Source organism: Peromyscus eremicus, chromosome 3, assembly GCF_949786415.1.
Source record: "Peromyscus eremicus chromosome 3, PerEre_H2_v1, whole genome shotgun sequence".
In the NCBI taxonomy this organism is placed as follows: domain Eukaryota; kingdom Metazoa; phylum Chordata; class Mammalia; order Rodentia; family Cricetidae; genus Peromyscus; species Peromyscus eremicus.
Window position 1 is genome coordinate 20,975,653 of NC_081418.1, and position 72,089 is coordinate 21,047,741.

At 40.9% G+C, this 72,089-nt stretch overlaps 1 long non-coding RNA gene and 1 pseudogene across 1 annotated transcript; one reads left to right on the top strand and one right to left on the bottom strand.

Moving 5' to 3' along the window:
• The first annotated feature begins 7,473 nt into the window (after positions 1-7,473).
• Positions 7,474-22,099, top strand: LOC131905676 (uncharacterized). The gene is made up of 3 exons (XR_009378011.1): positions 7,474-7,627; positions 12,716-12,779; positions 21,789-22,099. It is a non-coding gene; the product is annotated as an uncharacterized LOC131905676 (long non-coding RNA).
• Positions 18,394-18,909, bottom strand: LOC131905675 (ubiquitin-fold modifier-conjugating enzyme 1-like; annotated as a pseudogene).
• Positions 22,100-72,089: the final 49,990 nt, after the last annotated feature.

Below are 72,089 nucleotides of genomic sequence, written 5' to 3' on the forward strand. Positions count from 1 at the left end.
TCAAAGACTCAACTGTGATGACTTCATGAAGTCAGGAGCTGAGCAAATACTTTGTATTATATGATTTTGGCTCAAAAAATGTTTCATCATAAAAATGATACTGCTACTAATGAAGCAAAGGAAAGCTGGAAGGAGGTTTCAGGATGTAATAGAATGCAGAATGGACTGAATTCTCAGTAACCACAGTAGCAAAACACACATAAATGAGAAAAACTTGACTATTCAGACTAAAATCCCGAACTTGTACCGGGGAGGGTGGGAGAGTCAAGGAAAGATTCTTTGGGTTTCCTAATTGTGCCACTGTCAGTCACCTGATGCCATCAGGTCTCACTTTTCCCATTTGCTACACAATAGAAGTGAACATCTGTCTCAGAGTGTGATTTGTGAGTTCTTAGCACGGCACCTGGCGAACAAAAAGCAGTCAGTAAACGTTAGGAACTGTCATTCCTAACCATGTTGGCGGTGGCAAAAGCCTAGGAAGAATGTGGCTTTCCTATTAGAGCTGTAACTTCTTAATTTCTAAAACACTTTTTCTGAAGAGGGAGGGCCAGAAGGAAGAGAGGGAAGGAGGGAGGGAAGGAGGGAGGGAGGATAGAGGTAGAAAGGCTTTATTCTAGAAGGAATAGCTATACTAAAGGCACTCCTAACAGGATTGCTCCTTGCTATTTGTGGAAGTAATTGGCATTGTTCTCTCTGAGCTCTGCATAAAAAGCAAACGAATCAATCTTGTACCGACTGACACCACATGAATGAATTCATTTAACTCTCATTTAGTCCAAATAGCTGTTGCTAGTCAGCCGCCTCACCTGACAGAAGGAATAGAAGGGTCCTCTTCTAGTCCTGTTAGCGGCAGCAGTGCCGCTGTGCATCAGCACCAGAGCCGACTCCTGACACGGGCTGTCTCTTTTGGGTCCTGTCATTTATAGAAGACATTTAAGGCTAAAATAGTTCTTTAGGGTGAGAAGTTGAGGGAGTATTGAACCTTCTTTGACCCAGACTGGATGATGGAGTCTTTGGAGGACTCTGTCATCTCCGCTTAGCATATCTCTTCTGAGGAAGCAAGCAAGAGGATACTTCAAGTGTCTGTCATATCAGAAGGCAAAGGCTACATGATTTGTTTCACAGTCGTGCCCATGGATTTTGAACGCAGCCAGTGATCCCCTTGACTATGCCAGCAAAATGTTAGGGTGATTTTTTTTTTCTGAATGCTTGTCTTTCCATCTCAAAACTTCCCATTCCTTCCATTTCTACTGAATTCTACTTGTCCCTACACCCAGGTTAAGAGGCACCTCTATGATGCTTTAGGCATCATGCATGTGTTTGTTTACAGCTTATAGCTCTCTGGTTAGTTCTGGCTGCTGGTGTGTGTGTGCCCAGTGCCCTGCCCTTTCCTGGGATTGGAGTTTCATGGAAACAATGAGACCATGCCACTCATCTCTGTTTTTCTAGGACATAAACTTCAAGAGTCAGCAGTGGACACCTAGTAGGTAGGTAGCTGTTGGCTAAAGTGATTAGTGAATCACTGGCAAAATTATCCCTGGGTTGATGAGTAACCAAGTAAGTACTACAAAGAGAATGGCTCAAGAAACATCTTTCCCTTTTATAGTTCTGAGGCAAGATGTCTGAAATTAGGGTGTCAACAAGCCAAATCCCTCCAAAACCTCTAGGGCAGTAGTTCTCCACCTTTGGGTAATGGCCCCTGTGGAAAACCTCTATTTCCAAAAATATTTACATTACAATTCATAACAGTAACAAAAATACAGTTATGAAGTAGCAATGGAATAATTTTATGACTGGGGGTCACCACAGCATGAGGAACTGTATTAAAGGGTTGCAGCATTAGGAAAGTTGAGGACCATTGCTCTAGGGGAAGACCCATCCATGTTTATTTCAGCTTCAACTAGAACCAAGTGTTCTTTGTCTTGTGGAAATAAAATTCCACATCTATTTCAGTCTTCATATGGCCTTCTTCACCCAGCATCCCTGTGGAAACCTTCTCCTTCATATAAAGATCCTGCTCATATTTGATTAAGTCCCACCCTACTCCAGAATGACCTCATTGTCATCCATCCCTGCTGCAGTGACCCTCTTCTCAATGAGCTTACATTGTAACATACCGAGGGTCAGGACTTCAACATATTGACTGGAGGTGAAACCCCACAGTGAGCACGGTCTCTGTCATACAGGTGAATTCTGATTTAGAAGTAGAAACTCTCAGCCAGAAGTGAACTATTAGGGAAAAGGGATGTGGGTTATGGAGGAAATACAGCAATCAAGCAGTTATAAAAACACTTCTCATCTAGAGGGCTCTTTCTAATACTTAAATGAATGAAAACTCATTGAACAGAAGGCTTTAAACCTGTCAGTGGGATGAACTACCATGTAGCCTTTAGCCATGTCTGATTCAGATGTTAGATTTAGGAATATTCATTATTGTTTCTTTAGTATATTACCAAACTGCTGTCAGCTCACCTTTCAATAGTTTTAGTCAATAGCAAGGGTGAAAGCAGGTTAATTAATTAATCCTTGAGGACAGCCAGGCGATATGCTGAAAGGGACAATGGGATATTGAAGGTCTAAAATGTGAGGAGGGTGTGTGTTGGCTTCAGTGCAGAAGACATGCCCTGGGCCTCTTTGGCATCTGCCATTGGCAGCCTGGCTCTGGGTAGAAGTCACGAGGGTCCTATAGGCCTTGTGAACACACCTGATGGCCCAGCAATGGTAGTAGCAGGTGAGAGAATGGAGGTACCAATGTTGATTAAAGAGGAGTTGTCATCACAGGCCCAAGGTCCTCTGCAGGTCTTAGAGCAGGAGGGAGGAATTAGATGTCACAAGCATTATAGACTTTTTCAGAACACCATGTGGCTAAGGCAGACTGTTAAGAAGTGGTGAATTGTCTTTCTTAAAAACAAAATATTGGCCAGGTGGTGGTGGTGCATGCCTTTAATCTCAGCACTCAGGAGGTAGAGGCAGGTGGGCTCTCTTGAGTTTGAGGCTAGCCTGGTCTATAGAACAAGTCGCAGGACAGCCAGGGTTACACAGAGAAAACCCATCTTAAAATCCAGACAGACAAACAAACTAACAAAAACCAAAAAACCCAAAATATTGGTGAAATGAATATTAATTTTTCATTTGGAGAAGGAAAAGGAAAGATTTTTTTGATGCAGTTCTGCTTAAAGAGAACACATACAGAGATGAATGAAGTGTCAGAATTTCACATCTTGACTAGCATGGCATCTCTATTTTTCTAGACCTGTGAAAACAAGACAACTTTCTAGGGCGGAACCTAACTGTTGGCTGTGAAGAAATGTCCTCTCAGAACAGGACTCAAAAGGAGTCCTTTATATTTCTTTCATCAAAAGAATATTTTTCCCCAAGGTCCCACTTTCATGTGGGAACATCTTTGGGATTCTCTTTGAAAAGTGAACTAAATCCTGGATATGTGGGTCCTTATTCTTCTAAAGATTTATTTATTTTTATTTTCTGTGTCTCAGTTTCAGTGTTTAGGGTTTTACCTGCAGGTATATACATCTTGCACAGTGCCCTTGGCAGCCAGAAGGGGGTGTTAGATCATCTGGAACTGAAGCTGCAGACAGTTGTGAGCTGCCATGTGAGTGCTGGGAACCAAACGCAGATCCTCTGCAATAACAGCAGATTAACCACTGAACCATCTCTTCTAATCCCACCCACCAGGCCAAGCACGTTGAACTCCAGAGGAGTGTTGTCGTGTCTTTGGGCAAACACCGAGGGCCCCACTAGCAACTGGAACATAGATGATTTCAAGGGGAGAACTTTTTGTTTTCCCTTAAATAGGATACTTCATAATGAATTTGCTTAATATTAAACAATGTAGCCAGATTTAAAGAAATGTTTTAAATTCTCCTAATATTTTCTTGTAAATATATTTCTAAATTGGTACTGATTTCTTGGATTCAGAAGCAAGGGTCACGGTACAACATCATGTTATAACAACTGATAATCTATAACAGGTAAAGCTTGTAAGCATGGAGTACACCATTCCACATAATGTTCTTTTATTTTTAAAAAGAACAGTTTTTTTTTCCTTTGAAAATTTTAGAACATGATAGGGGAAATTAAATTAAATGGTGATCTTATTTTTTAAAAAACAAAACAGCTGGGCGGTGGTGGTGCATGCCTTTAATCTCAGCACTCAGGAGGCAGAGGCAGGCGGATATCTGTGAGTTCGAGGCCAGCCTGGTCTACATAGCGAGATCCAGGACAGGCTCCAAAACTACACAGAGAAACCCTGTCTTGAAAAACCAAAATAAATAAATAAATAAATAAATAACAAAACAATTCCGTTCAATACATTAATTTTATGTAAAAAGAAATACTATTTTTCCCTATTTTACTTGATTGTCTTTAAGTTCATGCCTCTAGAAAGAAAATAGGTTACAAAGATAAACCAGAAGCTGGCCAGAGCCAAAAAAGTAAACAAACAATCAGGGTCAAGGTAGAAATAGAGAGTCAAGGTCATAGGGTGAGGTCAGCGATGAAAGTCTCTCAGGAAGATCAGGATTGCCTGGTACCCAGCAGGGATGCTCTGAACAGCACCATAGGTGGGATTTATCCTGAGAAGGGCGTGGTTCGGGAAATATGCTTTGGTCTTCTGTCAAACCAGCATGTCAGAGAGAGCAAGTGGGAAAGAGGCAGATGAACTTTGTGTAGATGAGGGGTGGGGAATGACAAGCACAGCTCCAAGCTGGCTGGGGGTGGGGGAGGCACTGGGGGTCTGGGCAGCTGGACACATGACAGGATGCTAGGGAAGGCCAAAAGGCTGGGACAGATGGATTGTGGACACAGTGACACTAATGTTGATAGGCCAGAGGCAGACAGTTGTGGGAGGGACAGCAGTCAGGGTGCTGGCTGTGCCACTGGACCATGGGTCAAGAATGCAAAATCTGTGTGCGTCACACTCAGCTGTGGTCCTAGCTCAAGGTGGGGGTTCTTTACAGTTCACGAAGTGCAATGTGGTAGTGCCTGGCCGATAGCAACTCTTCTGATCACTGACTCAGGGCTACTCATGTCTCCTTTTCCTCCAATATTTGGAAGCAACTTTCTCTACCTCACCCGTTCTATAAAGCTTGGAGGCTGTGTTGATTTTATCAAACAGTAGTTTGAAAAATCGTAATTGCATTCATATGTGCATGCATGCACACATGTATGTCTGTGTGTGCACACGTGGAGGTAAAGACAGTTGGGGGAATTGGTTCCTTCCTACGATATGGGTCCTCGGGATCAAACTCAGACAATATAACTTGGTGGCAAGTGGCTCTACTCTTTGAGACATCCTACCAGCTCTTCAAACCATTCTGATGGGGGATCGATAAATCAGAGAAAGTCACTATGCTGTGATAGTTACTTTCCTCATTGCTGTGATCAAATACATGACAAAAATCAACTGGAGGAGGGAAGGCTGTTTTGTTTTGTTTTGTTCTGTTCTGTTCTGTTCTGTTCTGTTCTGTTCTGTTTTGTTTTGTTTTGGTTTGGTTTTCGCACCACTATACCTGGCTTTCCCCTTGACTTGTTTGGACAATCTTTTTCTCATTAATAAACTGAGCTTCTTTCTCTTGCCCTGACTGAGCACATTGCAGTGGATTGGTTTTGCTTATTGTTTTATTTTCAAGGGAACTTTTTACTGGGCTAACTTAGGTTATGGAAAAGTTGCATGCAGACTGGAAGGCTGGTGAACCATTCACAAAACCTCTTATTTCTGTCATCCATTGCAGGGTTCCAGGTCTCTCAAGGTCACCTGTATTTCTAACATCAGTAACAAGTTCAGAGTTTACCAAGACCACCCTAAGATAAGTAGTTCATGGGCAAGGGTTGTAGAATGTTTGGTTGTAGAATGCACTGTGGTCTGTTCCACTCAAAGCTGTCATCGTAGCAAAATAGCACAAATGGAAATCAGCTCAGGTAGGGAAGGGTGTGGGAAGAGCACTGGGAATTCCAGGCACAGGACTTCCACCTGTGCCTCCCAGTGGAGTCAGGGACCATGGCAATTTCTGACATGTTTCAGACCTGATTGGACAGACACTTACCCAAGCCTGGTGTCTAAAATTTGCAGTGGGACTTAGCCACATAGACATGGTTGGCCATCAGTCTCCAGCAGCTCAGGAGGACAAGCTGATATGGTGTGATTCAAAGCCTGTATTTAATTATATTGTTTGATTATGTGTTATGGTAACATGCCCCATGTTAAAAAAATAAAACAATATAAATAGGCCAGATATTTCAAAACTGAAGACTACCGCCTAGCATCTGAGAAACCATGGGTTGGTTCTTTATCCCAATAAGAGTCCAAATAAACCTCTTCTCAGGACTGATAGCCAATTCTTCAGTTGTTATAACTACTACTGAAGTTATTTGTGAGCATTAACTCCAGTTGCTGCAACAATATTTTAAGGTGGCTGCCCTGACATTTTACAGAAGCTGATGTCAAAGGAGAAATAAAAATAGTCCCAAGTCACTTTCTGCCTTTTACAAGCCCTTGAGCCCTGTAAGTGCGCCTTCTTTGTGATGAAAGAGCTTATTTGGATTCTGCACAGTAAATGAACTCATTATACAATATTCCTTATTGCATCTGAGAGTCTGGATTAGCCACATCCATATGCCATTTTCCCCCTTTTCCTAAGCCATGTTGGGAATCAAATCCGGAACATCCAAGGCCTCATGCACTAAGGCAAATTGGCAAACCATCTACCACTGAGCCACATTTCTATCCCTGACCATTGTTTTTAAAGAAATGTCATGTTAACACAAATTGCATTGACATACTAAACATGTCTGCCTTGATAATCGATGAACTTATTTAGACTTACATGAATGTAATTGACTTCTTCACAAACTTTAGTGCTTTTTCTTACCATTAAAGTGTTTCTCATTCATATCTTGTTAATAATTCAATACAGTTTTCACTCTTCTCAAGTAAAACCATCAACTTTCTGATATGCTGATTTGGAATTTATATGAATTCAGAATCCAGTTTTACTTTTATTTTTAAAAGACATTTTTATTTTGTTTCTTTTAACCCTGGCTGTCTTGTAACTCACAAATTGACCAGGCTGGACTTGAACTCACAGAGATCAGCCACTTTTCCTCCTGAGTGTTGATTATTTAAAAGTGTGCACTCCTCTCCACCCAAGCCTGAGCTCAGTTTTAATTCTCATTAAGGCCTTGGCCTCCAACTCCACAGATACTAGCTCAGCAATGATCATAGCCTTCATATTTACAACTGATAGGAAGTAGAAACAACCTAAGTGTCCTTCAGCAGATAATGGATAATAAAAATGTGCAACACCTACACAATGTAGTACTACTTAGCTGTAAAGACAAATAAAATTATGAAATTTTCAGGTAAATGGATGAATCTATAAAAGATTATATTGAGTGAGACAACCCAGACCTAGAAAAACAAACAAACACTGCATGTTCTCTATCATCAACAGCTCATAGCTCCTTATCTTCATATGTGAATCTATGACATGGAGTAATCACAGAAGCCAGGAAAATATAAAAGGACCATGAGTGGTGATGGGGGAACCAGAAAGATATACGTGACATGAAGTGGGAAATGGAAACATGGACCTCCAACTAGAGGAGGGAGGTAGGTTAATACAGAAGGAGAAGGGGGATGAAGAATGAATAATAGTAAGTTTGTTTGATAAAACCTCAAGTAATCATGTTATTTTATATTTACTTAAAATTATAAACACACACTCTCTCTATGTATCTGTATCTATCTATCCATCTATCTCTGTATCTACATCTATCATCTAGCTCTCTATGTATCTACATCTATCATCTATCTATCTATCTATCTATCTATCTATCTATCTATCTATCTATCTATCTATCTATCTATACCTTAAAGGAGGTTAAGCCACTTGGGCTGACAATTTTAACCTACAAAAACCATGTATTAACGAAACCCCCATTACCAACCCCCCTTTTTAAATGGTTGGTCAGGGTAGTCCAAACAATATAGACTATTATTGGCCTTGGTGGCTTCTCGGCAGTTGAGGGTACATGTCTATTGCTGAAGACATCACAATACAGGACTCAGATAATCTGAGCTAGATCTGACCTAAAAGCCTCATTTTGTTTTAAACAAGAACCATGTAGGCCCTTCCCTGAAAGGTGGAGCAGATAACTGCCACAGAGCAGAGCTAAGGAGAGTGTTCTGCTAGGTGGGTTATAGCAATTAATTAGCAAATCGGAGCCTCGGGCACTGCAGGTGGTGGATAATGGGGTGAAACTAACACCAAGTCAGGAAACAAGAACTGTGTGTTCTCAACATTTGAAATAGCTTTAAATAAGCTTGAGCCAGGAAGGCTGGCTGAGAGCATCTAACATGTACACATTTCCAAGGAGATGGCAATTAAGTCACTCCCACCCACTACATGTTAAGATGAGAAAACTGGAGCCTGATGTTAGGGACAAAATTAATAATAGCAGTAGCAACAGCTACTACTTATTAAGAGGTTTCTAGGTGGCAGGTAGTGTTAAACACAAATACATTAGATCATTTACTCCTCAGATTAACAAGACAGGGGTAATTATATATATCTTCTGTAAATTGAGGATTTCAGTTTATCAAGATTAAATAACTCAACCAACGGTACACAATTGCTAACGGATGCAACCAGGAATTGTGTCAAAGGAATCTATATCTAAACTTTCTACCTTTCTACCATCACATGCTATGTCATAGCGAGAATCAACAGCCAATGATAGAACCATAAGGGAGATCTATCTTTCTACTATTATAAATTGAAAAAAACTCAAAAAATCAAAAACCATGCTCTTACATCTCACGGTTAGTTATACTAATATTTTCTGGAAACAACAATATTGCCAAGCAACAATAAGAGGTACAACAGCTAACAGCCTCACGGAAGGCTTCTGTCTTAGGGTTTCTATTGCTGTGAAGAGACATCATGACCCTGGCCACTCTTAAAAAAGAAAATATTTAATCATGGCTGGTTTACAGTTTCAGAGGTTTAGTCCATTATCATCATGGTGGTAAACATGGCGGTGTTCATGTAGACTCAGTGCTGGAGAAGGAACTGAGAGTTCTACATCTGGATCCATAGTCAGCAGGAAGAGACTGCTATACTGGGTGTGGCTGGAGCATGTAATACCTCAAAGCCCACCCCTAGTAACATACTTCCTCCAAAAGGCCACACCTACTCCAACAAGGTCACACTTCCTAATAGTACCACTTCCTATGGGCCTATGGGGGTCATTTTTATTCAAACCACAACAGCTTCTTATGGACCATTGGGCTTGCTTAATAACAGCTCCTCTTGGGGAAATGAATCTAGTCCTCTGAAAGAAAAAACTTGGCTCCTGTAACACAGGCATTTATCCATTCCTAAGAGCTTTATTCCCATGACCCAAACACCCTCCACCAGACTCCATTTCCTACTACTGAGCCTCAGCATGCAATTTCATGGAGACACACCATAGTTAAACCATAGCATTTGGTATATATGATTTATGATATGCGGTCAAAAGAATTGAGGATTGACTTAGAAAACCAGTCAATGTATATTATATGCAAAAAACTTGTAGAACACATGTAGTCTATTTTTAACTAAAACAGAAATATAAAAACTTACATGTATATGTGTTAGAGTTCTCTAGAGGAACAGAACTTATAGACTGTATCTATTAGAATGGCTTACAGGCTGTGGTCCAGCTAGTCTAATAATGGCTGTCTACCAATGGAAGGTCCAAGGATCCAGTAGCTGTTCAGTCCACAAGGCTGGATATCTCAGCTGGTCTTCGGTATACACCAGAATCCCAAATAGTGGGCTCTAATGCCAGTGAAGGAATGGACTTATTAGTGAGAACAAGCAGGCAAAGAGAACAAGCTTCTTTTTTCCATGTCCTTTATATAGGCTGCCAGCAGAAGCTGTGGTCCAGATTAAAGGTAGATCTTCCCACTTCAAAAGATCTGGATTAGAAGAGGGTCTTCTCACTTCAGATGATTTAATTAAGAAAAAAATCCTCACATGTATGCCCAGACTCTTGAGTTTGAGTCAATTCCAGATGTAGTCAAGCCAACAGCCAAGAACACTGCATATGTCTTAAATGAGCATAGATGAACCAAAGTTAAGAGAAGACTTAATTTTATGACAATTTTATGCTAATTCACTCCTTTATTAATTATTGGTGAATTTATTAATTTATTAATTTCCTACTAGAATGGTGAGCACTCATGTTGCCAACAGAAGTCAGTTCATCAGAAATGTTATATGGGGACCTGGTCAGAACACTCTTGCCTGAATTCATGGAAAACTTCTTCCAAGCTTCAAAGGACTTTTAACTGTATTTCTACAGCATCCTCAGGGATCTTGAATTAACTTTCAGGCAGTGTAAGGTGTTCAAATAAACACAAAAGAAGAGAAGTAAAAATCTATAAAAAAAAAAAACTAACAAGGTAGATGGGTAAAATCATCTTCCTTGGGAAAGATAAAGGATCTGTGTCATCAAATGGACTTTAATAAAATAGAATGCAGAAATGTTACAGTCCTTAAATTGTCTCCCCCAGAAAATTCAATTTTACTTTAGAAGGCAGATAATGAAGGGAAATTATGCACTCCCTGAGTAGTCAGAAAGCAACGCCATCTTAGGGAGGACTCGACACAACTCTACCATTTCTCATTGGCACCTCTGCATATGTTAGGGCTAGAATCGCAAACCTATCTTACCCACTTTTCTATTTTCAGACTAAGTCATGCTTTCTAGAAAACTTCAAATTTGTCCTTTGAAATGAAAATCTTTGAAGCCAAAGACCACTTTCCTGCATTTGTGATTATTCTAAACATCAAGACACCGAGTTGAAGGAGATCCAAGAACCAGAAACTAGGTTCAAGTTCAATAATACTAACTTAAGGCAAAGACTAAAACCGAATTCTAGGCTAGAAATCTTCCCCAGAGTTTGACATGACATCGTTAGTTTTCACAAAATCCTATAAACTAGGTAATAATCTTATTTTATGCTCATGGGGCTTAAGCTGCTGAGTTATTAAATGTTTTATCTAAGAAAACATAGGTTGAAAATGGCAGGACCACCGGGTGATTTGGGGACCCAAAGTTGATGCTTTTTCTCTAATATCCCCAAACCCTGAACTATGGGTAGGAAAGGCACAAGAGAAATGAAGGCAGATGAACTGGCAGGTCTTGTCACTGCTTAGATTTGGGGTATAATGAAAGAGGAGAAATTAAACTTAATTGTGAGGTTAGGCTTCCCTTGCTCCTGGTAGGCTATCAACACTAGGAATGAGTACTTAGAAAAATCCTGGGAAAGCCAGAGTAGTAGAGTGCAGCCCAAGCCTCCAAAGATGATTCTCATGGTCTGACCTCCCAGGACAGGTTTTCAGAAGCATTACTGGAATCCCTGCACTTGAAAATATTCACCATAAGAGCTGTCAACACTACCACCTCGGCTGTCATTGGTCCTGAGGTCTGGAGCCTGCTTGTGGCAACCATCACAATTCCTTCCTGGTGCCTGAGAAGCTGGAGGATGAACAGAAAGCCCGCTGAACCCCATGTTTCCATACCCTGATTCAAAAGGCATAATGGCCAAAAGGCAGCCTTCCCACAGTGGCGAGTCCTTCCAGTCGGCAGGAGCTAATGAGTATTCTGAGCCATGACTGTAAAGAAATCTGAGAGATGTAGTTTAGTTTCCCAATCTTTGCTGCTAAATTGAAAAGGGGGAAAACACAATAGAGTATGTTGATAGAAAGATGATGAGCAATCTAAGCCATTTTATTCTTAGAGGATTCTAGTCTACGGGACTAGGGCTTGTAGTGGTGAAGGTGCTCTTTAGTGAACTTGGAGACATGGGGAGAATTTTTAAAAGACCAATAATGAATTTGGTATGTGAGGCTTCTGTGAGATGTGCCATGGATGCCAATTGGTGATTAGGAATTTAGGGATATTCAGAAAATTAGGCTGGGAGATGGGCAGAGGTAATCTTAATGTTCATGTGCCTGAGACTGACTATTCATGGGACTCTGTATGGAAGAAAATAACAGCATGACTGCTTTAGTCTTTGCAGGAAAAGTTAGCTCCATGGTAGAAATGTTAGCTCCTGTGCCTTGTTTTCTCCTCCAAAGGCAATTTCTTTAAAAAGGTTGTAGCTAGAGTTTTCCTGACTGGCCCATGGTCAGGACAAATCTCTCTCACCTGCCAGTCCCACAGCCCCTCAGACCCAACCAAGTAAACACAGAGACTTGTATTGGTTACAAACTGTATGGCCGTGGCAGGCTTCTTGCTAACTGTTCTTACAGCTTAAATTAATCCATTTCTATAAATCTATACCTTGCCACGTGGCTTGTGGCTTACCAGTGCTTTACATCTTCCTTGTCCTGACGGCGGCTGGCAGTGTCTCCCTCACCCAGCTTCCTGTTCTCTCAATTCTCCTCTCTGTTAGTCCCGCCTATACTTCCTGCCTGGCCACTGGCCAATCAGTGATTTATTTATTGACCAATCAGCAACACATTTGACATACAGACCATCCCACAGCAAAAGGTAATATGGAATTTTCCAGAAACAAGGTACAGCAAGAATTCAACCGATGTTAGGAAAATAGATTGAAAGTTTCAGCATGAAGCTTTATGAAGATGAGATATCATGGTATATATTTAAAAAACCAATACTGTTGCATCTTATTTTCACTTAGCAATTTAAAAGTTGAAAGAAGACATGCACCTGTCATCATATTAAATGACAAAAGAGCTAAAGAGGTAAGGCCATAGTCACTCCTCCCATTCCTTTCACCCCAGGGTCACTTTATATGATATAGGAATCCAAATAACAATGATGTGGACATTTAATTACAAGCAGTTTGGAGGAACTTCACATGTGCTCGAGGATGTGGGTCACTCACCTGAGTACTTCATGCTTCATGAAGTATTCTGCAGATTCATTACCACATGGGCTTGCTTCTCATACATTTCATCAGCTGCATATGGTCCCTTCCTTTGAAACCTGGGGAACCTCTGATGCTGCTTTCTACTCTTGCTCAGGATTTGTGTCCCCTGCCCAGTTGTTTTTGGTTGGAATCATTAGACTTTGGGGAAGCTATGCTTTCTTCCTTCCCTGTATTCCTAAATGGCTTCAGGAAAGGCTAACCATTCTGAGTTCCTATTGCTTCTATAAATGTCCTCATTCAAATCTATCTTTAATTGGTACAAGGTCATTTTGTTCTCTTATAATATATTGCACTGTGGTGTCACAATAATTTAGCCAGAAAACAGGTAAATACCATTATCTGTAAAGCTCAGAAGGCTAGACGTTAGTTTCTTTCAAGTTTGACCTTGAGGCTTCTTTCTTGAAATACAGCTCTGGTGTAGGAAAGTGAGATTGTGGTTTGAGTCAAGCAAGACACAATAAGGATATAGAACCAAAATGCACCAAACAGAAGAGCTTTGTACTTACAGGTCTCTGCAAGGCTGAGGGTGCTGATGGGAAGTCCTGATGTGGCAGGGAGCTCAACTAGCTGGTGCAGAGTGACTGAGACATGGAGAAGAGCACTGGACAGGGGTTATGGTATTAGCCCTCTGACAATGGAGTGGCTACTTTAAAGATCCCATGTGGTGTGCAAAACCTCTTAACAAGGGTCTAGTATTGACTGTTAGGTTGTTTTCATGGTCTGCAGCTGTGGGCTACCTTGCTTTAAAGTTTACTGAGATGAAGACCATATGGGCTATATTGCAAATAACCACACAGGAAGGAACAGTTTTAACTAGATCAAAGGTTATGGCCCACTATAGGGTTTCAAATAACTTAAGTCACTGAAAAATTGATGCTGAGGCTGCAATTAAATTAAATGAATTCATGACCTTCCTGGTGCCTTAGCATAATTTTTTTTTAAATTGTAAGGCAGTCTTAATTTGAGTGGCAGACATATTAGCTATAAGCAGAATAGTTTCATTTGAACTGCTAAGTGTTTAGCAGGGTAGTGATGTTTGTGGAGCTTGTAAAGTAATAAGTATAATGAAGATTAGCAGTATTGTATGTCACCCATGGGAAGTAGTGGTTGTAATCAGAGAAGCAGGGCAGGACGTTATGGTAAAAAGATGGGAGTGAGTGGCATGTGAAAGTTTCAAGGGGCAGGTGGTCTTTTCCCAGATGTCAAAGGAGTTGACTGATACAGAACAGTTGTGGAATTCCAAACATGTGGCACAACCACACTAACGGAGAAGCCATGCCAGTTGGTGCTGCAGCAGTCACTGCCTGGATCCCTGAGAGAGCCCTCACATCAGTGGACAGCTGCTCACAAGGATTCCAGAAGGTGGGCTCAGAAACTTCCCTCCCACTGGTACCTGCCGCCACTTTAAGTGTTGGGCCATGCAGTCAGAGAACACGACAGACATACATAAGGTCAGGTCCAGACCAAGAAAACCTCTGAACAGATATAGTATGCTTTAAAAGGTGCTTAGGTACTGAAGAAAGAAAAGAAAATAGGTGTAGACAGTCACAGAAAAAAATAAATAGCTTAAAAATAATAAAGTGAAGTCTATACTAGTAAAGTAATATAAAAGGAATAAGCCACATAAGGATAGGAAATACCATAACACAGGGCACCTGGCTCCTGTATGCTGCTTTGTTGACTTTACATTTTTTGAATGCTGATGAGCAAAGGACATATGCTGCTGAGAGACATTGGATTGTAGAAAAAAACTGATAAATTAAATCAACCTATATATTTTAAGAATGTATTAACTTTAGAATGGAAGTCAGAAAATGTGTTGTGTTGGGGGAGAGATTATGCTTTTATTTCCACAGGAAACAGAACACCGTGGATTTCTTCAAAATTAATAAAGATCAGACTTGATTGGGAGAGACCTCCTGAAAATCTTGGCTACAGACATAAAAGAAAACAAAACAAAAACTACAAGACAGGTGATGTATATGCTGATCCCTCTACATGGGAACAGTTCTGAGACTGGATGAGAAATGATAAATCTTATTGGCTACAGAGTCCTCATGACTTATTATTACATGCCATCCTTTCACATTTCATGGATAGCGTTTTGGTTATATAGTCCAAACAGACTTATAAAGTTAACAGATGTCTTTACCTACTCAAACATAAAACAGAAAATCATCTTAAGCTGACTTGTGCACACTGCACATCCCATATTTGTATTAATGCAAATATATATGTTACCTTTAAAAGTCTGTGTGTTTTCAGAAAAAAAGGACCAGACATTAATGAAGACAAGTAGCCTAGGTGATCCAGCCTCTCAAAATGCCTCTGTTGTACTTTCTGCAAAATTCTGCATCCAGAACAACTTCAAAGCTGCTAACTGAGATGATCCAGCCTCATCAACTACTCCAGCCAGGACTTCAGATAAGCCCTTCAATTTCCCATCACACAGAGACTGGACAACAACTAGCTCTCCCAGGACTTGAGAATTATCTCAGTTTTCTCAGGGTCCCCTAAAGATGCCATCACCCTCAGACAATAGGAAGCAGTCTAGAGAACATAACACCCACATTTCCAAAAGGTGGGTTGGGTGATTGTTTTTGTCATTTAGTGGATTATGGATGTTTGTCAGTGTTTAGGGGGATTATGCCATTGTTATGAGCTATTGCAGGCCCTGACACAACTATAGTTTATAGCAATTGATAATTTAGATGTCAACCCACCAGCAGAATGTTCTGTAATGGGGTGACCTGTTGACCAAGGCATGCAGGACACTGACTCTGAATAATGTTGCTTCCATCTATAACTTCTTGTGCAATAACAGCTATGATATCTCCCCATTAGCATGCATTTTCATAAAATGTATATATGTAATCTCATGATTACATCTCAGTCCTATGAACATGCATATCTGTGGGTGATCAGGAAGATGACTTTTTATTCAGCTGTATAATTTTGATATATAGAAAATATACTAGGATATGCTTCATAGCCAGATCTATTGTCCCATGAGACTGTAGACACTTAAAGCCTGCTTTGTTCCTTTTACTCCAACTAACAAAAATAACAATTTCTCCTCAGTCTAACATAAACTGCATGCATTTAGCTCATTTTTACTTCAGAGCAAGAGAGCAAGTTCAAACTAGACTAAAGACCTTTGTAAATAGATCACAAGTTTAAAATTTCACAGCTATGCACAAGGTCAGAGTCACAGGTGTTTTACCAAGGTTACTAACACAAAACACTCTAGGAAAAGCCTGCCAATTCTTCGCTTGCCAAATCTGCTGATAAAAAGCTATGTCTCAGAGTTTGTCACACTGGGCACTGTTCCCCTGACTCTGGTCCTGAGACCTTGGAACCTCGTATTACTGTGGTAATGGCTCTGTTCTTTATCATCTATTCTAAGAACGTGCTATGACCTTGAGCATTTTGAAACTTTTCTCAGGATTGGAAAGAGTCTCCTGTTAGAAATGTATGGATAGTTGGGCAGGATTTTCAGGGAGAGAGAGAACTCTGGGAAGAAGAACAGAGGAGAGATGCCAGGGAGATGTGGACCAAGTTGGACATATGGTACAGAGGAGAAGTAACTGAGCCACATGGCAGGACATAGATTAAAAAATGTGGGTTAATTAAGTTATCAGAGCTATTTGGGGATAAGCCTTAGCTAAAGGCCAAACTTCCATAATTAATAATAAGTCTCCATGCCATTATTTGCAGGCTGGCAGCCCAAGGGAAGTCTGACTACACAGTTGACTGTGGGGAGCGACTATGGTAGCGTCTATCAGACTTGCCTTCAGGTACCAAAGTCTAGAGGTGTGAATTTGAGAGTGAGCAAAGACTATATGAGGCTCACAGAGTATTCAAAGGGTATGTTCAAGAAGGAAAGTTTAAAATGTGCTTTAGGAGAGCTAGTTGACTTGTGTTTCAGGATGATTTTAGTGTAAGGATGAAATCATCTCCTAACTATGAGGCTCTTTGTTATGGGCATGGGATATTGTTCTAAATGGATACCCACTTGAGCTGAGGAGGCCTCTGGATTATAACTAATAAAAGCACCCAAACCTGAAATAAAAACCATGAATTAACTCAGTTAACATCAGTATGATAAGCTACACCTGATTGGATTTCTACTCTTGCTTTTGGTTGTTAATTTAAATTGGTCATCCATTAAATGAACCACTGCCTACTGTAGCAAAATCTTCTATTACTGATGAGTTATGGGAGAATGTGTGCCCTCACTCTGACCTCTAACACTTGTGTCTGAAGATGGAAGATTTGTAATGGTAGCTGAGGCTGGAGCCAAAGAGAAACTTGGTTGGGGTGTACTTGTTGGACAGGACTTGGAAAAGAAGACTGTTTGCCCCAAATTTATCTACCTACCTATCTGTCTATCTATCTATCTATCTATCTATCTATCTATCTATCTATCTAATCTATCTATCGTGTGTGTGTGTGTGTGTGTGTGTGTGTGTGTGTGTGTCCACATGCTATGACACATGTGTATGCAGAGGGAAACTTGCAGGAGTCAGTTCTTTTATTCTACTACATGGGCCACAGAAACTGAACTCAGGTCATCAGGCTTGGCAATGCCTTTAGCTGTTGTCGACATAAAATCACAGCTTTCATCTTAAAGGGGAGAAGAGACAGTTTATTCTGGAGCCATTTGGAGTGACTATGGTTTAGGAACACATATTTAGGTTACCCCAAGTTCCATGTTCTAACATGGAAGAATTTTCATGAAGTTTTGTAGTTTTACATAATAAAGAAAATCATAAATCAAGGAAAGTTTTAAACACATTGGTGGGTACACCAGAGAGGTGGTTATAGCAAGATGCGGGAGGCTTTTCAATCCCTCTAAGATGCCACCTGATAACATTCTGAGCCTTTGGGTTACTGGAAGCCAGTGGTCTGCTAAGTTAATAGATTCCAAAGTTTTGTTTTTGTTTTTTTTTTTTTTAATTTATTAGCCACAGGATGTTAGTTCTGATGCAGAGGTGAGAAAAGAAAAGAATGGCTCTTCTATGGACTAAAGCTAATCCAAGATAGGTAATCAGTCTCTGAACCTATAACATTCCAATCCCTCCACAGTACAGCAGTTCTCCTCTCTCTCTCTTCCTTATCATGGGAAGCAGCTTTTATTGACAGGTTGTCTCCAGAAACCAAAAAAAAGAGCAACGTGCTGTCAGTCATGCCCTATGCCTGCAGAGATGCCTCAGGGCTCTAAGGAATACAAATTACCTATTTCAAGACCCAAAGTCTTTCACCTCCCTATTCAGCTTAATTTAGAAACTTTGTGACCTTACTTTATTGGGTTTTTCCTCCTCCAGCTACTTTGTACCAGCCAGAGGTAACCTGTGAAAGAATTATGAGTCACAAGAAAGCAGCCTATCAAAAGTCCTTCTGTCCTACCTTAGTGGCTTCATCCTTCATTGGTTGCATTTTTCTTCGTGCTGGCGCACACTCTTCTGAATCAGATCAGGGACTTGCACTGTCAGCCAAGGACCCAGCCCTAGGGCCAGGGGATGAGCTAGTACAAATTTGGGTTCATTCCTGGCCCACAGAGTTTTGAAATGATTGGTCAGACCTATTTTGCCACCCCTGTACATCTTTGCTGTCTTCCCATCCAGCTCAGGAACTACAATTTCTGAAGCAGTAGTGGGATATGCGATAGCAATTTCAAACTTGATGTCCAACTAATTTGAGGAAGTCATGGATGTACCAGCGTTTTCCAAACCAGCAGGTCCTTCCTTGTTGAACTCCAGTTGGAACCAATCATTGTCCTAATTCTTATTCTCCAAAGGGGGATAAAGGACTATATTCCTCCTTTAGTCACTGCACCCACAGTTCCTGATCCCAGAGTCCGGCATTAGTCTTCTGCACTGGGATCTCAGATCCGACCCAACCCGACCTGACCCGACCCTCCAGGTGGCCTCATCCGCCATCTCGGACCAGGGTGCAAGAGACAGTTTGGCAGTTCCAACCAGTCAATCAGACTCAGATTCAACACCCTACTGCAGCTCAAACCATCTATAATTCTAATTCCAGAAGATCTGACACTTGGTCTCTTTGGATACTGCATGCACACAGTGTGCTTAAGTACATGCAGGCAAGACACTCATACATACTTAAAAAAAATTCCTTGATTGACTAAACTCAGGTCCAGATGAATTCACTGAAGAGGTCTACTAGAAGTCACATGACCATAGTCATTTACCTGTTTCTCGAAGGGAGAGATAGTTTCTTCAGTGATAAAGCCATTGGTAATGAGCATGATACCTCTTGAAAATTCCTCACTACGGGCACTAGAAACAATGCTAATGAAACTCATTGAGTTATCAGTCAATCAGTCAAGATATGAAGAAGGAAGAGGGACCAGGTAGGTAGAGGAAAGGGACCAGCAGGATGGGAGAGGAATTGGCAGTGTTAACAGAGGGTGAATATGATAATACATTACATGTGCGAATCAAATTTTCAGGATAAAATCCTTTATTATGTATAATCAACACATGCTAATAAAACACTGGTACTGAACAGAACATATTAACCAAAATACAAAAGTTACTGATTAACTAGATCAGCCATTTTGGTAATGGAGACAGGCTATACTGACCTTAGTGGATGGAAATACGGTGTCAAGACTGTAGAACACACTGTTGTTAAACTGTTTGCTAAGACAGATGACAACATTCTTTGTTGTTGATTTTCTTCTCTTTAAAAACGTCTACATTATTTATTGTATTTAACATGCTGTGATCAGTGGTTGTCTTCTATTACTGTTTGTGGGTTTCCATTTATTTATTTGTGTATTTGTGTGATCATGCATGTGGCAGGCATGAGTGTGAAAGTCAGACTACACTATGCGGGATTCCGTTCTCTCTTTTATCCACGTCAGTTCCAGAACTCAAGTTCAGATCCTCAGGGTTAGTAGCAAATACCTTGCCTCCATGGTGCCTGCTCTTTCCTACTATTTTCATTTTTTCATTGTCTTCTTTCCACTCACTTTTCTTGGAGTCATTATTAATTTCATCTTTTATTTATCTTTGTAAAGCTTCATATTTTCTACACCTGAGTCTTTTTACTTTGTGGTTTGAAGTTATTCTCACTTCTTCCCCATCCTCTATCATTCTTACTTCACTTTTCTGATCTTGCTCTTATTTTATGGGTGAAAAGTCATGGGAAATTTCTCTGGTTTCTTAAGGGGCTCACCACTTTTCATTCACTTGTTTTTGTCCTCACCTGATGTACAGGGTAAGTACCTTGGACTTCTTTCATACAGCTGCCTTTTTCTGTTTGTCTACTGAGTTCTGGTTGTTTATTTTAGTATAAAAGAATGAATAACTGGGCAGGCAGGTTTGACTTAAGTTCTCTCTCCTTTCCTTCTTCCTTCCTTCTCCCTCCCTCCCCACTTCCCCTGTGTAGGGAGCTGACACACAGCAGGCTTTACTTGAAGATAATCTTCCTAGGAGAGAGCCAGAGAAATCTGAGGTTTGGAGTTGGAGAGTTAATGAACTGGTTTTTGCTTTGTCTTCAGGTGGATCCTATTTGAACCATAGTTCTGTTTCACACGTTAGCTTTGCAATTTTTTTGTCAAAGGTCCTGATATTTCCCGTAGGGCAACACTACTTTACAGAGCAAGGGTGCCATCTGACATTGGGTAGACTGGAATTATGGAATCATAGTGAACCTGAATCATTTAGATTCCTTTTTCTTTTTAACACTGAAAATTTATTAAGAAGAACTTGCAAGAGAAGACTGCGCCACACTGAAATTAAGCAGATCCAAAGCCTGTGTATCTCAATGAACTTTTACACAGTCAGAGCGGAGGAAACCATAGAGCTTCAGTTCAGCTCTTACCCTTTCACTGTGGAATATGTTTTTATGCTCTTTCTTAAACCCCTAACTACTGTCAACATATCATATTGCATTTATATGGAAGGAAAAGTCCATAACAATTAATGGTTACACAGGAGTAATGAGTTAAATATTTATTACCTAATACTAATTCTCCTGAAGTAGTCTCCAAAACTTCCCAGAGCAGTGACTTGGTACAGTACAGAAGTGAAATTTATTTTATTACATTAATTTCCTGGGGGGGTCCATGGTGTTTGATTTATGATTAATTTTTTCATCTCTTTGGCTTCTGTGATTTTACTTTTCTTTCATTCTAACTGCTGGCCATGCACCACCAGCAATTAAAACAGGCAAAAATTAATCATTGGCATAGTATTTATGAGATGAGACTGAACGTGGGTAGAATTAATCATAAATTTATTTCCTCAGGCTTGAGGCATGGTTTTCCATAACACTGACTGTTTCTTGGTAGTATTTTTTCCCACCCCAGCACACTGTACCTCAATAACTTAGTTTCCTGGAAGTCCTTTGCCAACAGTGCTAGCTCACTACAGGTAATATCCTTGTTAAATCCTTTCTCCCAGGTTTCAATTCCATTCTCACAAGACATTTTCCCTCTAGTTCATTTATGACCTATCAAAAGTCATTTTCAAATAATAAAAGGAAAATTGGTGCAAACATGAGTTTATCATCTATACATAGGATGCATAGCTAAGGTGAAGTTCATGTCAGCAGAGTAATTTGCACCTGTCAACTTATCTGCTTTATATTTTCATCCCCAGCTCTGGACCAGATTGTTATTCCCTTGTGATGATTGTAACAGCCTTGATCTCCTGGACACCTGCCTTGGTTTTACATTGCCTTAGTTTTCTCCCTGTACTGGGATTTTAATGGATGACAGGTCCATTCTTCTTCTGAAATTGTTTGCTAGGAACTGTCTAATTTCCTCCCATCTTTCTTATAACAACAGAAGCAGAACACGGAGGACATGTGATAAATAACTAAGAGTTTCATCTTGGGAAGAAAGTCCAAGGAAAACTACTAAGAAACTTAAGCTGATCCTCAAGTTTCAAATAGAAGAAAAATTTCCCCACTCAACAGACAGCAGAGAAAAGGAAAGAAAATGCAACAAAACATAAAAATGATAAGTAGAAGTAAGGAAATAGAAATTAAAGTTCATAAGACAATAATATAATGGATATATATGAATGTGTTTAAACCATCCACGAGAAGACAGATACTCTGAAATTGAAATAAAATTATTAGTCTGTAAAACAATATCTGAACCAGAAAAGTGTACAGTAACTAAAAATAAAAATATGTTCCCCACAAAAATGAGCCAAATATTGCTGTGCTAACTACTCACTATCAAGGCAAAACTAACTCAAGACAAAAGAAACTCTTAGTCCGGAACACTGATGCTGATAAGGCAAGCGCACAGGACAGACTGCACTCTCCTGTGTTCCCAGAGATCTGTAAGAACACCTTTGACCTGTGACATCAGAGAGAGGCGAGACGCATGAAAGGCAAGAGAGGCCCATGGTAAGCCACAGTCAGTGGAATATCGATGGTAAGAAACACTGACCAATTAGCTCTGTGTAGAAGCAGCAGACTCTGCCTTGGAGCACTGAACACAGGGTTTGGGAAGGAAAGAATCTTTTCTCTACTCACTGTTCCACAAATGAAAGAGAGAAGGAGAGTTTCCAGAAGAAAGCACAACAAAAACACAAGTTTTTTTTATTTCCTGTTTGTTTTCTAAAGAGAGAGAGAAATAAGGTGTGGAGTTGGGTGGGTGGGGAGGTGGGGAGGGTCTGGGAGGAGATGGGAGAGGGGAAATCATGATCAGAATATAGTGTATGAAGATTATTTTCAATAAAAGACAAGTAAAAACAAAAACAGTTTTAGACATAATCCCAAACTGTGTAAAGCAGGCAACAACCATGCTGTACTACCTATTACGCTAGCTGATTCTAAGAGAAGCTGTAATTAAACCAGTCCATTGGGAAGCATCTAGAAAGCTTGGCACCACTGTGTCTTCAATTCCCCAAGGCACCCTACTCCATGGATTAAGAGGGCAACTACCCTGTGAACCACTTGAACACTCCACAAGAGCAGACCTAAAAATACACTCAGCAGATACGAATACACTCAGGCATGGCTACAAAATGCAGGTGGAAATGCAGCCTGAGCCTCATAAGGTAGGAATGCCCAGCTGCAAAAGGTAAGCACTCATATAAGCACAGTCCTGTCAGAGCCTCAGAAACTGAAATCCATGTGTAGACAGCATAAGCACTCAGCACACACGTTAGACAGTAGCTAGCAGAGTAGATGCTGTCCTGAGCGGGCAATTCATGAAGGGCATGGGGACACTCCCACGGGAGGGTGGACCCTCATGCAGGAACTCAGCCTGTGAGGGGAAACAGACAAACTGCAGCTTGTGTAAGCAGAGTTGCAGTCTAACATGCCAGAACTTACATATAAGCAGCCTGTTCTTCCACCAGCAGAAACAACTCCTAAAACAACCCAGGGACCAAGAGAACCTAAATGCAGGAAGGAAGAAATATAGGCTGACTCTATATTTCCAAAACTTTTGTTGCATTTTTTCTGTTTTTCACTTTTACATTACTATTTCCTAGTTGTTTTTAGTTTTGCTCAGTTAGCTTTTTATAATCGTTCTGCTTTTTTATGCTCTATGTGATTTGATTTGATTATATCTCATGTCTCCAGTCCACCTACTTTGCCTCTTATTTCTGTGTCACTTTCCCCCTTTTCTCTTTCTTCATCCCCTCTTCTGATTTACTTCCTCAAATTAATTTTTTTGGGCTGGAGAAATAGCTTAGCAGCTAAGAGCACTTGCTGCTGTTCCAAAGGACCTGAGCTCCGGTCCCAGTACCCATGTAGGGCAGCTCACAACTCTCTGCAACTCCAGCTTCAGGGAATCTGATGCCCTCCTCTGGCATCCAGGGACACCTTTGTGCACATGGCACACACACACACACACACACACACACACACACACACACACATACACATAAAGTATATTTAATAATAAAGTATATTATTAAATATACTTTAATAATTTTAAAGTATATTTATTCTAGCAGTATCCTAATTCCATGTTTCTGAGAATTATTAAGGCTATAACTGGAGTACTTAATTGCTTTTTACTGCATTTTAGGGAGAGTTGGAGGGAGGCAGTATGGGGTGAATAAAATCAAAACACATTATATACATGTACACAAAAAGATAGATGAAAAATATGTTTCCTGAAAATAAAAAAGCCTAACGTTATAGAAAAACTACTCATTGAAATTATAGCACAAAATTTCTAAAGATATAGGGAAAGATATGGACATGCTAGAAGCATTGAGAACCCTAAATAGACATGGCCAGGAAAGAATCTCCCCAGGCTACATCGTTGCACATTTGACACAATGCAGAACAAAGACACTGTACTCAAAGCATCAAGAGAAGAAAGCCCAGTTCTTTCCAAGGGAAGATCTTCACAATCACATCAGACCTCTCAGCAGGAACTCTGAACGGCAGGACAGCATGGAGAGACACATCTCAAGTCCTGAAAGTAAATAACTGCCCAACAAGATGACTATATTCCTCTCAGATATCTTTTTAAATAAATGAAGAGAGATACCCTTCCAGGATAAGTATAACCCACAGCAATTCATAACCACTAACCTAGGATCACAGAGACACTTACAGGGAGAAAGAAAGACAGTTATAACACAAAAGCAGAGTAAAAACTAAGTCTTATGAGAGGAATAGATTAACAGAGGAAAACTAGGAAAGAATAAAAAATCCAATTCTGCCAACATGCAAGCCTCTCAGATTAATAAAGGATACAAAATTTATGTTAGCCAACCAAGAAAACCAGTTGTAAAATGGAAAGAATCAGCAAGTATCTCTCAGTAATAATCCCAGTTGTTAATGGATTCAGCTCTCCAATTAAGAATGCAGACTAGCTGATTGGATCAAAATTTGTGATCTGAAAAAAAACAAACCCATGACCCATTGGTAAATATTCACACAGTCAAAGGGTGGAACCCTGTAAACCAAGCAAATGGAAGCAGGAAACAAGTTGGTGTGCCCAGCTTCCTCACGTGTGATGAAGTCGACTTCCAACCAAAGTTGGCTACTTCTCTTTTTCCTCCCAGATTTCTCCTTGCGTATATATTTGTGTTCTGTCTTCATGTTGGACTTACTCTTTACTACTGTGTAGCAATCTTGACCCTCAGCAGCAGCTTGGGCCCAGATGTCACTATAGCCCAGGTGGCAGCAAAGGCCATCCGGAGCAGTATGGCTCCTGTGGCAACAGGCCCTCAGACACTGTCTTAGGGTTTTATTGCTGTGAAGAGACACTATGACCACGGCAGTTCTTATTAAGAAAACACTTAATTGGAGTGGCTTACTTACAGTTTCAGAGGTTCAATCCATTATCATCATGGCAAGGAACATGGCAGTATGCAGGCAGATGTGGTGCTGGAGCTGATAGTCTTACATCTTGATTCAGAAGCAACAGGAAGTCAACTGTCTGTCACAGTGCAAGAAGCCTGAGTAGAAAAGACCTCAAAGCCCACCCTCACAGTGACACACTTCTTCCAATAAGGCCACACCTCCTAATAGTGCCACTCCCTTTGGGGGCCATTTTCTTTCAAACCACCACAGACACCAACATGTTCTCAGGTGGCTGTCGAGACCCCAGCATCTGGACAGTCCTCGATGGCCACAGGAGCCATGGACATCAACCCAGACCCTGGCTGTTGCTGGGTCCCGGGGACCCAGACATGGCCCTAGGCAGGCAGCAGCCTGGGCCCCCAAACCACCATGGCCCCATGTGGCACCACAGGCTACCAAGGTCAGTATGGCCATGGTGGTGGCACAATCCTCAGGCACCAACACAGCCACAGACTGTAGCCTAGACTCCGGGCATCCATAGGGCCTTTGGTATCACCCTGGGCCACAGACATCGATAGACAGGTCATGTAGACAAAAAATAAGCAGAGAAACAATAGAATTAAATGATATCATACATTAAATGCACCAAACAGAATCCTACAGAATATTCCACCAAAACATCAATTAATATACTTTCTTCTCAGCAACCCATAGAAGCTTTTCTAAATAGACTATATCCTGGAACACAAAGCGAATGTCAAAAAATACAGAAACATCAAAATAGTTCTGTGTATTCTTTCTGACTATCAAGCAATAAAACAAAACAATAGCAACAAATCTCTAGTAAGTACAAAAATTCATGGCTATTGAATAATTCATTATTAAATTATGAATGGGTCAAAAAAGAAATCAGGGATAAAAAAATACTGGAAATAAATGAAAATGAAAACACAACACAACAAAACCCCTGGGACACATTAAAAGCAGTGCTAAGACTGGTGTATACAGCCCTAAGTGACTATATTAAAAAAAATCAGAAATAACCCAAACAAATGGCATACTGACAGAACTCAGGAATTTGGGAAAAGAAAACTGAACCAAACTCAAAGCCAGTAGAAGGCAAGAAAAAATAGAAAAATCAAAGCAGAAGTTAATGAAACAGAACCAATGGAAACAATACAAAGAATCAATTATTCTAAGAGCTGGTTTTTGAAGAGATAAAATTGACAGACCCTTGGCTCAACTAATAAAAGAAAGAGACAACTCAAACTATTAGAGTCAGAAATGATCAGGGAAATCTCATAACACATGCCAAAAAATAAAAAATAAAGACTCCTTTAAGGGAATACTTAAAACATCCAACCCCCTTTTAAATTTGGAAAGCCTAAAAGAAATAGATAGCTTCCTAGGTTCATCCAACTTCAACATCAATCCAATGAATTTAGCGAGGGTTACCCAGGTGTCAATCAGCTCACCAGCCCAGAGTTCTTTAAATTTGTTTGATTTGCACACCTATTTTATCTGCTCACCCAGGACTGTGTAAGATTTCTCAGGTGGAAACGGACCTTGAGTGGCAGAAGTTTAAGAAGCCCTGGAATAAAGGACTCAGAAACAAGCCCACATAGCAACAGCTACCTCTAATAGATGGTCAACTTAGTATTGCTCTCAAGTGAGTTATTTTCAAATTAACCTGTACCTTTAAAGCACTTGCCATAAAAATACCTTAAAAATACAGAATTTCTCTTTTTGATTTCACATGGATTCTGATCACTATTAGTGAGGATTTAGCCAGAAATTTTAGGAAGCATAGCAGCATTTTAATACAGAATTGTGAAGATCAATATATAAATATAAATAATTGCTGATCTGTTAGGAAGCAACTGAAAACAGTACGATTCTGGGGAAAGAAGTGGGGTTTGAAGTTAGGAGGAAGTGTGGAGCTAGGTCACGGCTGTGGCCACACAGTACCTGCCCCAGGGCTCTGAGGCATGTGTGAGAGAGTGTAATGAGGCTGATTTTAGTGAATGGAAACCAATGCAAACTGGTGTCATCTGGTGTCACTGAGCCCAGCTGTGGTTCTCAAGGTGGTGAAGTTTGTCAGCGAGTGCTAATAGGAACAGCAAGCAGGCAGGAACGTGACCTTTGTTCTCCTCCTTTCACGCATCCTTTAGCGCCCCCTAGTGCCACAGCCTAACTTGCATTCAGTTAATTAAAAAAAAAGAAAGCCGTTGGATTTGTAGAGTCCCAGCCCCACATGACAGAGAAGGCAGCTGGAAGGTGAGACACTGGAGTTTATAATCCCAGAGTGTGGAATACACCAAATCTATCGTTTTGAAATTGAAGTGTGAAGGTGAGGAATATGCCCTCTCCAATTTTAAAACAATATTATAAAAAGAGTTTGGAATTAGCATCAGAATAGAAAATAAAGAGCGAGAATCAGAGTGAGCCCTCCTCAGTAATCTTTATAAAAGGTGTGTGTGTGTTTCTGTGCGCACATTTTTTGTGTAATATATTTTGATCATAGTTTTTCCCACCAGATCTTTTCCATCTCCCTACCCATCAACTTCAAGTTCTTGTTCCTTCTCAAGCAACAACCCGGGAAAAACAACAAAACCCCCAAACAGAAATCAAAACATACAAACAAAAAGAAATAAGATTAAAAATACTTAATCAAAAAGTACATACACACACACACACACACACACACACACACACACGTATTTTGCTTCATGTTGACTGCTGGTCATGGGGTCAGCCCTGGACTGTAGTTCATATACCAGAGTATTTTGGGAAGATTTTATTTGGGTCCCAAGTGAGATCCAGGAATATGAAAAACCTAGTTATAAAAAGTAAGGTTGTACAGTGCATCAAAGCAATTGTAGAGGAATGTTGTGGTGGCATAATTATGGAGAGTGAATGTTTAAGCCAGGCCCGCAGTGTCATCCATATGAGCAAACTCGGATTTCTGCTCAGTGAAGGTTGCCACAGACATAATGAGGAACGAGAAGCACTCTGGGAGAAGATACTTCCGGCTTCTGTAACGGACAGGAGATGAAAGTCTAGGATGGACATGAAGTTCTACTAAATCACGGGGGGAAAGTGAAAATCCAGTACTAAATGGGCATGCTGCCAGTGGTGGGCACTGTTTAACTGTCCATGCAGATAGTCTTCCACTCACGCTCACGTAAGCAGCCTAACTAAACCCAGTGGGTTACATAAATGACCCCACACTGACAATGAAACCTGTGTCTCCTGGTCAAGTGTCCACTACTGAGTTACACCCGCAGATCTTGGAATGTCACTTTTCACCAGTGTAGAGTGCCTGTCCCATGTCCAGTGTCGAAAGCTGCCTTGCAGACAGTCTCATAGCAAACAGGCTCTGCAGTCAGGTTGCACAGGCATTAGGCTTTATGAGAATCAGATGTGTTATTATTTCCCCATCCTCTACCTACGTGGGCCTCTGCTGTTTCCAGGTACCCAGCATATATTTATGCTACAAAGCCTTCTCAGATGAAAACTGCCTTGAAGCCCTTCTTGGTGACTCTGAGCAGGTAGAATTCCCTCTTTGGTGAACCCCCATGTTTGTGGAACTCTTCCGTCATCCTTGCCACACTCTACATGATAAGGTTTTCATGTGCTTGTCTTATTTTGACTTTTAGACTATAAAGCCTTAAGGACAAACCCTGTGTGGTTCATTTTTCTTTTCTTTGCAGCCTGGCCCATTGGTGGTTGTGGTAGGACACAGATAGCAAATTTATGTAAAGATGCTTTGGAACCCTGCGATCAGGGGCTGTGATTCTCATGTACAAAGTCTGGCCAGCTAGGTAGGCGGGTGACTGGTAGTTGGTACTCTGCTTTCAGCTGCTCTCAGAAGCAGCTGTCCGATCTGATGCTGGATGGTTTACTCATTGCCTTAGGTGAAAAAACCCTCCCCTGTGGCAAAGCTAATGCACATCTTTACTATATGACCATGGCTGATGACAGCTCTTCCCAAACATTTTAGCAAGGGGCACACGTTTGTTTTCATGTGTTTGTGTGTGCACGCAGAGGAATGGAATGGAATGGAGAACTGGAGATGAGAAGGTATGGTGTAAGTGCTCCATTAGGGGAAATGTGTACTACTCCAACTAGGTTAAGGGGGAGCTTGGAAGCAGAGGGGTAAGATTAGGCTAATAGTTTAGAGCCTGTTCAAAGGAAGGTTATAGACTTACTCTGGAAATTCAGAGGGCTGCTCTTGTAGCTGGAGTTATCTCCAGTCCCATCCGGCAGCCACTCAGACTCAAATAAACACACAGACGCTTATATTATTTAAACTGTTTGGCCTAGTGGCTCAGGCTTCTTGCTTTCTAGTTCTTATATCTTAAATTAACCCATTTCTATAAATATATACCTTGCTACGTGGCTCGTGACTTACCGGTACTTTATATCTTGCTCCTCATGGCGGTGCCTGGCAGCGTCTCTCTGACTCAACCTCCTTCAACCCAGCATTCTCCTCTCCTTGTCCCACCTACACTATCCTTCCTGCCTGGCTACTGGCCAATCGGCGTTTTATTTATCAATCAATCATAGCAACATATATTCACATTATACAGGACATCCCACAGCATGCTATCTTTAAGAAATTGGCTGGATCCTGGCATGGTGGCATATCCCAGCACTTGGGAGGCAGAGGCAGATGGATCTCTATGAGGTCAAGGCCAGGCTGGTCTACATAGTAAGTTCCAGAACAGCCTGGGGTTTTAGAGAGACCCTGTCTCAAACAGAAACAGAAACAAAACAACAACAACAAAAATACTCACCAAACGAAAAAGAACTTGATTGGATTAATAACAGGCTCTTATCTGGATCAACACATTAGACTTTTGTCTTTGCCCACATGAATTTAGAACCCACCAAGAAGTGTGCATACAAACATAATTAGAGGTTGAAATACCTTCTCTTAGTACCAGTGGAAGCTGAATTGAAGATGCCTTCCATTCCACTCTCTGCCCTGATTTGATACTTCTATCCCATTTCATTGGCACATCCACCAGTCACTGGCACATGCCCTGCAGGGGCAGCATCTCCAAAAGCCACACGGCCACAGTATTACTAGATGGGGAAGAAAATGTACTTTTTGTGAAGGCAAGATGACTTATAAAATAAACCAGGGATGCTGGGCCTGCCTGATGACCCCATTTATTACTCCACAGTAGCCAATTAGCTATCTCACCCCACTTTTTAGGATGAATGAAGCAGTGGGGAGAGGCCAGAAAAAATCTTCTCCATGAACATATAAGTGAAGAAAAGAGGAGGCTCCATACTCCACAGCTAACAGCAGTCAAGTAGGAGTTTGTGATTTTAACAGGGAAAAAAAAATTTCAAATGCAGATATACAAAATAGAGCCCATCTTTAGAAATGTGATGAGTCAGTTTGAATATTACCTTTTATTTTCTGCCTTTAGCAGTGGACATGGGCATTCCTTTGACAGCTGGTAAGATGTCAGGCTTTGTCAGAAGTGAAGGAAAGAAAGAAAACTCCTGTAGCTGAACACATTTTCTTCATGGCCATGATGGGGAATGGCACACGGAATTTCCCTATGGGCAGTTTCCCATGGCATCTCCATTGAGGCCTCAAGTGGGAACCACTGTCTCCAACACTGCCTCCACAAGTAAAATCCTAGAGAACACTCCTGGCACCCAGGGACCCATGGTTACGCTCTTGAAAGGACCAAGCAAATGCCGTAACAGGCTGCTTAGTCTTCTCTCAGAGATCAGGCCTCAATTTCAGTTTCCTGAGATCTGAACAAGCAGTTTCTGGGAGGGCCATGAACAAAAGACATAGTCCTTGCAGTAGCTCCCTTTCTGCATGTACTCTGACTACTTAAGGTTCAGTCAGTTGTTTACTGTCTGGGACCCCTCACCAACTTAGAGCTACATGTGCATGGGTCAGTGTGAATGTGTGAGGCCAACCAGCCTCCATAGCAGCTCAAGGACAAAGCCTGGGACTTGTCCAGGCCTGCCCCAAAATGGTAACTGTAACCCCCAACCAGTAAATCCAAAGGTTACATACCCTCACCCAATCATATGATGCCAAGGCTTGTACCACCCTGCTTGCGGTTTTTCCCTTTAGAAACCCCTCACCCTGAGAGCTCAGGGCCGTCGTCCTCCACCCCGTGTTGGATATTGGACATGGACCAAGCCTAGCTTGCTTGTTACCAATAAACCCTTGTGTGTTTTGCATCGGATATCGGCTCTGTGGTGGTCTTGCTCGGAGGGGGGGGTCTTGTGACATGTAGGCACAACATTCTATCCAGGGAAGTCTGGATCTGAGAGGTGACCTTTTCCAGATCTGTCCCTGTCCTGGATGTTCTGGCTTGGTATTTTTCAGCATTCTCTTTACTCCTTACAGGCAAAACTCCTGTTTTTAAAATCATAGTTAGTAATTCTGTGAATAGACTTTAAATGAAATCTTGCCTGCTTAAATTACTCTGTGTTTTCATTGGAGCCTGTGTAACACAGCTATTAAAAGCAATTTTAATACTGTGCCCAGAGCATGGTAATTATGAAGAACATAACACTTTGCTATTCAACAAGTACATTATTTTTCATAATTGTTGATGAACTCTGAGAAAGACGATTTGAAGGAATATTTCCCCTGTATATGATCTATTAATCCATTTCTTTCTATAAAGTAACACATTTCTCTAAATTCGTAACAAGTTATGATTGTGAGATGGAAATATGACTTGAAAGTCACTAATTTTCAATGTGACAGTCTGTTCCAGGCTTTTTCTTTTGGGCCACAACCAGTTCCCAAATCATGACACAGAGACTTCTTATTAGTTATGAATGCTCGGCCTAGCTTAGGTTTGTTTCTGGCTAGCTCTTTCAACTTAAATGAAGCTTTATCTACCTTTTGCCTCAGGCCTTTTTACTTTTCTCTCCTTCTGTATGTCCTACTTTTGCGGCTTCTCATGTCTGGCTGGTGGCTCCCTGGCTTCTGGCCCCGGGTGTCTCCCTTGTTCTCTCTTCTCTTCTTCTCTCATTCTTCTCCCAAGCCTAGATTCCTCCTCTTATTTATTCTTTCTGCCTGCCAACCCCGCCTATCCCTCTTTTGCCTAGCTATTGGCCCTTCAGTTTTTTATTGGATCAATCGGGTGCCTTAGGCAGACCAGGTGACACAGTAACACATCTTTACATAATTAAACAAATGCAGCATAAACAAATGTAACAGACCTTTGCACAGTTAAAGTAATATTCCACAGTATAAACAAATGCAACACATTTTTACATAGTTAAAGAGTCCAAAACAACAGTTAAGTGTTTTAGGAAAGGCACTAAACCTGTGTGGTTAAAACCAATGACAGGGATTCCAGGAAAGCTGCCTGAGAAATTGCCTAGACAGCTCAAGTAGCTCATCTCCAACTCTTGCTATCACCATGGGCACCTCTCCCTCCTGTGCTGAAGCAGCAGGAAGAGTTAGACATTGGAGGGAACCTACACCCAGAACATCTGGGTGGTGTTGGATAAATACTCTGAGAGGCATAGGAGCAGATTACCTAGGGTTTACCAGTCCTGGAATTCAGTTTCAGTCTCGGTAAATTTGATGCTGAGAAAGCATAAGGTCAGCATACATGGCCCTCTGGATTTCACAGATACATACTAATTCTCATGACTGGTAACAGGGGCAGAGGGGTGGACTGGAGCCTTAACTCACTGGCTGCATGACCCTTGACTGGTTATGATGAACCTCTCCAGGCCTTGTTCCCATACACATGCGAGAAGGAAAGGAGAGATTGTTTTGGGTAGATTGCTACCATTGTTAAAGTTCTATGATTTTATGAAGAGAACTTTCTGGAAGTTCTTCTAATGCCCCTAATTTAGAATCAGTTTTTTCAACTCATATTTTCATATCCTCTTTCACTCTCCAATAGCTAATATACAGATTCATAGCTTTTCCTGCATACTCAAAGCTCACAAGCGGTTATCGGCTTACAGTGAGCAATCTGACTGCCTTTCCCACCACACTAATCTGTCTCCTTCAGACAGTTATCTCTTTACTTCCATGTTGTGGCATTGACAAAAACTACTCTTTGTAGACATAGAACTTCTGCTTCGTATCAGTCATTTTTCATGTATATACTCTTGCTTCCCCAAACCAAAATCCAATATTGATTTTTTTCTACTCATCTCAGAGCAGAATGTTGTTCACAAAATGTGCACTTTATAAATATGTGTTGATAGCTACCTGCATTTCTCCTAAAGATGGATGAAAATAATTAAATAGTGGAGATCAATTCTTTATCTTTCTGAAATGCTTTTCTGAAATGCCAAAGGGAAAGCAGAATCAGAGAAAAGGATTGGCGTTAATTTCCTCACACTAATTCATTTTTTTATTTAAAAAGTTGAAAAATGTAGACATGCATGAGGTAGAAAAATTTGGTACCCTTTCCCATCCTGTTCTCTAGGACATTAACAATGTAGGAAAATAGATAGGTAAGTGGATGGATGGGTGGGTAGATGATACATAGACAGATAGGTAGATGTCCCAAGTGCTCCCTGCAACATCTAGAGAGCTGTCCAGGGACACTCTGTTACAAAAACAAGCCCTTACTACCATCCATTGGTAAAACACATTGAAGACGGTCCCTAGAGGTCCAACATAGTTCATCATTACCCTTCATCTATTTGAAGTTTGTCTTCAGTGGCCTGTGAAGACATCTCTCCTCTTTGGACAGTTCTCATAGGCTGTGAAAGGGTTACTGGTTTCCCACTGCAAGACTCTTGGGAAGTCTTTCCTAAGAATGAGGCTTAGGTCTTCTCAGTTCTTTATGATGGGTAGTTATGGTGCATCTTTCTTTCCCTTCTAATATCTATCATCTCTCACAGGGTGAGTCTGTGAGACCATCTCAGCAAATTCTGTTTTATCTACCCTGCTTTACCAAAAACCAAGGAAAGGACAAAATAGAAGAGGAAGAAAATATTATCTACCAATCAATCATCTATTTTTCTATAATATACTTATCTACTTACTTATCTATATCTATTATCTGTTGTTCATTTTCTATCTATCTATCCTTGTATCATCTATCAGTTATCTGTGTTCTATCATCTGTCTAGCTATCATTTATATATCATATATCTAAATATCATCTATTTGTCTCATCTATCATTTAACCTATTATCAATTATGATAAGACGTAATATAAAAGTGTCAAAGATATTTTTTATTAATTTATATGTACAAAACTACTTAATTCTTTTAAAACTCAACACTATGACTATGTATACTTGCTCACTTTTAAGTACTATATACACATTCATGTATAAACAAGTCATCATAAATGGGTTATTGTAAACATGTGCATTAAATATGTTGCTCTACACTTTGCTTTTTCACCCAATAAATAGCCTCTGATAATTATCATTGGTATTTTCTATGGCAGCATATACAAAATTAGTTCTTTTAAAAAGATGTATGCAAAATATCCTACCCAATCAATTCCATAATTATGTATGCTTAGCTCATTTTGCACATTTTTCTTATGTATAATGCTGCAATTAATTTTCTGAAATAGATGAATATCACAGTGATTAGATGTTTTGATGTCAATGTTTGTAGAATAAGTGTCTGGAAGTAGAATTACTGGGTTAGATGACATGCATACTTAAACTTTAGTTAATTAGTCCCACTCACCTTACACATTCTTATCAATGGTATATAAGAATCTTATCTCCTCACAGCTTACCTTAGTCAGTGCTTTTTGCTGTTAAGAGACATCATGACCAAGGCAACTTTTCTAAAGAATAGCATTTAATTAGGGCTTGCTTATAGTTTCAGAGGTTTAGTCTGTTATCCTCGTGCTGGAAAGCATGGCAGCGTGTGGGCAGACTTGGTAGCTGAGTGTCCTACATCTGGATCTTCAGGTAACAGGAAGAGAAAGAGAGCCTATGGGCCTGGCTTGGGGTTCTGAAAGCCCAGAGCCCACCCCAGTGACACACTTCCCCCAATAAGGCCATTGCTGTCCTTCAAGCCTTACCTCCTGAGACCTAACTGTGACCCTGACACAGCCCTAAAAAAAAAAATTGTATCCCTAACCATAGCCCAACCCTCGCCCTCAACAAAAAACCCCGGGGTGGGGGTGGGGGGTAAAAAAGCATATCTATATATCACCATAATACAAAAGTTCAAATCCAAAAGGAAAGTTTTGTTTAATTTACTCAAAAACCTTTCAAAACGTGCCTAATTTGAAGTAACAACCTAAGTCAAAAGACAAAGTAGGTCTGTATATTTACATCACATGATTGATGAAAGGTTACATCCAGTACTAAAATACTTTTAAAATGCAGATGAAAAATAAATGAACTCTCAAGTAGCATCACTCTCTAAAGACCAATCATTCAAACACGTGGATCTATGAGGGACATTCCTGTTCAAACCACCTAGTCAAACAACTGCACTAATCCAGGATAATTTCAATGCTTGTAAAATATTTATCAATATGTCTTAGTGGTAGAAAACAGAATCTTTGAATTTGAAGGCATATTTTTCTAATTTCGTGTATTTATTAAGCATTTGTATTTCTAATTCTTTTAGCTGCCTATTACTATGTTTTGACAGTTTTTTATGTTACCCAGTTCATTTATTTTTCATCTGCATTTTAAAAGTATTTTAGTACTGGATGTAACCTTTCATCAATCATGTGATGTAAATATACAGACCTACTTTGTCTTTTGACTTAGGTTGTTACTTCAAATTAGGCACGTTTTGAAAGGTTTTTGAGTAAATTAAACAAAACTTTCCTTTTGGATTTGAACTTTTGTATTATGGTGATATATAGACATGCTTTTTTACCCCCCACCCCCACCCCGGGGTTTTTTGTTGAGGGCGAGGGTTGGGCTATGGTTAGGGATACAATTTTTTTGTTAGGGCTGTGTCAGGGTCACAGTTAGGTCTCAGGTTATGGTTTGGGTTAGGGTTAGAATTTGGGTAGGACTAGAGTTAGGACTAAGGTTATAGGTAGGCTTGTCAGTCTTAAGGTTAACCAAAAAGTTTATGGTTAGGACTGGAGATAGATTACAGTTAAGAGTGGGGGTTAAGCTTAGGTAGTAATAGGGTTAAGTTTAAGGTTGGGGTTTGGGTCAGGGTTATGGTGATAGTTAAAGCTAGGCTAGGTTTAAGTATAAATTTGGGGCTAGGGCTAGGGCTACAGCTGGGGCTTGCACTAGGATTAGGGGTAGGGATAGGTCTAGAGTTAGGAACATGGCCAGAGCTAAGGCTGGGATTACTGTTAGTATAGGGTTAGGACTAGAGTTCAGGGTTAGGATTAGGACTTTTTAAAACTAGGACTAGTTTAAGGTTAGGGTTAGGCTAGAGTTTAGTGTCAAGGTTAGGCTAGAGTTTAGGTTTAGGGTTAGGCTAGAATTTAGTATCAGGGTTAGGCTAGAGTTTAGGATTGGGTTTAGGATTAGGATTACAGTTTAAGGTTAGGGCTAGGCTAGAGTTTAGTGTCAGGGTTCGGCTAGAGTTTAGGTTTAGGGTTAGACTAGAGTTTAGGGTTAGGATTAGGACTATAGTTTAAGGTTAGGGTTAGGCTAGAGGGTTAGGGGTAGGCTAGAGAGTTAGGGTTAGGATTAGGACTATAGTTTTAGGTTAGGGTTAGGGTATAGTTTAGTGTGGTTGTTGTCCCCCAGTATATTGTGCTCCCCACCTATCTGGGGCTCAGAGAACAGAACAGCCACTCTATTAAATATAGAGGTCAGGCAATGGTAGCACATGCCTTTAATCCTAGCATTCAGGAGTCAGAGATTCGTCTGGATTTCTGTGAATTCAAGGACACACTGGGAACACAGCCTGGCATTGTGGCATACACCTTTAATCCCAGCACTTGAGATCTCATGTCTTTGCTTGGGAAGGACACAGGCCTTTAATCCCAGGAAGTGATGGCAGGAAGCAGAAAGTTATATAAGATGTGAGGATCAGGAATTGGAGGCTTCTTAGCAGCAGTTCAGCTGAGATCCATTCCAGTGAGGACTTAGAAGCTTTCAGTCTGAGGAAACAAGATCAGCAGAGGAGCTGGCGAGGTGAGGTTTGCTGTGGCTTGTTCTGTCTCTCTGATCTTCCAGAATTTACCCCAATATCTGGCTCCAGGTTTTTTATTTATAAGACCATTTAGCAATTAGTCTTACAGTTTAGGGTTATGGTTAGGCTAGAGTTTAGGATTAGAGTTAGGCTAGAGTTTAGGGTTAGGTTTAGGACTAGTAGGGTTAGGGTTACTTTTGGTGCCATGGATAGTGCTACACTAGCGTTAGAGTTAGATTTAAGACTGGATTAGGTCTAGGGTTAGTGTTTTGGCTTGTACTAGGGTTAGGTCTAGGGGTTAATAGTTTTTAAGTTTAGGGCTAGGTTTGTGTCTAGGCCATGGTTCATGAAGGTTTAGGGTTAGTGCTCAGTTAGGATTATTATTGTTCTAAATACAAGGTCTGGGCCTATTTTATGGTTAGGGTTAGAGCAATGGTAAGGATTAGGCCTAGGTTTCAGACTGTATTTGAAGTCAGCATCGTGTTAAATTTGCAGTTGTGTTTGGGGTGAATTATAAACCTAGGTTTAGTTCTAGGACTGGAATTAGGAGTAGGTTTGGAACTAGCTTTTTACCTCCAAACTTTCTCCCATCCCAAAGGTATTTAAATTAGTTAAATTCAACTTCTTCATATCCAAATCTAGTAACAGTAATTGCTTCCTTGTTTCCTTTTTAAAAGCAGATGTTTAAATATAGCTGTTTAGTAATATGGTCTACACCTATCTGTGTTCAGAATGTGTACTCAAAAGTGACAAGATGTTCAGAAAGATCTTGCCTATCCTCCTTCACCCTCCCTTTTCTGAGCCTTTCTTCCTTTTTTTCTTTCTTCCCTACAGTTTACATTTATGTAAAAGCTATCCTGAATTTCTTTTCCTTTATGAGGCAAGGTCTCACCATGCAGCACAGCCTCGCCTGGAACTCACCCACTGCTCTGACTTCTGAGTGCTGGGATCTGGGGGCACACCACCATACCAGCTTATACTGAGTTTCTTCCACTAAGTTCATCGTAGTCCGTAGTCTCCAAGCTATTTTCTGAGAACACTACATAAACAGTGGAACTCAAGTTCATGTAAGTAATCGTACCAGGATTACTTTATAATATTGCTGTCTAAGCATTATATTTTATAAACATCACTTAAAATGCTCTTAAAATTCTTTCTGTAAAGGTGGGGGAGAAAAGACACCCAAATATAATTCTTATTATAGATTTTCAAATGAACCGTGTAATAAGGCGAGAACATGGATAAAATATAGAGTAACAGACAATGTTCTGCTTCCTACACAAGCAAGCTTACTAAAGCACACCTGATACATTAACATTTAGAGCCACACACAAGACAAATGCTTTTCATTACACAGTCATTCTCTCAATGACAAAAGCATCCACCCTAATTCACCTAAGGCTCCCTCTTCTACCTCTATGATCATTTTCTTTCCTCTGTTTCATCTGTTTTTTAAATATATGTATGGCAAGCTCTCCATTTATGCATAAATAATCTTATTTACAGAAAATGATTTATATATATATAGTAGAAGAACAAGCCCGGAAAACCCCAGACAGCATTAGAAGAGAACTTCCTGTGCTTTTCCTCAGTGTAACAAGGATTTTCACCGATCCTTTCCTACTCTCAGCACTGATGTCCTGCACTGTGAGTGAAATGACAGACTCACCAGACTTCTTCCAAGACTGAATTCACTCCTCCACATTGCTGAATGGTTAGGGAGCCCGATTTTGAAATAAAAATACAATCTAAGCTCAATCTGCTAGAAGAAATGTAATGGGATTAAAAAGCACTAAAGAAATCTACATACTTTCTAGGACAACTGGCTAAGGAGGCCTGAAGATGCTCAGCCACACCAGACATGTCTGCAGCACCATCCACGCACAGAAGGCACAGGGAGATGGCAGAAGAGAGGGTGGGTGATTGTGAAAGCCAGGGGACCAGGGCGTCTCTTGTGAGACTGTGTCTTCTATATGGGTCAGGGAAGCTGTAGCCATGAAATCTCAACAATACAACCTAAACAAGACCTGAACAATAGAAACACACATTGACAAGCCAATGTGGATGTGGAAAATCTCACAAGGTTCTACTGCTAGATGAAGAACTAATGACAATTAATGATTGCTGAGAGATGGAGACTCAGTCTCCCCTAAGGATCGGTGCACTAAGTGGTAATCCAATACTACGTGGTCAGTCTTAAAAATGTACATACAAGCAACACTAAATGGAGTCAATAAGTTGTACTGGCCCTCAAAGAGCAATGCATACACGTAAGTCTAATAATTGAGGAAAAATGAAGTCTGTATAACTTTAAACTTTAGATTCTGATAGAGAGGACTGAAGGAACACAAAATTCACTTGAAAGCAATGGATGCAAGATTCATTTGGTAAGTTTTGCTTTAAAGGGGAAGAGGAAAATGGGGTACAAGTAGAAGAATGGGCAGAATCAGGGGACAATGTCTCATGGTAAGAGTATAAGAGGGCTTCTGTGTGCTGGTGAGCATGGGATGCAGAGGCAAAAGGTGAGAGGAGACTATTGCTGATTTGATGCTGATGACGGGGAGGAGAGTTGAGGTCTGGTGCACAAGAGTGGGGATGAACTTACCAAGGGGCGTAGCAGATGTGCTTGAAACATACCAGAAGGAATGAATCACTGGGGGAGACAAGTTATTTTCACTTCAATTTTTAGCATCATTAGGGGCCACAGTAAAGCATAGTGATTATAAACAGAGCTTGGAGCACAGACAAGGATTCTTAAACTTTTTCTGTTGGGGGCTCCTTTATGCTTGAGAAACTCCCTCCCCCAAGCATATAAGTGTATAAAGAATGTATACATATCAAACACTTATTGATGAAGAATCATAAAGATCAGCAAATGAATAAACGAATGATACAATGACAAGGCTCGGTGACACACTAGTGCAACGTTTTTCGCTGTGTGTTGAGATTCAGTGTTACAGCAGAATCAACCCAACATGGGCAAGTACTGCTAGAAACACTTCAGATCCATTATGCATGTGATTTGTGATTTTGGTCATTGTCTGTTCACCATTCACTATTTACCATTGCCAAATTTATGTAACCTCACATGAGACTGAGACCCACAATTTTTTTGATTTTCTTATTTAATCTTTTTTTTCATTTTACATTTACATTTACATTTCATTTACCCCAGTTCCCCTACCTCCCCTTCTCCCGGGCCCCCTACCACTCCCCAATCCCACCCTCCTCTACTCCTCAGAGGGGGTAAGACCTCCCTTGGGAAGTCAACAAAGTCTGGCATACCAAGTTGAGGTAGGACTAAACCCCTCCCCACTGCATCAAGTCTGAGCAAGGTGTCCCACCATATGGAATGGGCTCCACAAAGCCAGTTCACGCACCTGGGATAAGTCCTGATTCCACTACCAGGGGTTCCACAAGCAGATCAAGCCACACCACTGTCACCCACATTCAGAGGGCCTAGTTCGGTTCAATGCAGGTTCACCAGCTGTCAGTCCAGGGTCTGTGAGCTCCCACTAGCTCGAGTCAGCTGTCTCTGTGGTTTTCCCCATCTTGATCTTGACCCGCCTTTGCTCATATGATGCCTCGTCCTTCTCTTCAACTCAACTCCAGGAGCTCAGCCTAGTGCTTGGCTATGGATCTCTGCATCTGCTTCCATCAGTTACTGGATGTAGGTTCTATGGTAACAATTAGTGTACTCACTAATCTGATTACAGGGGAAGGCCAGCTCAGGCACCCTCTCCACTATTGCTAGGAGTCTTGGCTGGGGTCATCCTTGTGGATTCCTGGAAATTTCCCTAGCACCAGGTTTCTTCCTAACCCCTTAATGGCTCCCTCTATCAAGATATCTCTTTCATTGCTCTCTCTCTCCATCCCTTCCCAACTCAGCCATCTTGATCCCTCATGTTCCCATCCTCCATCCCTTCCCTTCAACCCCACCTCCCGGTTTGCCCAGGAGATCTTAACTATTTCCCCTTCCTGGGGCCCTCCATGTGTGTCCCTCTTAGGGGCCTCCTTTTTAATCTAGCTTCTCTGGGGTTGTGTTATCCTTTGCTTTATGTCTAATATCCACTTATGAGTGAGTACATACTGTGTTTGTCTTTCTGGGTCTGGGTTACCTCATTCAGGATGATATTTTCTAGTTCCATCCATTTGCCTACAAATTTCATGATTCTGTTGTTTTCTACCACTGAGTAATACTCTATTGTGTGAATGTACCACATTGTCTTTATCCATTCTTTGCTTGAGGGGCATCTAGGTTGTTTCTAGGTTCTGGCTATTATAAATAATGCTGCTATGAACATAGCTGAGCAAGTATGCTTGTGGTATGATTGAATATCTTTTGGGTATATGCCCAATAGAGGTATTGTTGAGTTTTGAGGTAAGTTGATTCCCAATTTTCTGAGAGGTCACCATACTGATTTCCAAAGTGGCTGTACACATTTGCACTCCCATCAGCAGTGGAGGAGTGTTCCTCTTACTCTACATCCTCTCCAACATAAGCTGTCATCAGTGTTTTTGATCTTAGCCATTCTGACAGGTATAAGATGGTATCTCAAAGTCGTTTTGATTTGCATTTCCCTGATTGCTAAGGATGTTGAACAATTCCTTAAATATCTTTTGGCCATTTGAGATTCTTCTGTTGAGAATTCTCTGTTTAGGTCTGTACCCCATTTTTAACTGGGTTATTTGGTATTTAGATGTCTGGTTTCTTGAGTTCTTTATATATTTTGGATATCAGCCCTCTGTCAGATATGGGGTTGGTGAAGATCTTTTCCTATTCTGTAGACTGCTGTTTTTGTCTTATTGATGGTGTGCTTTCCCTTACAGAAGCTTCTTAGTTTCAGGAGGTCTCATTTATTAATTATTGCTCTCAGTGTCTGTGGTACTGGGGTGTTGTATTTAGGAAGTGGTTTCCTGTGCCTATGCGTTCAAGACTATTTCCTACTTTCTCTTCTATCAAGTTCAGAGTAACTGGATTTTTGTTGAGGTCTTTGATCCACTTAGACTTGAAGTTTTGTGCATGGCGACAGATATGGATCTATTTGTACTCTTCTGCATGCCAACATCCAGTTATTCCAGCACCATTTGTTGAAGATGCTTTCTTTTTTTCCATTGTATAATTTTGGCTTCTTTGTCAAAAATCAGGTGTTTGTAGGCGTGTAGGTAAATGCCAGGGTCTTCAATTCTATTCCATTGATCAATGTGTCTGTTTTTATGCCAATACCAAGCTGTTTTTATTAATATAGCTCTATAGTAGAGCTTCAAGTCAGGGATGGTAATGCCTCTGGAAGTTCTTTCATTGTACAGGATTGTTTTGGCTATCCTGGGTTTTTTGTTTTTCCATGTGAAGTTGAGTATTGTTCTTTTGAGGAGACCACAATTTAAGTATGTCAAGTGGTAGTCTAAGAGACCTAGTTTTGCATGCTTGCTTCTGTTTTGTCTTGGTGAATTACTTAAGTTTTCTATATCATAGCTGATGTGTCTGAAAATGAAACACAATAGAACCCTTTTCACAGGGTGGCTGGTGCTCAGATGTGACAAAGCATGAACACTGCCTAGAGGAATGTTTGTCACAGAGTACAATATCACAAAGTGATAACTTCTATTCCTAACACTGCCATTGCCCTGAGTCCTCAGAACTGGGAGTCTAGCATGGGCACCACATGCAGCTCATGTGCACGCTCCTTTCTTTAGCATCTCATGCTGTAATAGGGTTAAAGATAGCATTGTTCATAGCTGGAGCCTTGGGCCACTCAGACAATTCTGAGTGAGGAGTCTGGAGGCAAATTTCCTCTCGGATTGGACCACAGACTGGAGCAGAGGGTGAGACTAAGGTGACTTGCAGAGGGCAGGGCTGGAAGAGAGAAGGAAAAGTGATTTACTACCCCACAGGGGGAGCCATGATCTTACCAAGCAGGTTGTCAGTAAGCAGTTTGGTGAAATCCTTTTCGAAGGGAATGAAAAGCCCAAACAAAAGATGATATAAAATTTAAAATTAGTTTACAGTATTAACCACATGCACCAGATTTTAGTCTCTTAGTAGAGTTGAATATTTATAAATTACTGAAGTCTAGCTCCCAACCTATCAATCAAACCAATTTGTTCATCCTTGTTAGACTTTACTTTGATGGACTATGCAGTCGACATCCAAAACACTGATTCATCCATAACTAATATTTCATGGTTGATGATTTTGCTTGCCTTAGAGGCAGTATTATTTTGAAAGCACTCATGAAAATTCTTAATCTGTGTTAAATAATTGCAAATATGAAGTCCAAATTTGGGGAAAATATGAATAAAAATCCCAGGCATAGGACACTAGAAGAAAGAAAAATTATGGCCCATCTTTCTTAATTAAATAATAGCATATTAGGGAGCTCTTGAGAATAAAATGGCTTCATAAAATTTCCCTGACAACATCTCCAGGGCTAATACCTGGTGATGTAATTAGTTAAGAGCATGTAACACTTACACTGTCAGCTATAATTATAGCAAAATGGACACTTTTGAATTTTGTTCTGAGTATGGTGCACACCAGTAAGTAAGCATGTCAGAAATGTAGTGCCTTGTACATTGTAGATGCTCAACAACATTATTAATACATTTAAACCTATATCTTATCAATGAGACTCTAATTTTAGTCACTTTCACAATTATTTTTATAATCAAGTCATAGACTCTGTAAATAAGCAGATTCTTCTTCCTCATATTTGACTTGTAATTAGCATGGAATTTTTGTTGCTTTTTTTTGGGGGGGGCTCTTTGCCTTTGTTCTAATTGTCTTCATTCCTCTGCATACTTCTACATTAGGTTAGAGTGAAGGAAAGATACAATATCCCAAGATAACTTTCAAGTCTGAGTGTCTTTCACCCATTGTAATATTTTACATGTTTTGATACAAAGTATCTTCAGTTGTCCAGGAAAATTTTAGATTTCACTCTCTGTTTTGGATTCTTCATTGGAATCAGAAATATGTGTGCAGTAAGTTTGGCTATGATTGTTTTCCCTTGAAAACCTGTAAGTGCTCTATAATCGCATCTCTCAGCTCCCTTAGAGAGAAATCAGAGCAACAGAAGAAGTGTGAAGACAGTAGACTGTGGGCAAACAGACCACCAAGGCCATGGTTATACAGACAGCGCAGAAACTGAGGTCTCTCCTCAGTGAAACTGGGAGGAAGAGGAGGCAGCAGGGTAAGCAGTAACCAGTGTGAAGAGCGGGCAAGCCTTGCAAATGCTATTAGACTTCATCTTCTCTCAACTCGGCCTCGGGAATTCAGCTAAGAGGCCATTAACTAAGCAACAGAGGTTTCAATTAAGGCCCAAGTGACAGTGATTTGAACCAACCCCTATCAAGAGATTGAACTACCAGAAAGTACAGTTGAAATGACTGTGATTGGCTGGATTTAGATTAGGTGGGAGAAGAAGGTTTACTTTTCAGTATTTATGACCTAAAGAACCTATATAGATGGATATATGTATATATGTATTATGATTGTATGCAATATAATGTAGCATTATATATAGGTAGAATGCATGCCTGGCATGCATGACCCTGGGTCTGATCCCCATCACTGCACCCCTCACAAATCTAGTAATGAATGGATTCATTCAATGAAGGATAGAAGGATCACAGGAGAAATAACTACTTGAGGCTTTATATTGCTTATTTGTACTACATCAGTTTAGCTGAACTACAATTACAGTTTTCAGAATACTCTTTCCCTAATAGTTCAGTGTTAGCAGAGGCTACATGAACCATTTTGCAGATCATTTGGGAAGTGAAAGTTAAAAATCAGACATATTCTTTTTATGCTGAAGGTTCAGTGAGGAGGCACCAGAGTATCCTTCAGCTCATGCATGCTGCTGTCTTTTCTTTATTGGTGTGTGGACAGCACTTAGGCATATAGTTCCTTCAGCCCCTGCTAGATGTTTCTTCAGCTTCTGTAGCTCCTAAATGAGACTCATGTGAACGGTCAGGCAGGCAGCTTCCCTTAAGTGTCGTGGACACCGTGTGTGCTGGAGGCTTGGAGGCAGTAAGAGGCTAGCATGAACTCACACAGCTCATTTGCGTGTTTCAGTTTCCCTGGCTCTTCCCATCATCCCTAGTTCACGTTCATCTTTCCCTCTCTGCTGACTTCAGGTTCCAGCACCAAAAGCAAAGACGACCCTACACAGGTGGTTCCTGTAACCGCAGCAACAAGTGAAGTCCTCACTACAAATCCACCGCCAGCCACCATTATTTAATGGTTCCAGGTTTCTGATTGGTTACTGCTTGTAAACTATGTTAGAGGAGTCTCAGTTTAGTTTGGTCCATAGTGAACTGAAAATGCCTATGAGGTAGTCAAAGAGAAGCCACATAAAGAGATGGATATTAGGTGTGAGGACCAGAGTTACTATAATGCAGTTAATAATGGAAGCAGCTGCATAATCTCTTGATAGTCTTCTATAGCTCCACTTTCTCTTATTTCTGGCAGAAATTCAGTAAAGATTCCTGACTGACAGGCTCTTGTGTTAATTGTGGTGGCTCATGTTGGGCCTCTAAACAGCTTTATAATAATAATAAGACCCTCACTGGAAAGTCCGGTTAGAAATCTAACCCAATCCAGGGAGGGGAGAAGGGATGGAGAATGAGTATAATACACAGCTAGTGGTCATCAGTTTTATCTACAGAAGAAATGCTGATAAAAATTCAGTATTCCTGTGCTCAGGGAGCACTTCCTGTTTGGTGACGGCACAGGGATCTGCCTGGAGTACCCTGACACCTTGGGCGAGGGTTTGGAAATGCTACCTCTGGAACCCTCCCAGAATTCTTCACTGTTTGTAGCAGAACTGTAATTCTAAGAACAACACTTCCTTGGGGTCTCAGAGCACTTCAGGGCATGTGGGGGAGGGGATTTGTAGCTAAGTGTTGTGAGGGTGCCAAGTCAGAAACACAGATAGACATGTGTGTGTCGTTCCACAGTGTCAGAATTCAGGGAGTAACAATAAATTCACAAGCTATGCTGGCTTCATTGCTCTTAATTCGTCAAGTTACCTCAATTTTCACTGTTAACTGGCCAAGGCAAACATAGATTTCTTTATTCCACTCTTAACAACTAACTTTTAGAACACACATTGCACATCACACAGTGAATATATCTATGGACGTGTATGTGCAGATTACAGAATGCTTGCAAAGGGATTAAGAGGCCACAGCAGCATTTAAGGAGTTCCAAAGAGGCCTAACTAGAGGCAAGCAAAATGGTGATGGGGATGCAACTGTAGAAGCTAGATAACAGGCTTGCTGGAGGACCGCCTGCAGAGTCGAGCTGAGCTGAAGTCAAGTGAGTCAGAAGTCTAGTGAGCTTCAATAATGAGTGGCAGGACCTTGGAGGTTGGAGAGGTGGAGGGCAGCCTTGATTCTAGATGGATGAATGGGTAGATGAATGGATAGGAGTTTGAAAGGATGAACAGGAGGACAGACAGACAACAATTGGAGTAGGTTATGTCAACAGTCGGGGTGGAGCTGAGCTAAAGTCTCTGGGTTAATAGGAAGTTGTTTGAATGTCAGTCCCTTTAAATACACAGTGAGCTTTCAGGTCTCAAGTCACCTAGTTCCATCACCATCTCTGTGTTAGGTGTCCTCTTCTTCATGGGTCCAGGCGAGGGTATTGCACTCTTCTCTTGGTCTGGTTATGTTTGATGAAGTCCTAGTTCTGGTATTCCTGATGGGATTTTAGTACACTCATCTCCTCATAGAGTTCCAACTTAGATAAATTTAGGGTGGCATCATTTTTACCATTGGGAATAAGTTATTATTACCCTATGCCACGTGGCTGAGGCTAATCAGGTGGTGTTGGTGACATGTCAACCAGAATGCAGAGTCATCCCCCTCCTGTTAAAATGGAGTCAAATGCTACTTGTAAATGGAGTCTCTTGGTTAAGGCAAATCCACTACACAATATAGAGTAATTTAAAGTAGGGCACAGTGAGATCTCAACAGCAGGTCAGTCAGACATATAGTAAGTAGCCTGGTAACATCTGAAGTGACGTAGTGAGGACTTTGCTTTTAAATCTGTCGAGTCTAATGTTTGCATAGTGATTGTCAGAATCAAACTGTAGAAAAACCAAGGGGGAGTGGATATAGAAGACAGCCTCCAGCAATGCTTTAAATACAAAAGAACACAGCTTTCTTCAGGTCATCATTTGCTAACCATTTGCTCACCAGTAAGGGCTGGAAGGAGGAAGGGGAGACCCAGCAGTGAGGTGATGGTCCACCATGCTGTTGGACCTCTTCCAGCCATGTTGTCAGGCAAACACTGAGCGTCACTGGGCCTTAGCATCTAAGGTACTTGGTTTCTATGAAGACATACACACCCTGCAGGTTATTTTGTTCTTCCAGCTCTGCTTTCCTCCTAACATGGGCAGCATGCCCTGTGGACTTGGGAGAGGAAACGGTGTGGGAAGGAGCAGTTAGTGAGGGCATGAATTATATTGCTGGCTGAACTTCTGTCTCACACAGTAATTTTTATGAGCAAATGTAGAACACATTTTTTTTCCAGATAGTTAATTAAGCCAGATGCACAGAGAACCACTAGTGGCTTTTCCCCGGAGTCATCTGGGGCTTGCACTCAGCCTCTGGATCTGGGGAAGTTATCCATGAATAATTCAGTGTCTTGGATTTTTACCTGAGAATGAGGACTCTGGGCTACTAATTAGCTACCCAGAGCCAAGAAACTTTTTGTGTCATTCTTGCTATTTTCATAAAAGCATAATCACGCAAGACAACTTTCATGAGCAAATGTCTTTAACAGTATTTTCTGTTGTTCTGTTTGGGCATTTGCATACACAAAGCTGAGAAACAAGATGTATTTAGGTTTGGAATAGACTACAAAATGGCCTGTTTAAAGAGAGAATAGCGACTACACATTGAGAATAATTTTGTAGACAGAAGAGAAATTAATCTGTTAGGTTAAATGATGGCCTCATGGGTCGACTGGGGGACCTGAAGAATGACTTTGTGTGTCCCCAGCTGGAACCAGTAGATCTTGTTTGTCTCTTTTCCAGCCTCCTTTGCTAGTCATCATGAGACACCAAGGGATCTAAATATCGAGATTAACTGGAGAATTGGAATTAAATCGAGCATTTCTACTAAGTATGAGTGGAGACAGGGAGAGGTGGTATCCCTATGATTCAGTAGTTCTGCGCTCATGATGACGTCACCAGTTCAGATCTTTGCTCACTCATATACTTTGGACCCTAACCCACCCTCCTACACTACAACTCTTCTTCCAGCTCTGCACTGTGGCTGAGGAATGAGGAAGTGGTCCACAGGCATAGCCATGTTGAGACTTTGGTTGTTGCTGCCTGTGTGACACAGTGAACTCACACAGCTTCTTTAATTCATGAACTCCTTTCTAGAAAGGTGGGTAAAAAATGACCTGCTAAACCGATTCTGAGGATTAATGATAAATGTTGTCCATAAATCTCTCAGTATAGGTCCCAACACACACAAACTTTCAGTAAACTAATATCCCACCACCTTACTATTTACATTGCTCTTATGAGTCGGCCAGTAGTACACAACTGTATTTAGAAGGGCACAGTTCACCAAAGAGCTGAGTGCTTAGAATGCTTATAAGGGGACAACTCTTTGGCTAGCCTTTTGTTCTGTGTTATGTTTCAAGATAGACTTCTTTTTCTGTAAGATTTGAGTCAGGCACTGTGTGGATAAGGACCACTAATTGAGAGCAAGTCTACTCCTACCTACCAACACTGTTTCTCATGTACACTTCAAAGACTAGAGAGGAAAGTTGGAAGACAAAATGATTTTGCAATTATCTTGCCATTATAAATTGAAACAAGGTCTCAGTGAACACTGTATTTTCCCCAGTGCCCTGTAGGCACTTTAGTTGTGAGGAATTGTAACTCACTCAGTGCTCCTCAAGCCAGAATTCCTCTGGCTGTAAGGAAAGCTGAGATCATGACTGACACATGGGACCCTTCATTGAGAATCCCGAGGGAGGGGGCAGGACTCCCATCTGTCCACACTGCCACCTCCCCATCCACTAATGCAGCTCCACTGCCCTGCCTTGTTCCCTTTCCACATTTGCTAACAGTTCCAGTCTTCTCAGTTGCCCCAATTTAAACTCCGAAAGAGAGAATTCAGTTATTCCTTGATCTGCAGGTCCTATTCTCAAGGCTGCACATAGCAAAGTCATAAAGCTAAGAATCATAAACACCAGCTTATTTGATTCAGTCTTGGGCAGAGTTGGAGTTGGTGATAGACGTGATATTGTGTAAAGAACCTTGAAAGAATTAAGAGCCTTTCAACTCCAGTGTACTGTACTCCCCGAAGAGCTAGCTTTTATATCTCCTTCAGGGTCAGGGTAGAAGTCGAGTCCATTGTAAACCAGCTACCTGCTTTAAATGAAGTTACTTCCTGCTGTTTGCTTTGCTTTCCCCTTTACAGTTTATCTCTTATGCAAATCACCATTATAAGGCATATGCTAGCTAGTTTCTTTGCAAAACAATCCCGAGAGCCACTATTTTATTGCTATATAGCTCTTAACCTTGAGCCTATGTGGCTTGTTTGCTTTCAGGATGCGGGGAATTATAGCTCTCCCTGGGTGCTTGCTACAGGAAATTGTATTAACATTTACGCATCTGACTGATATCAGTTACTCCTTTGACTATTGCTTTACTGATCATGTTATAATTAATTTAACCAGAACAGAAGCCTATTCAGCTTCTCTTGTAGCAGGACTATGGGTGGAGGTGGGATGCAAACACTCTCTCCTCCTTGTAGTCTTGGCTAAAATAAGTGGCGTGTTTAGTTGGACAGCTTTAAAATTTCCTAACACTTTTGCTCCCAATGCACTGACTCAGGTTGCTCTGTATTTATCTGGATCTTGAAAGACAAAACAAAACAAACACCCCACTGATTTCTGTCTTTCTCTCCTTTCCTTCCTATAATTCTATGTTCATCTAAACAATGAGAGTCATGATGACAAAGTCTGTTCTGACCCTTAGTGGCCTCCTGCCTCTCCTACAGCAAAACCTACATGCCTACTTGGTAGTGCAACCCTTCCTCTTGACCTCTCCAACCTCCTCTATAACTGCCCTCTTCTTGCTCACCCTGTCCTAGCGACCCTGACCACATCACCATTCTTCAGACCTAACAAGGGTGCACCTGCCTCCTGCCTCTTGCACGTGGGTTGCCCTTTTTAGAGATCCCTTCATTGCTCAATCTTTACTCAAAGGCCATTTCCCCCATGCGACTTTCTTCAGTCTTTTGATTCCTCCTCTCTTGTGTTTTTCTTCATAGCAATTATTTCAATGAGTGAATATGTATTCTACTTGTTTTTGTGTTCTTATTTGTGTTTCTCACTAGGTAGACCTTTTATTTGAGTAAGAATACTTTCTTATCAGCCTCTACCCTGTGCTGTGGAATTCTTAGTGCCTAAAATAATTCCCAACATAATTATTATTTGTTTAATGAATATAATGAATATATATATATATATATATATATATATATATATGTTTTCTTTCATAGCATTTACTAGTAATCTTTTTGATTGGTGAATTTACATTGAATACCCTGCAGGGCTTACAATAGGGTAGTTTATCATACTACGAATGTGGCGACACTAGAATTGACCTTCAGTATTGAGTTCTCTTGGCTAGAGATATGGCTCACATTGTGACTAAGCCAAAGTTACAGGAAAATGTACTTGGTAAGACAGTGTAAGAGTTTCCTTGAAAAATGCAGAAGCAGCTCAGGGATCCCCGAGGACAAGAAATCAATTACACTGCACCCACCCTGCCCCACCATCCACATGGGGGATGTTCCAGATCTTGAAGTGGATGCTTGAAATCTTGGATAGCATTGACCCTGTGCACGCACTATGTTTTTTTCCCTATTCATACATATCCAATGCAAAGATTAACTTACAAATTAAGCATAGTAGAGAGTAAAAACAATAAGTAATGATAGAGCAAGTATAGCAATATACTAGAGTAAAACCTATGCCACTGTGGGCTCTGTCTTTTGACAGAATCAGACAAGTGATTCTAGTCCTTTCAGAGTATGGTTAACTCTAGGTGGTCAAAGTCACAGAAAACAAGAACCCAGGAAATTTCAAACATTTGGGGTCTTGCAGAAAGCTAGCTTCATCAGAATCTGAACCACAAGACACCAAACTACCCACTCATCCAGGCTGCTGGAAAAACAGCTCACAGCTCTTCTGATTCTAAATCTAGGTCAGAGCCATAGCTTGCTGGTAGGTTGGGGAGTCCCGGAGGGGGAATATTTTGAGGGAGTGTGGGGGAGATTTTGCTTTCTGTGTTTGTTTTTCAAAAAAATTCCTCCCTAAAGACAATTCTTTGTCTCTTATGGAAAAAGCTGTTTCCATGGGATCTAAGATGAAGAGCACACAGCCAGAAATGACCCTTGGACAGTAGATGGGCCCATTGTAGCAGTAAGCTCTTCTGAGGCTGAGAGGAGGGAGTGTGGGGGGGAGTGGGAGGGGCAGGGAATGGAGGCCTCTCTGTCTCTGTCTCTCTCTGTTTCTCTCTCTCCTGCAGACAGAAAGTGTCAGGAAAGGCTACACTAGGAGACAGAGAACACCCTACAGGATGCTGGACGCTGAACTTTGTCTGAAGGTAGAGAGTTATTTTGTAACTTTATTCTCTCTACCTTTCAGTAGGCTTCCATGTTTTAAAACAAATTTGACTTTTATAATTACTTTAAAAGTTACGCCGGGCAGTGGTGGCGCACGCCTTTAATCCCAGCACTCGGGAGGCAGAGCCAGGCGGATCTCTGTGAGTTCGAGGCCAGCCTGGGCTACCAAGTGAGTTCCAGGAAAGGCACAAAGCTACACAGAGAAACCCTGTCTCGAAAAACCAAAAACCAAAAACCAAAAAAAAAAAAAAAAAAAAAAAAAAAAAAAGTTACGTACGCTCATGTCTGAAAACTTGGAGGAGGACTCTGTGCACTGGTGGACACATGAGTGCCACTGTCTGTCTGGCACCACACACAGGGCCCAGACTGATAAATGACGTTCCCGGAAGTGGAAAAGATGCAGCCCTCACAGTCATTGGGGTGAATTAGGGCTACAAAAGCCCATGGGCATATGAAAACCGTATTAGGAAGGTGGGACCTGAGAACTTACCAGACACGCTAAACAAGGAAAGGGTGCCATTCTCTCACCTGGACACCATAAAGAGGCAGACACCTAATACTGGGGTGTGATGCCTCCACCAACCTGTCATGTGGCCATCTGGTGTGTGTGAGTGTGTATGTGTGTGTGTGCACGTGCACGCACGCGCATGTGTATGAGCTAACAGGCAGAGAACTTCTGATTATTCCAGGGGTTTCAGCTCAACTCAGCCTGCTGGTAACAAAGCCTACTGAATTGCCATTTTCTGTCATCCTGCTTGCCCATGTGGACCCGCTGTCTATCCATCTGCCTAGACCTGATAATCTACAATTCCCATGGCAACATTCTTCTTCAGCTGAACTTGAACCCTGCAACCTTCCCTACGGCCAAAGCAGCTTCTCTCTGAAGGCTCCACTAGATTTGGTTTGCTACATTCCAACAGAGACTCCATTTGCACCTCTATCTGCCTCTCATGTCTCTTAATAGCCACTCTGTAATCTACCTCTCCATATAAAGATATTACTAATTAAGATTGGAATAAAAAAATTCTCTATTTGCCTTGGCCAAGGCTAACAAGGAAGATAGAACTTCTTAGTCAATTGCAATCAATAAAACCACTGTACCCTGTGAATTTATTGTTAACAAATTCTAACATGGAATGACACAACTGTGTTCATCTTTGTTTCTTAGTTCATCATGACAATTTCCATTGTGTGCCCTGACTTCCAGTGGGGTTAGCACCCAATAAACCCTTCAAAAATGGAGACCATCATAAACTAAACATGTACATACCTCATCCAGCCTAGGACATCAAAGCTGAACAACACAGCAGACGGCACAGCTCTACTGGTTCCCCTCGCAGCTGCCTGGTTGACTGGGAGCTTGGGACAAATGCTGCTGTCCAGCATCACAAAGCAGTACTGTGCTTCCCACATACACCGAGCCCTGGGACACAGCATCCCAAACTGGAAAGGGTAGTTTCTACTGAGTGCCGATTGAGTTTCTTGCCATCATAAAGTAAAATAGTTATCAGAGAAACCTCTGTTGAGTCAGTGACCATTTTTAATCTGCCTTCCCATATGGTTTCCCTCTGTCTCCCTCTCTGGTGATCCCTCGCTCTGCAACCTTTCACCCCCCACCCCCAAATGTCTCTGAATAGTAGGCTTCGGCAGCATATGAGAGAGTCTACTTTCTTAACAAGGCCAAGGGCAGTTTGTCACCCTCCATCTAACCTTCTGGTCTCTGGATGAGGATCCAGAATCATCCTCTGCTCTCAAGCACTGGAATTCAGTGTTCTAAATCTTTCTTTTAGCAAACTTCACCACATCTCCTGTCAGAAGGTATTACTCTCCCATGGGCATCTTCAATTAGTTGCAATTAGCGTAATGGATAAGGCATGTTCCGAGAAATGAATAATTAGGTGTTGGGTGTTTGTATGCATATCACAGGGAGTAAATACACTTACATGTCACTAGGTAATAGAAATTTATGAGACTTCTGCCCCATACGATGCCTGTCAATGACTAAAACAGTGCTGTGTGCATGGTGACTACATTAAAAATTCATGTTCCTTTCCCTCGCTTTATCAGAGATGGCTTGTTCATATCCTCTGTGGTACAGGACGAGATTGTGTCTTATTCATTGGACTTCACAGGCCTGACACACAGGATGACCTAGGTGCTGAGCAAGTACTCCCTAACAGCAAACACTAAATAAAAGCCCAGGAGATAAGATAAAAAGCTTGGCCTGCATATGTTTCCTTCACTTTTAATTTCCTTCTGCTGAGTCTTCCTGGCTCACCTGTGTGTTGTCTCTCTTCTCCTTATCAATCACTCAGGGAAAGGATATTTAATTAAAGTATACTTACTCAGACTCTGCCCTTTGAAGAGGAAAGAACCTGTAAGAACAAAACCCACTAAAGTGTAATGTTAGCTCGATAGATTATGTTAAACATCAACTGTGACTAACGATGAAATAAGAGAATATGCACATCCCTTACCGAAATAAAAGAATATGCACACCTCTTACTGAAATCTCGGCAGTTCTTAGCCTCCCCAAGTTTTGTGGGCTGCTCTTCCTGGACGAGCCTTTAGCCCAGGTTTACAGGCTGAAGGGAGGTCTAGTATGTGTGAGGTTAGTTCTCAGGATAGGTGACACATTACCCTGTTTGTATGAATGTGCTTATTGCTCGGAGGACTTCCATCAGCAACTTTAATTGAATTTGTTATATTGTATTATACTTGAAGCCAAGTGAGATTTTGGTTGCTTAATAAATCAGAGAAACAGAGTTTTATATAAATCCCAATGCCCTGATTTATATAGAGTATGCAGCATGTCTAATTCTTATGCTTCATTCTATTTAATAAAGCCTTATCACCCTCCCCCCCTTTTTATGGTACATTTATTGTATATCAGATGCATGAGAGAGGAGGAATTATGCTCCTCGGCCCCAGGAAACTTACAGTTTTGTGTATAAGTATATGCAAAGTTTCTACCCCAAACACTTTTTGTTCATTTTTTAATTTTATTCATCTATTTATTTATTATTTATTTATTTGCAGACAGGGTCTATTGTATCCCAAGCTAAAATGGAACTCACTATGCTGCAGAGGAAGGCCTTGGGTTTCTGATTCTTCTGCTTAATGCCTCCACCTCCTGCTGCTGCTAGTATTACAAATACAGACCATCATGTCTAGCTTTATGAAGTGCTAGGGTTCCGAGTTGGGCTTTGTTCATGTTAGGCAAGAGCTCTACCAACTGCACTACATCCCCAGCACACCCTCTCCCGATATACATCTTGTTGAACTGGGTCCCCAATATGCTTTACAAATACAGTCACCAAATCCTGTGAGGAGAAATCTTACGAAGTGAGAGTAAGTCTGGCTGGAGTTGAAGGAAGGCTGCCCCAGGAGAGGATGAGCTGTCTCTATGAACACTGGATCCCCCTCTAGTCATGCCAGAATTTCTGTCCTGATTTCTCTGGTGCTCCACCATGTCTCCCACAGGCAGACAAGGGAGTCTTGGAGGGGCCACTACTCCCTCAAAGGAACAGAGAAACCCCCAAGAAGTCAGAAGGCAGCAGAGGATACATTTGAACATCTGTTGGGACTCTAAGGAAAACTTCCTTAGAAAGCAGCCATGTGTTCATAAGGACTATGGCGCACAGTCTGCAGACACCCTGAGTGACTCTAGGTCGGGTGACGAATCTGCAGCCCAGGTTGAGCAGTCAGAAAGGGAGAGAAGGTGGCACTACAAAACAAAGGTTGTCTGTCTCAAGCTGGATCTAGAGAAATGCCCCCCTTTGAAAATAAAATTGAACATTTTAATTATTACAACACTTGAAAATTGGAAATAGTAGCAAACTCTCTGAGATAATGTGACATCAAATCCACATTGCAGTAGAGATCGGGAGGGACAATGGAAAGTGGTTCAAATGACAGATTGTTGAAAACAGGCTCATGTGTGACAGAGGAGTGGAAACTCCCGGTTCTGTCACCTCCTAGCCTTCTGTCCGTCCGTCCTTCTTGCCTTTCTCGATCTTCCTTGCTTTTCATTCCTGTGTGTGAGCTCAGGTTATTGATAGAGGAAAGATGAAAGGTTTATTAATCTACCAGAAGAAATAACTTTTTCAAATGCCAAGCAAAATTGATAGGGAAAAAAATCCCCTGAGCTAGAAGTAATTTGGAAACGTGATCTTTAAGAAAATATCAAAGGCCTTTAAGAAAATAAGCTGTTTTTTTCTGGGTTAAGTCTGATTTGTGGTTAAATGTATGTAGATACAAACCACACTCATCATCGTTATATAAAACTTTCCTTTTATGGCTCAATCTGGCGGGTGGAAGTGCCCTTCATCAAGGAAGCTTTAATGCAGACTTCTGTTTTTTAATAACGAATCTTGACCTCACATTGGTTTTCCAGTTTCTGTCACGTCCTTAGCTTTCCAAAACCATGACCCTTTTAGAGGATGACAGGCCTGAACATTCTCTACGTTTTAGACCTGTATTCAGAGGGCTCTGAAGAAAACTGCTGCAGCCCACAGTTCCCTGCACAGAGTGAGTAGCGTCCCTCTGCAGATCTTCCTATGGAATCCTGTTCTGTGCGAGCCCCTAGGAACCCCAGCTAGGTGCAAGCTAGTGAGCTTACATGGAGGCTGGGTCTCACTCGGCACGCGTCTCCTAGTAATTACAAAGCAGGTGCTGTAGGACAGAGGAGCAGGCGACGTTGGAAAGGACCAGCTCCCAGCGACTCCCACAGAGGCAACACGGACACGGCAAAGATGGCTAATTCCTTACAGTTGCTCCTTCCCCTCTTCCCTTTAGAAAACAGAATCTACTGAATCTTTGTGGGATACATAGTCACCCAGGCAGCTACTGTGTTTCCCAGGCTTCATATCTGAGCATGAGGACCACAGGCTATGAGGAAGCATTGTATGGACGACAATCAAATATGTTAAATTGGTAAGTGCAGGTTGAAATATGAAGGGTTTGATTTAACTAGTTTTTAAGTGGGAACAGCATTAACTGGAATTCTTTTAAAATTACTTACAAGTATTGCCTTAAAAAATAACATGGTGAGGTTTGTAAGGAACTTAAAGTCTTAAGGAAAAGCTAAGATTTAAAAATGCATTTATCATCAAATAATAAATTTGGTATTAAATTACTGACTAAAGATGTAATTTGTTTTGGGCTCCCTACATTGTTAGCATTTCAAATTTCCAAACGAAGCATAAAAAATGAGATGTGACCTTCTAATAGTTCTGAATCACTGGCTAATTCACGAATGCCCACACTTTGATATACTCTATTAATCAAGTCCCCAGGCAGATGACAGCTACTGGAGACAAGAGATAATAACAAATTGTTCTCCATAAAAACAATTGAAGCTGTGCACAGAGTCGACCGACCCCTCTTTCTTTTGTTCCCGGAGGACAAGAGCAGGGCTGGGGAGGGGTGGGCCTTTTCAGGGAGGGGTGGGCCTTTTCAGGAAGGGGTGGGTCTTTTCAGGGAGGGGTGGGCCTTTTCAGGGAGGGGTGGGTCTTTTCAGAGAGGGGTGGGTCTTTTCAGAGAGGGGTGAGCCTCTTCAGTTCGCAGGCCGCAGACTCATATCTCTTGAGGTCTTCAGTAATTTCAGACTGACTGTAGATTCCACATTTTGTGATTAACTCTGACCTTTCCTGAAGAGACAGAACAGATGAATGGAGGTACATATGCCTGGCAGTTAAATGGGCAATGTCTTTCACATACACGTGAGACAAAATATTGACCAAAACGTACCGATTTTAAACCATTAAGGAAGGAAAGAGTTTCTTAGTACCACCTTGCCTTTTGGCAACATGAGCCAACGACTTAGCCCACTCTAACAGGTCACATTCAATTTCATCCCAGGTAGCTTCCATCTTCTCCAGCACTTTATAGCATGCAGGTAGTTTCTGCAAGCTTTCCAGATTAGTGAAGCACTCAGCCCACAGAGGAGGTGGGGTGGAGGCAGGCAAGGTGAGAGTGTGGGACTGGTTTGTCCCCACCACTGCTTGGGCAAGCGCTGGCTGAATGAGTCAAGGGAAGTGAATCAGAAACCTCAAACTAGCTGGGGCGGTGTGGTCAAGTGTCTCAGCAACTTGCATGTGAATTCCCTTGTTTGGAAAAACTTTCATTTAGAGTCTGATTGCTTCATCCATAGTAAAGGGTTTTGTTAACTGAAAATTACCATCTAAGTATAAGAGACTTTATGGGTATGTATGGAATCGAGTCCAGAAGAGCATGGCTTCCTCTGGAAATTTTCTAATAGGTTACAATTGTCACATTTAGATGTGTCCATCATATTTCTGAAGGGAACCTATACCAGAAGAGAAGAAACTGGAGTAGAGTTAAAAAGAAAAAAAAAATCCAGACTGAAGCCTGAGAAGGCGCAAGTGTCACAGACTAGAAGTTAATTATCTGTCTGTCTGTCTGTCTTCCTGCCTGCCTGTCTGTCTGTGTGTGCGCATGTGCATGTGCTATACATATGAGTTAACATGTACTATGATGCTCATGAAGGCTGTACAAGCTTCAGGAGCAGGTTCTCACCCTCGGCTGTGTATGTCCTGGGGATTGGACTTAGGCAGACAGACATGGCAGCAAGCACCTTTATCCACTGAATTCATAGAGAAGTTCTGAAATTTCTACTGCTCACTTATGCAGAGGGCATTCCGAAGCACTGTAACTTGTGTCACCAAACCCGCCAATGACTAGGTATTTTCAGACTAAACTTGAATCTTAATCTTGGATTATTCTCCAGCTACATTGGCTGCCATTGCTTCTCCTCTTTCCTGCTTTCTGTTTCGCCTCTACCCTTGGCCAAATGTGCTCAGATCCAACAATGCCGTTCTCTAGTCTGTGTCTACCCCCGTTGTTGCTCAACGAGCATGGAGAAAGCCTAGAATGAATCCAGAGGCACACACAAGGATGACAGCATCTCAGTCGGCATTTCAGAGGCCGGAAACCTGGCTTCATGCAACCTCCACCACTTGTCCATCACTCACCAAGTCCTGTTGACTTTATGAAGACTGTCTTAGGAGTCCTAGCTTCTTGCTCACAGGAAAACTTCAAGTGGTGTGTTAATATTTTCATTTGGTGAGAGATATGTCTGAGGCTCACAGGCAGATATAAGTAATTTGCCCAAATTTCCACAACTAGTAGTTATCACAATAGAGTTCTTCTAACTTCAAGTTCTTTGCTTTTTCTATGGTCACTATATATCGTCATAGTCTTGTGTTATGTCTGAGTCTTATGTACCCTCCCCTTTCCTTTGAAACTGAGCTTCGCAGTACAGGGCCTACCTATACCCTAGCTTCCACTTCTATAGCGGCTAGTATACAGTATTCAATAAGTGGCTGATGAACTTGAGGGAACTGTCATTTGATGGCAACCACAGTAGCGGGAAGTTTTCATGCTGTTCCGATGTCATTCTCTGGGATTGACTTCCGGTTCCTTCACAGAAGGGACCCAGCTTCATTGACCGTGCTTCCCTAAAGGTAGAAAGGCCAGCACACAGTAGGTATGCAGTCAACACCTGCTAGCAGGATTTAAACACTAGCACACTGCCTTTGGACTCCATGTCTTTAGAAAACTGAGCCTTTCTCCCCTGCAATTTCAAGATGGTAGGTCAGAAAGATACTAATTCAGGGTTTTCTTGAGAAGTGACGTTTGATCTTCTAGAGTCTCTGAGAAGGGCAGAATAATGCTGATGAAAGAAGCTGTTGAGAAGATGTGATGGCTAACATCTGGGTGGCTTTGCTTAAAATAAATACTCTTATGCTAGAGGAGAACAGCCGCAGGGTTCAGAGCTAAGTGGAAAAGGTTTCACACTTGATACCTAAAGGGAAGTCCAAAAGAGAAAAACTGATAAGCTAGATTTCATAAAAATTCAAAGCTGTTGCTCCACAAAAGATTCTGTGAAGGTGATAAGAAATAACCTACAGACTGCACACAGGGATTTCCAAATCACAAAAGTAACAAAGAACCAACACATGGAATGTGTAAAGAACTCTCAAACTCAACAGTAGAGCACATAATCTGATTGGAAAATGGGCAGAAGAAGATTTCAGACTGTGAAAAGTTGTTCAATATCACTGCCTCATGAAAATGAAAACATTCACTGGATCACGAAACAAAAACCAATAGACATGAATGTGAGAAAGAAATTTGTAGGGAAGAGGAAGGGTAAGGAGGAAAAGTAGGCAGATGAGAAATGGTGAGGATGAGAGCAGCATGTATGCATTATAAATACATTTGAAATTGTCAAAGAACAAATTTAACTAATAAAGAATTAGAAAAAGCACAAAGAAATAGCATATATTTATTAGAATAGCTAAAATAATAGTAATAATAAATCCCAACACCAAATTCTCATGACTATGTAAAGAAATGAGAACATTTGTAGATGTAACCAACCATCTTATTAAATAAGAAACACAGAGCCGATTCAGAGAAGAAAGCCAAGAGGTCAGAGCTAAGAGCCTTACCCTTCCTGCTTCAGCCAAGAGAGTTCTCCGAAAAAGTGGCTACTTCCTGTCTGTTCGTCTTTATATAGACTGTCTGTTCTGCCTTCTTATTGGTTGTAAACCCAAACACATGACTGCTTCGTCACTGCCTGTATGTACAGCCCTCCAGGTCCTCTATGATATTAAGATTAAAGGCATGTGTCTCCAATGTTGGCTGTATCCTTGAACACAGAGATCTACCTAGCTCTGTCTACCAAGTGCTGGGATTAAAGGCGTGTGCCACCACCGCCATGCTTTTGCTATGGCTCTAATAGCTCTGACCCCCGGGCAACTTTATTTATTAACATACAATTAAAATCACATTTCAGTACAAATAAAATACCACCATAAACATTGATTGATTTTCTTGCTAGTGTAAAATAGTACAATCATGCTGGAAAAGAGAATGTGAGTCTTCTCCAAAACTACCCATGTATTTCACATACGACTCAGCAATGTCACTTTTTGGGCATTTGTCCCAGAGAATATAGGAGAAATATTGATAAATGTGACAAATTAGAGACGGATTTCAGGAATTATGCCAACTTACAAAGCTAGCTTCAAAAGATTAAACACTTGGAGATGTCATTTACATAGCATTTTTTTTCCAGACTGAGAATTAGGCCTTGGCAAGTACTCCCAAATAAAGCTACAGCCCCAGCCCTACATAGCATCTTTGAATCAGCAAAGTTACAGAGATGGAAAACAGGTTAACAGTTGTCAGGGTGCAGCTTTGGTTGTTAGGTAGCTTTGATAGGAAGCTCAGAGAATGCTTGTATTGGAATCCTCTGTCTCTTGACTGTGGTTGTGGACTCACAACACACATTAGGATTTGTGTGTGAAATTACTGAAGTCTGAATAAGGTCGGTTGATTGTATCACTTGAATTTCCTGACTTCAATACTGTTCTGTATTTGTTGAATGTATTACCATTGGAGGAAAACTGAATAAAAACTACATAGCATTATATCTCATAGCTGCATAAAAATCTATAGTGATCTCAAAACAAAAAGTTAAAAAAAATCCCAGCATAAATTATATTAAACAAAACATAATGATATTATTCTTTACCGTCTGGTTAAAATAAAAGGAAGTAATAGGTCAACTTCTTGTCTAAGACCACTTAAATACAATTGTAATTTAACCGAAACCATGTTTTTCTGACTCCAGATCTGAATCTTTTCCATTATTTTGAACTTCAGAAATGACACAAAACTCACAAAACTATGCTGTGAATGTATAAAGTCCTAATGGATTTAACATGAACCTTCACATGAGAGATTTAGTTATCTCAGGAGCTCAGGAGGGAGATGCAACACAAAGCAGGTTAAGGGGTGGGGTGGGGTGAAGAGAGAGAGGAGAGAGGAGAGAGGAGAGAGGAGATAGATAGATAGCGAGAGAGAGAGAGAGAGAGAGAGAGAGAGAGAGAGAGAGAGAGAGATCACAGGGAGGACACTGGTGAACAAATGAGACAATATTTAAGAACATTCTGATTCCTTTGAGTACATCACTGTCATGCCTGTGGCTGTTAAGTGCGGATCCTGGAATACTATCAGGAGAATTGAAGCTAAGGTATCATGGAGTCTCTTCCCTTTTAGATTTTTGTTAGAACTGAGAAATTTAGAGAGAACGCTTAAGCAACTCATTAATATATTGGCCAGGAAGCTGGCCAGGGAATTTTGAGGCTCTTTAGGTGAAATCAAAGGGCCAGTTTTTTGACCCCTGGAGACATCAGTGCCTTGGGTGTTCATGCAAAGTGTGTCTTCCTTTAATGAGTTGATCATTTATCTCATCCAAGTTATGATTTCAGGGAAGAAGTTTCCTTACTGTTGATAGAGTTGATGTGTTGTACTTTTCCATAAATGTTCAATAAATATTTGTTGACTGATTTATGATCTAAATCTAAGCTGACTGTTGAGTAGTAGTAAGTCTGTGTCTTAATTAGGGTTTTCATTGTTGTGAAAAGATACCATGACCATGGCAACTCTTATAAAAAAAAAACATTTAATTGGGGTGTCTTGCTTACAATTTCAGAGGTTCAGTCCCTTATCATCATGACAGGGAACATGGTAGTGTGCAGGTAGATGTGGTGCTGGAAGAATAGCTGAAAGTCCTACATCTTACAGGCAACAGGAAGTTGACTGATGCACTGGGCAGTATCCTGAGCATAGGAAACCTCAAAGTCTGCCCTCACAGTGACATGCTTCCTCGAACAAAGCCACACCCACTCCAACAAAACCACAACTACTAATAGTGCCACTCCCTGTGAGATTATGGGGCCTAATTACATTCAAACTACTACAGGCTGTATTATTATTTATTAATTTTTCTTCTATAAATTTTCTTTTGAGGTCCGATGCCAACTTTCCTCCTAGAGGCAAGTTGCATCACATACTTCCTTAAATTACTTATCGCTGAGATTTTTAATTACAATGTCAATGGATCTTCAGTCTATATACTCTTTTCTTTGCCAATTGACAGAAATTGCATGTAGCAAATGGTAAAAAACAGAAAAAAGTGTGCTTATGATATTTTCCTTGAGCATGAAACAATGGCTAATGTTTAACATAAGTCAATAGTGAAAAGGGCCACCATTCCCCCCCACTGCCACACACACACACACACACACACACACACACACACACGAGCGAACACTCCCATGCACACCATCTGTATTGTGAATGACTTGGAGAGAAGAAACTTGCTCTTGGGAAGGAATATTGTAAAAATTAAATTATGTATAGGTGAGATAGAATTCTCTTTAGGTAATAAGAAACACTTGCTAAGCAATATTACTGATTACACAGTTATGTGGACTGGCTATACGAAGAGCTTTTGTTTATTTTGTAGACAAACAACACTGAGTGGAGTACTCCTAATTAAACCCCACTTGGGCAAGGTGAATGGATACTACCAAGAGATGGCACAGAAAGGATATACTGACTTACAGTCATGTGCAAAAGAGCTGTTAGAAATGTCAGGAAGGAAACCTAGATTCTCTTTGTGTTTTCGTAATATTCAAGCAGTTACCAGTTCCATTTGTTTGGAAAGAAAAATTACAGTGCTTGACAAATGATACTGAGCTATGGTGGGTAAGAAAATAGAGAGTTTTAAAAGAAAATTACTTATCTTTCTCAAACAGTATAAATCATTTTGGAAGGTGATGGAGAGCAATGGCCGTCCACACTTGAGGGTAAGAGCTGAACACTAATGCACGTGGAGGTACAGGCAGCTGGGGCTTGTGCTGAGCAGTACAGCATTTGACTTTTTCTTTTCTTTTCTTTCTTTCTTTCTTTCTTTCTTTCTTTCTTTCTTTCTTTCTTTCTTTCTTTTTCTCTCTCTTTCTTTCTTTCTTTCTTTCTTTCTTTCTTTCTTTCTTTTTCTCTCTCTTTCTTTCTTTCTTTCTTTCTTTCTTTCTCTCTCTCTTCTTTCTTTTTTTAAATGAAAATAGATTTTTCAAACAATATATTCTGATTGCAGTCCCTCCATCCCCTGCCAACTCTTCCCATGTCCTCCCCATCTCCCCTCCCATACAAATCTACGCCCTTTCTTTCTCTTTTTGTGAACTATGTGCAGAGAATGAGAGACCTTGCAGCACTCAGTCCTAAGTGGGATGTCTCCATCAAAACTCTCCGCTCAGGGCTCAGGGAACTCTATGGAAGAGGGGGCAGAAAGAATGTAAGAGCCAGGGGCATGGAGGACACTAAGGAAATGAAGCCTTCTAAGCACAGCGGGACCAAGGTACCTCTGAATTCACAGAGACTATGGCCGCACACACAGGGCCTGTACAGGTCTCTAAGCCAGATGGATTCCAGTGCTGAGAGAAGTGGACACAAGCCTCCAACCCTAACTCAGACACATCTCCAATTGATAACCACTCAAAAATAAAAAGTCAGTTTTCTCCAACAGAGTCTTACTGGGAATCCAAACCAGTGTTAACGGGAGGTCCCATGCCCAGTATTAGATGGCCAACACCAAATGAACTCAGTAGCATTTGGAAGTTCATAATGCTTCCATGGGGCCTTTTTAAATTTTATATATCTTTTGTGTATGCATTATGGTTTCTTGTTTTGTATTTTTATGGGATTCCTGTGTGTCTTTGCATCTATATGTGTTTTCCTGTGCCTTTTCTTTGGCTCTTTCTTCCTGGCTTGTTTTGTACGTGGCTTTCTTAGGATCAGCAAATGCAGCCCTGCTAGGCTGGGTCAGCAGAATCTGAATGAGATGGAACCTAAGACTTTGTGGCACCCAAGATTACCCTAAACCTGCCCAACAAGGTGTCTAACAATAAGCTCTCTCTCTCTCTCTCTCTCTCTCTCTCTCTCTCTCTCTCTCTCTCTCTCTCTTTCCCCCTCTCTCCACAATGTTCCTAGGAGGTCCATGAGTAAAATGCCTGCAGAGATAACCAGCATGGTTGTGGAAATCTGACACACAAGCTAGTCTCCAGAAAACTTGACTCCCACTGAAGAAAACTTTATTTTGCTTCATCTTACCTTTCCAACAACACTTGTTCTTTATTTGAAGAGAACCTTGCAACATGGAGGCTGGAGAGATGGATTAGTAGTTGAGGACACTAGATGCTTTTGGAGAGGATCTGGGCTCAAATTCCAGCATCCACGCAACAGCTCACAAGGGTCCATAACTGCAGTCCTAGGGGATCGAATATCACCTGCATTCCAAAGGCACCACATGCCTGTGGTTTGTAAACATGCATCTAGGCAAACCTTCATATACATAAAAGAAAAATAAATAAAATCTCAAAAAAAATCAATATTTTTATTTCTTAGGCTTTGTTTTCTTCATTAAAAAAAAGTGTCATTTGCTCCTTTGGATCAAAGGATGACATTTGTCGAAATCTGTCCCAGGTTTGTCTCTTAATTGCTTTACTATTAATGTCATTATCACACAGCAGTATATAGTCTCCCCTAGTCAAATAATTCAATTATTTCATCCTGAATAAATTATGACACTAGAGTTTCTGGGACTGTCTCCAAAAGGTTGCAATCTAGAAATTCTTAAATATTTAAAAATGGCCAGTGCTCTGTCTTGCAGCCTCAGGCTTAAATTCTATTGCAAATAAATCTAAAAGAAATGCATTTTTCTCAATCAAGTTCAGATACATGGCAAAACATTTTTAAGCACAGAGCATATCAAGGATCATTCCTCTTCTTATACAAATATTCCCTGCTGTGGGATGTTCTATATGTCAAATGTGTTGCTGATTGGTCAATAAATAAATCACTGATTGGCCAGTGGCCAGGCAGGAAGTATAGGCAGGACTAACAGAGAGGAGAATTGAGAGAACAGGAAGCTGGGTGATAGAGACACTGCCAGCCGCCACCATGACAAGCCACATGTGAAGATCCTGGTAAGCCACGAGCCATGTGGCAAGGTATAGATTTATGGAAATGGATTAATTTAAGCTGTAAGAACAGTTAGCAAGAAGCCTGCCACGGCCATACAGTTTGTAACCAATATAAGTCTCTGTGCTTATTTGGTTGGGTCTGAGTGGCTGTGGGACTGGCGGGTGTCAAAGATTTGTCCTGACTGTGGGCAAGGCAGGAAAACTCTAGCTATAAATGGCGCCCAATGTGGGGCAAGAGTTTCCACCTAAAAGCTGAGAAAAAAGATTCTAAAACTGAGCTAAAAACAGTTCCTAGTTGTCTCTCTCAAGTTAGTGGCAGTCTGCGTGTTTGAGCTACTATGGCGGGTTCCTGGCGTGCATGCTCGACCTGCAGTATGGCGGGAATGAGGCCTCTGCAAGTGGCACATTAAGCTGTGTGGTGGATTTCGCCTTTGCTAGTACAAAAAAAAAAAGAGGTTTCTGGGTTACACGCTGCTTTGATAGAAGCGTAGGCCCACTATTTCTGAGAGTTGATGGACGGTTACAGCCTCTCAGCTTTGATGTGACTACAAACTATCATTTCTTTGTAGACTTTCTCCTTCTCCTTACTTTTAATCATCTTTGGTATTTCAAATTTAGCTCCTGCATCTAAGTATAAGCCTGGCTTTATTTACTGTATTCCAAGCTCTGATTTTACAATTCTGATAGTCCCTCTTCATAGAGGAAACTGTTTTATGCAGTACTGTACATTAAAAAAGTACTAGGAACTTTCATTGTTTAATTTTTGTGTAAATAAAAATGTTATACTTATTGAAAAACTACACCTAAAGTGCATTATGATCTGTAATGATGATGATTTAAATAACATGCAGTTTGCCCAAAAACGTGTGGTTCCTGGCATATGTCTTAGAGATTTCTAAGTGGTACAAAATGTGTTAAAAAGACTTCACATGAGAGTCTGTTTTAATCACTGTTTCCAGACAATAAGATGTTCTTTATGTTATAATGTAGGAACAAAACCCCAAAGGCCAAGGATCTCACTGGCTAACCCAAGTTATGACTAAACAACAGTCTTTCCCTTTTTTGAACTTGGAAGTTGGGGATTTTTTTCAGATGTGTTATATTTTATTTTGATATAATATATATTATAAATAAATATAATAAATATAAAAATAATATATATGTGTGTATGTATTTGTAGAGGGGACTAAAATATAAAATATAAAGCTTTTTTCTTTCTTCCATAGTTTCTCTTTTTACCTGTATTAAAGTCTTTTTTTTTTTTTAAATTGATATTCAGTGTCATGCTCACTTGAGTACAGCTGCCTGGGGATCCTGCCTGCTAACTTGGCAATGTACAGTCATGTATGGTCTATATTCTGTTCCACCAGATATGGGGACATTGTGTTATACTTTAGCAAAGGTTAGAGAAATTAAGCTGGATGTTTTCATTGGCTATGGGCATCTTAACACATGACAGTGTAGCTACACCCAATAAACTACTCCTGCTGTCTTGAGACATGATTAGTTGAGAGAGGCTTGTAGGTGAAGAAGAAGCTTGCCCACAGAATTGCTATATGAGAATGCTGTGTACAGTGAAGGTGTACATTGAAAACCAGCTGAGATATCCAGCCTTGTGGACTGAACAACTGTTGAATTCTTAGACTTTCTGTTCACAGTCAGCTATGTGGTGGTATTGTGTTCGCCAAAATATGTGCACTCTAATAAACTTATCTGGGGTCAGAGAACAGAACAGCCACAATATTAAACATAGAGGTTAGACAGTGGTAGCACCCGCCTTTAATCCTAGCATTCCAGAGGCAGAGATCCACTTGGATCTCTGCGAGTTCAAGGCCACACTGGAAACAGCCAAGCATGGTGATTAAAGGCCTTTAATCCCAGGAAAAGTATTTAAGGTATGAAAACCAGGAACTATAGCCTGGTTAAGCTTCAGGCTTTTGAGGAGCAGTTCAGCTGAGATCCATTTGGATGAGGACTCAGAAGCTTCCAGTCTGAGGAAACAGGATCAGCTGAGGAACTGGCGAGGTGAGGTAGCTGTGGCTTGTTCTGCTTCTCTGATCTTCCAGTATTCACCCCATACCTGGCTCTGGGTTTGTTTTTATTAACAAGACCTTTTAAGATTGGTGCTACACAGCTATTATTGGATTAGCTATACCATAGCCTGTAAGTCATTCCAATAAATCACACACACACACACACACACACACACACACACACACACACATTCATTCCATAAATTCTGTCACTTTAGAGAACCCTGACTAACATACCAGCAAACAAATATTTGGACTAGATCAACTTTTTTCACTATTCAATGAGAGTTATTCAGAAATAACCTGGGTGCTTGATCATAAGGAAGCACAAGATTTGCTATAACTTTAAAACTAACATTCAAATTTCCACATCAAATGGCAAGTTTCTAAAAATAAAAAAAATTGTAGACTGAAGTTTCTCAGTCCCACCCGGTTCTGCCCGGGCAGCAGCCATTTTGATAAAATAATCACTCACAGGCTTAATATTAAGTACACACTGTTCTACGGTTTAGGCTTATTGCTAGCTAGCTATTACATCTTAAATTAGCCCATTTCTATTAATCTATATATTACCATATGTCTCATGGCTTTACCTGTGTTCTATTACATCTTGCTCCCCTGGCAGCTTGAAGTGTCTCTCCTGACTCTGCCTTTCTTCTCCCTGTCTGCATCTTTGCTTGGATTTCTGTCCTGGCTCTTATCCTGCCTTACTATAGGCCAAAGCAGCTTTATCTATTAACCAATGGGAGCACCACATATTTACAGTGTACAGAAAGACCATCCCACAGCAGAAAATCCCTCAACATTTGTCTCTGTACTGTGAAACCAAACAGGAACACACACACACATACACACACACACACACATACAGAGAGAGAGAGAGACAGAGAGAGAGAGAGAGAGAGAGAGAGAGAGAGAGAGAGAGAGAGAGAGGACATTTAAAATTTAAATCTTAAACATTCTACATCCACACAATCCATCTTGGATTCTGAAACTCTCTCAGATATTTCCAAATTAAATTCAACCATAAACCACTTGTGTATCAGCTTTGAAGCTTTGATAAATCATCTGCAAGACTTTCTTCTGCTGCCTCAGAATCTTAAACATATCTGAAGTGTGATTAACAAACATAAATTCAAAGATAAAACTTCAAATAAGGAATACATTTTGTGCTTCTGCAATCCTATCTTTGAAGTCCATTGCTATATTTTGATAGCCTAAACAAAGGCTCAGACAACCAAATGTTAACTGTCTATTACTATGATAAGACATCCTGACCAAGGAAACTAAGGAAGAAAAAGCTTAATTGTTTCTTACAGTTTCAGAGGGTGAGTCCATGACCATTGTGTCAAGGAGCATGGCAGCAGGCAGGCAGGCAGGGATGGTACTGTAGCAGTAGCTAAGAGCTTACATCTTCACAAAAATGGGGAAGAGAGAAAACTGGGAATGGCAGCAGTCCTCTGAAACCTCAAAGCCCACCCCTAGTGGCACACCTCCTCCAACAAGGCCACACCTCCTAATCCTTCCCAAACAGTTCTACTAATTGGAGACCAAGTATTCAAATAGATGAGCCTATGGGGGCCATTCTCTTCCAAACCACCCCAGTAAACATAATGAAATGTACATTTCCTCTTCACCCCTTTCCTAGAGATGGAGACCTCCACAGCTCCATCCTGTGCAAGCACCTGGAAGCATCTGCAGCAGTAGCAAGAGTCCAGTGAAACCTCCGAAGCATCCTCTATAGAGGTGCTAGGATTTGCCAGCTAATGGGGAGGCTGTGAAAGATGAATGACTATATTTCATTGGGACAGGTAAGCAGTAAATATGGAGGTCATGTTCCAGTTTGTGCTATGGAGCTGTGACAAAGGGTAAGAGGAGCATGGTAATTAAAATACAGGCACCTCTCTCTAGCTCTTTATATAAAGAACATACACTGTGCAGAGAATGAGAGTAGAAGAAAAGTAAGGCAGGCAATGGTGCCGGGAACTTGAGAGAATGTGATAGGAAAGGGTCTTTGTCATCACATCACCCACCAAGCTCCTTAGGAAAACTTATTATTCTACCAAGGCTCTGCTGTCAGTTTAGTTTACCAAAGAGAAGAGCATATACCTTCATCAGCCCCTATCACACTACAGTCAGAAGAAAAGCCTTCTGAAACTTCATAGACAAGCAAAGAGTGTAACAGAGGAATGCATAATGCAACAGTTAAGGGCACAGATTCCGCCCATTTCTACTTCTTCCTATTGTTTCCCTTTGGACACAGTGTTTATATTCTTTAAGTTTGTTTCTTTGTTTATAAATGAATTTATTAGCTAGTGTCAGTACCCCTACCTTAAAAGTTAGTTCTTAAAATATTTAAAGGGAGGTAAACAGTCAGGTAGGTCATACCAAACATGTAATGCATGTTTAATAATAAATACTGTTGTTATTTCCATAAAATCATCCATGATGGAAGAACTTATATTTCTTTCCATAACCCTGCCATCTTTTTTTTCTTGTTATTTGTTTGTGTCTTTGTTTTAGAGAAATCTGATTCTCTATATTTATTCACTCCTCTTTCTGTAGCTCAGGGATAATTCCTAACAAATGTAGATAATTCTAGTAATGTCACTCCTCCTTGAAAGTGATTATGTTTGAAATGGTAACATGATTTTGTTCATGAGTGTGTGATAAGTCTCTTAGGACCAGTTTCTATTGTTTTATTTTTATTTTTTGGTTGCATTTTTACGTTTATTGTGTATGTATGTGTGCACACATGAATGTATATGTGTGTGTGTGTGTGCATATAACACATGTGACAGCAGGCAGGTGGAGGTCAGTGGACAATTTGTGGAAGCTGGTTCTCTCCTTCCACCATGTAGGTTCTAGGAGTTGAACCTTGTCATCAGGCCTACTGACAAGAACCTTTACTCTGCACCATCCTATTGGTTGTTTTTTTTTTTTTTTAAGAGACATGCATGGAACAACATGATGTGTTCTGAAGAGTTCAAGCTTGGAATTGTGGGGGCTTTTTGGGACCCTAAGAGAAGTTCCTTCTGAAGGCAGAAGTCAGCAGTGCCAAGGACGCCAGTGGCAGAAAGACAGGAGGAGCTGACGTTCTGATGAAGAGCCTTGAACCAGCCAATAATGGAAGAGCTATCGCTTCTCTGACTTTCTGGTAAAAGGAGAACAAGTTTCCCCATTTAAGCCCATTGGGTGGAATTTTCCTTACTTGCAGCAAAAGCATCCTCTGGGACTCAGAAAATGCTCCCCAAAGTGTGGCATTTTGATGTCTAGAGCTAGGGAAACAAACCCAAGCCTCCCCGGCCCTCCCTCAGTCACCATATCTCTGTGACCTCTCACCCTTTCTCCTGCAGCACAGGGAGAGGTGTCTGTGATGTTCTCTGTCTCACTAATGGAGTTTCCAAGAATATGGTCACTCTGGAGTCTCAGTGACCTGGAAGGATTAATCACTGAAAGGAATCTGAAAACCAACTGAGCCTTGAGTCCAGGAGAATTTTGACTTAGGGCATTGTCCTTTTGCCTCATTCATTTCTTAAAGAAAAACAAAACAAAAACAAAAACACATACTACCCCCATAGAGCTACAATACAGTGGCCTTCTCTGATATAATTTTTCTATTCTTTTAAGGTGGGTATTTTCATCTCAACTACATCAGGCTCTATTTTAGATAGGTCCCGTGCACATGATATAACATGGCATGATTCTTGTACCTCTGGGGCATGCCTTTTGTCTGTATGTTGTCAGTCTTTTTTGGCAAACTTAAAGAGTTGAATCTTCTAATACAGGATTGAAGGATTTCTTTTCCCTCCACAACTTCAAATCGATAAAACCAAGAAAACAGGAGAAAATGCATCTCCTCTCCTCACAGTTTCTTCTAGCTGCATCTCAAGCCAACAGAGTAATCTATGCCACGACTTGACTTCCCACTCTCTTTTCTTCAGCTTTCCTGCATAAAAGGCCCTCAATTACCCATTCAGGATGCAGCACAAAAACCAAAGGACATCTCTTCAATCCCAGCACTGTGGAAAGGTTGCCTTGAGGGATCACAGAACACTACGCTTTCTCTTTTCTGCTCAGGGTGTGTCATCTCCTTCCTGACTCCTGACCTAGTGGGAGAGCTTTGGAAAGATGATAACAACATCAGAGTGAGCGAGGTGAGAGCAGGGCATGGAGCTACAGTGCCTGACCGCCAGAGAAGAGAAGGTGGAGGAGCAACGCTGTGTGGGGGAATAGGG